This window comes from Zingiber officinale, chromosome 9B (genome assembly GCF_018446385.1).
Source record: "Zingiber officinale cultivar Zhangliang chromosome 9B, Zo_v1.1, whole genome shotgun sequence".
Lineage (NCBI taxonomy): Eukaryota > Viridiplantae > Streptophyta > Magnoliopsida > Zingiberales > Zingiberaceae > Zingiber > Zingiber officinale.
In genome coordinates, this window is record NC_056003.1 from 113,477,524 (window position 1) to 113,538,360 (window position 60,837).

Consider the following 60,837-nt stretch of genomic DNA (forward strand, 5'->3'; position numbering starts at 1 on the left):
ATCCAAATACTCGAAAATGCTTCACGTTTGGTTTAACATCATACAACAATTCATATGGTGCCTTGTTATTTGTCGAACTAAGGGGCGTCCGATTGATCACATGGGCTGCACAATTCATTCCCTCCGCCCACAGCTCCTTGGGCAATTTCTTCGTGTGCAACCAACTCTTACAAGTCTCCACAAGATGTCTGATTTTTCTCTCCGCAACTTCGTTTTGCTGTGGTGTATCCGGACATGACAACTCCCTTTTAATACCATTGTCTCGACAGAAGGAGAGAAACTCATTTGAACAAAACTCGCCTCCATTGTCTATCCGCAACGTCTTAATTTTTCTACCTAATTCTCCTTCGACGATTTTCTTGAAGTCGAGAAAAATAGAGAATGTCTCTGGCTTATGCTTCACAAAATAAACCCACGTGAACCGAGAATAATCATCTACGAACAACAACATATAATTACCTTCAGAGTAGGATGTAGTTTTTGTTGGACCCATCAAGTCACTATGGATCCGTTCTAAAGGAGTCGTGCATCGAGAGGTTGAGTTCTCAAAAGGAAGTCGATGTGACTTTCCGAATTGGCACCCTTCACAAACTCCTTCATTGTCAATCTTCATGGAATCATACAACCCTTCCACCAACTTCTTTTGGATAATGGCCCTCATTTTTGTCATATTTATATGACCAAGTCTCGCATGCCATAAGGAAGACGTATCATTGCTCCTCATCTTCTCGATATAAGAATTTGACGCCGACAAGACAAATTAATCTTTCACCCTCGTACCTGTATGAACAACATCAGCCTTGATTTCCTTGACGTTCCGAACAACTTCACATCTCGCGGCCCGAAGAGCACGAAATTTCCAGCATCCACCGCGTTTGCGACGGAGAAGAGGTTCTTTTGTATCTCTGGTACATGATACACACTATTGAGAGTGATTGATTCCCCATGGTCATTATCGACGACAACCGTGCCTTCCTTTCGAATTTTATGAACAGTTTTATCTGCGGTCAAGATCCCACTCCTGCCGTCGTGTGTCCAAGAACGCGAGAGGATGGACTCATCTCCGGTAATGTGGTGACTGCATCCGGAATCCACGATCCACTCTTTGTTGGTAGAAATTTTCTCGTTTAAATTTCCTTCAGTCATCAAGCAAGGCACCCACTGTGAGTCTTCGATGACTGAGTCTGCGAGAAAACAATGACTCCAATCTTCTTCCTTTTGTTCTTCTCGTTTCTCCGCAACATCCGCATAATTTCCTGACTTCAACTTAACTCAACAATTCCTCTTGATATGGCCGAGTTTGCCGCAACGATAACACTTGAAACTTTTCTTCGATAACTTCGAAGATTCTCTTTCCGGTTTACTTTCATCTTTCATCGAGTCACCTTTCTTTGTGAACAAGGCATTGCTTGATTCTTCCTTGATACGCGTTCCGGCCATTTGTCTAGCCAACAACTCTTGCGAGGAGAGAAGATTCTCAAACTCTTCAAGCGACGGTTGTTGAGCCCACCCTTGAATTGACGTGACAAATGGAGTGTACTCCGGCCGAAGTCCACGAATGATATACCGCTTCAACCGAGCATTTGAGATCTTTTCTTCGGGATTTAGAAGAGAGATTTCCTAATACAAGTTCTTCACTTTCAGAAAAAATTCTGAACATGACATTCCATCTTGCTTTGCAACCGCCAACTCATTCTCGAGTAATTGTAGTCGAGCTTCATTCTTCTTGTTGAACAAACGATCAAGCGTATCCCAAATCTCTCGAGCCGACGCACATCCCATTATATGCTCGAAAATCTCATGTGAAATAGACCTCTTTAAAACAAACTCTGCCTTCGCATTACGTTGCTTCCAATTCTTGAGCGCTTCCGCATTAGCGGGGGCGTCCTCCGGAGCAACAACACCATTGATGACGACGACATCCCATAGATCTTCACCAACAAGATACGATTCCATACAGGTTTTCCAAATCCGATAGTTGGACTGATTCAAGAGCATCATACCAAATCCCGCAATACGACCACCACCTTCCATATTAAAAAAAACGATACCTTCTTCACGAATGCAACTTGGCTCTGATACCATGTAACGAAAAACGAAGCCACCCAGAAGGAAGACCTCGATGATCGAACTGTGAAGAAGAATATTAGAAGAGGGGAGAGACTTGAAAATACTGTTTTATTTTTCTTGCACACTAAATACTTACACCATCGACCCTTTAAATACACTACAAGAGATAAAGATAACATTATACTAATCCCACTAACCATGTAAATAGGAATGACTCGTACCACTAACCATGTAAATAGGGATGACTCATACTACTAACTTAATCTTAAGAAATAAAGAAATCTTATCACCACGTCACTTTAATTTGTAACATTTCCTACTGTATTAAACTGCATTTGTCATGTTTTACAGCAAGCATCAACAATCTGTTTCCTGATAACCTAGTTTATTTCCTACTTCGCCATACATCTTTTCTTTTGTATAGCCAATGTTCTTTGAGCAACCATTATCAACAAGTTGTTTTTGAGCATATTATAGAAAAGATTAAAGAATCTGAAAGACTTCGTCCAGAAGAACTAAATCAACAAAATATTGAGGTTCTAGTTGCAGAGAGTAATTTGGTACATTCCTGAAACCTTCCATTCCCCGTTGGTTTTGTCCATTTATTGTTATGCTTGATGAGTGCCATGTTGTTTTATAAATGGGTACAATATCATCTATAGATGCATAAAGTACAATTCTAGTTTTTGCTTTACATTCATGAGTCTGTTCTTAGTCTATTTATTTACACTAGTAAAAGAGGAACTCACCATTGATATTCAATATAAAGCTTGTTGATGCATGTTACATACATGTGATATAAGGTCTGAAATTTCATTCCGAGTCAAGGTTTTGGTCCTTGGTCAAAATGAAATGATATCTTTGCCATGCTGTGTGCATGTTACACACATGGTGCTAATGGCACCAAAGAGGAGTAAAGAGCCAAAGGAGAGGGAGTAGCAGGAGCAACAACAATGTAAGGAAGAAGAATAAGAAGTTTATGAGATTTGGGTTTGTATTTGGTCGAAACTCATAAAGAAGCCAAAGAAGAAGAGGATTGATTGCGGACTGCAAAAGAATAAGAGAAAGGAGAGGTTGCAGCTCCAAAAGATCCAACGATGAATGAAGGAGAAGTAGGGCTTAATCAAGAGCCTTATGTCACGTGCTAAATCCTTTAGATGCTAGCACTGTGCAACACAGACGTTCTTCGTTGTAAAATGCTAAGTAAGCCTAATTCAAGCAAGCAAAGAACTCAGAAAGCTTGGGAGGGAAAGGTCTTCTACAATACTTGGATATTTGCATACCAGCTTGGATACAAAGTTGGATGCAAACTTGGATGATCTACAAATGAAGATGGCTAGCCTATTTATAGTACTTAACCTAGGAAAGAATGACAAAGATCTAAAGAATCTTATGGTGGAGATTAAGTCTCCAGAACATTCTTGAAGGTGGAGAATTCTCGTAAATCTCTTACTACACTTCTCTAGGGTATTTTACAAGATTTGGAAGGAATCTTGGGGTATTCTAGAACATCCTAGAATCATGGAGATGCACGTTGTAATACTCTGGAACCTCTTGTAGGTCATGGAGGGTGACATCCTCCCCTACCTATGCTGGCAACATCCTTGTTGCCCTTGTGGAATAGAGCAATTTGGTCCTTGAATTGCCAAAGTCCCTCTGTTGGTTCCCAACTTACTTCGCTATGTGACAATCCCTTCCACTTTACAAGATATTGTTGGCTCGACGCGTGATATTTCCTTTGGATAACTTGATTGGCTAGGATGGTTTCCATCTCTCAGTCATATGACATCTTCACCCCTATGGGTGCTCTTTGAACAAGGATGATTATGATGAGGATGATGTAGCTATCCCGAGGTAGTTTTGATGTGGTCAACCGAGTTAAGTTGAGTTTTGTGTGTATTTGATGTCTTGTGTCTAAGTGTGCAGGAATTTAGGAGCACAGGAAGTCGAGCGAAAGACGCAGCTAGTGAGAAGGACGACATGAGAGAGAGTTGACGAGCTCGGTGCGTCTGAGAGATGAGGTGCTGCGGAAGAATACATTGGCGAACGAAAAAAAAGCGCGCGGCGTTTTCGAGGGACGAGAAGCCGAAGCAGAAGGTTGCTCGAGAAGAAGGCCAGAAAATGGATTTGGATGAGCCTTATTCCAGATGACCAAAATCATCCAAGTGAACAGGAGCTGGATTGGAGGAGAACCAGATAGTCAACAAGATGTTGACTGTTCGGGAGCTTGAACCAAGTTCAGGCGCTCGGACGGTCCGAACGTCAGGACCCCCGGGGGTAACCCAGGGCGTCTCCTCGACGCGCCCTGTTTGAAGGCTGGTCAACACGGTCCGGGCACCCGGAGCTGTTCCATGCGTCCGGACCATATAAGTTTTATCTAGAGTAGCCGTTGCGAGTCTTTACGACGTGGATAAAATTTTATCCACACCAAGGTGTCGGAGCTGCCATGTGAACAAATGGTCAGATTCGACTAGCAGGTTATAAATAGAGCCTTGATTTTAGTAGTTCATACAATCACTTGTACAGGAGTTCATTTTCTGTTCTACTACTTTAATTGTGCGTTTCCAATGTTTGTAAAATGCTTCTTCACCTAAGACGAAAGGAAATTTTGATTAGTGTTTTCAACATTTTGGATTAACAACTTCTCAGTTATAAACAGGTAAAAATCGATAATATCTTTTAATTTATGCATTTTAATTTATTTTAATAAAATGATTGTCTTAATCAAACTATAAGATTGAGAAAAGTTTAAATTTTTTTTTTTTTTCTAGAGCAATTCATCTTTTCTTGTCGGTCTCACGGTCCTAACAGATGACATCTCGACCAGACTTAAGAGGATTACATCGCGGGTACATTTTCCACTCGCATTCTTGAAAAAACAAAAAAATTGTCTTGCTTTTACACTTTTAACTAACACCTGCGAACCCATATCCTGTTTGCGGAACAACCTCTTGGTTAGTCAAACAACCTCTTTTTAGCTTTGACAGTTATTGAAGCTGCACTTGTCAGTTGTCTGATTATCTTATCACCTGTCTATACCACGAGTGTGTAACAGCAACCAATCTGATTTCTCAGATTCCCAGACTAGTAGTGAACCTAATGGCTCACCAACATAAGTTGGTAGACTCATATTCTCTCCTATACTTGCAAAATCACATTTACGAGTTTAATGTTTACTGGTCATGTAACAGGTAATCAGGAACTCCGGCGTTGTTAGAGCATCTATAATACATCATAATTATAACATTTATCATCTCATCAAAAATCATAATGTCCACTGTCACATATTTATTATAATAAACTTCACTCATATTTCTTTTAACATTAACACTCATTATATATGGGGCGCACAGTCCACTTAATCATTTTAAAATTATATCATATTAAATAAATATTTTTTAAAATATTTAAATTATTATTATTAAAAAAATATACTCGTGTTTTATTATTTATCTATTTTATTTAATTTTTTATTTCAAAATATATAATTTATTTTAATAAATAAAATTTTTTAAAAAATATGTTCATGGGATGGACCAGGACGGTCCATCCTATGCCATATTGAACACGTTCAAGATAATGTTGTTCATGGGAAGAGGTGTTATAATATCTTCTTACATTAGTTTTAACATCAATAGAGATGTTATAACACTCTATTAATAGAGCAATGTGGATGCTCTTAGGGAAAGACTTTGAAATGATTGTGTTATTTGTAGTTGTGAAGATGCGTACGGGAGATTGTTCCATGCCACCCTGTTAACAATCTATCAGGAAATTCCTTGTGTGCTATATTTCTTCGACGAATTTGTATAAATTTTTTCTCTAAATAGGGTACGTAACTAAAGGATATTGGGCTCCTGGGTTGCTCGCTGCGAGCGCTTCCTGATTTATTCTGATGGTCAGTGGAAAACTTCCGTGAGACTGAGTTGGTCACTCAAGGTCGATGTTACCCAACTTGATTAATTATTATTTCTTTACCGGCTTAGTTTTGCTTATCAGAGGAAATTGTGTTTTATGCTCCAATATCATTGTCTGATACCTCAGTTGGCGTGGTTTGCCATAGTTTTTGGCCTATAAATTAATAGGTTTGATGCGAAACTTTAAAGTTTTAAAAGTCCTTGGAAAGGAGAGGTAACAAAGAACTTTGCATGAAATGAAAAGGAAATAAAAACGTTATAACTCTTTTCATGCTGCATTAATTTGGCTTCAGTCGATTTAGGTAGGTAATCGACTCCATTAATTTTGGCCTGGGTTGAAAGGATATGGCGGAATAAGAAAGTATTTTCTACCTACAAATAGGGTTGTAAATGAACCAAGTGTCCATTAACAAGCTTGGTGTTCGGCTTGATAAGAGTTTATTTATGTTCGTTCAATATACATAAGATTAATTAATAAACAAGTTTGAACAGCTCGTTAAGCTAAACAAACAAGTTTGAATACATGTGTTCAGCTCGTTAACGTTCATGAACAATGTTTACGAATTATATTTATTAATAAACCTCTTTTTAATATGATAAATAAATAATAAAATAAAATAAAATAAATAAATTTAAATTATCAATCATAATAACCAATCAAACAATTAAAATTTTCAAATAATCAAATAAGCTTGAATTGAGAGTTTGATAACATCTAAACAAACCAAGCTCAAAACAAGCTCAAGCCAAGCTCGAACCAAGCTCAAGCCAAGCCTGAATTGAGAGCTTGACTTCGATCCTCGGGGTGTAGCACAACTGGGGGCGCATGGTTTCGTGGCCGAAAGGTCCAGGGTTCGTTCCTCGGGGTGTCATTGCCTGGGGTTAACGTCCCGGCTATGCGCTTTCAGCTGTGTACCTATATTTACTTCCCTCCATATCTGTGGGACCGGCTCTAGGGAGGCCGCTGATATGGCGGTTCCACTTTTTTTTTTTTTTGAATTGAGAGCTTGATAACATCTAAACGAACCAAGTTCAAGCAAGCTTCAAACAAGCTCAAGCTCATAAAAAATAAACTAAGTCAAGCTTGAACACTCATTTCAAAAGCTTAGTTCATTTTAAGTTCGACTTAGCTCGGCTCGGATATTTTATCAAACAAGCTTGAACGTCCTAAAACTTGACTCGACTCGACTTATTTACATCCCTACTTGCAAAGTAGGGCATCTAAAATTGAAGTGCATCACATATCATATTTCTACGGTAATTTACTGAACTATGGGAATAAGTTTCACTATTATCCATTTCATTTCAACTACTCTAGTTTTAAATTATCTAAATTGCCTACCGTATTTTTGAAATACTTTTGTTTTTTTTTAAGTTTATCAATCAGTTTCGTCCCATTAAAAAATTTTGAATTATTTTAAATCAATATCTCCTAAAACTTTTTAATGTATTTATATCCTCAAATTTGAATTTGATAGAATAAATTAAGAGTAGTAATTTATTTTCAATTTATAAAGACTCAATAGAATTTATAATAAGCTCATTATAAGATTAAGACAATGGTATTCATTAACTAATATTTAGAATTTTTTATTGAAAAAATTTAAAATTTTTGAATTTACTAATAGTGCTGGCCCATAGTTTTGGATTTCTAGGACTATTTTGTTTTTTTTTTAAAAAAATATATTTTTGAATTTTTGAATGATATAAGTCCATTAATTAGTTGATGAACTTAGTAAATTCTAAATAATTTAAATTAAAATAAATGTACTTTGAAAATCTCTTAATGTATCTATATTTTATATAGTGTAAATTAACAAATAAATTTTTGAGTGAGTTAGTAAAAAAATTAAAGGTGTGCATCTAATTTAACGGTAAATTAGAAAAAAATCTCCAATCATAATGTTTAACTTTACATGTAATCTCCATGTCCAAAAAATTTTGTTTACACTCCCTACATTATTACTTATTTTAACTCACTCATGGAAATATTATTACCTAAATTGCCCCTCAGATTTTTTTAGATATAAAAGTCCAAAATTGAATACAAAAAGTCCAAAAACGAATATAATTCTTCTTAAAGTCAGCACTTTATATTAAAATCGAGTATATTTTCTATTAAAATTGTCCCTCTTATTTTTTAGATATAAAAAGTCTAAAAACAAGTATAATTCATGTTAAATTCAGTATTTTACACTAGAATCCAGCACTCTATATTAGGATCGAGTATATTTTCTATCGAAATTAATCCTCATATTTTTTTGTATAAATAGTCTAAAAATAAATATAATTTCTATTAAATTCAATACATTAAACTAAAATCGAATATATTTTGAGACGAAAAAAGAATCGTACTCAATTTGATAGAAAATATACTAGATTCTAAATTAATATATTAAATTTAAAAGGATTTATACTAATTTTTAGATTTGTTGTACTTAAAAATATTATGGACAATTAGATAAAAATATTTAACTGGAAAGTGAAAATAAAAATTTTTATGAATAAAGATTACATGTAAAGATTTGTTTGCGGACTGCACTCAAAATTACCCCTAATTTAATTTCTTATTCGTTATAGAATTCAGTCCAAATGGATTTCCGCAGTGGATGGCTATCACCAGCACCCCACGTGTTCGGCTCTGCTGCTCCCTCTTTGCAACCGATCCACACAACTCCTCATCCCCGGGCCCCACCATCGCTCCCCATAAACCAACAAACAAAAAGAAGCTACCCACAACCAAACCCAACTCCCTCCTTCCCCGTTCCCCCGTGGGCTCCTCATTCACACCCTCCCCTCGATCTACTCTCCACCACCCTCCAAATTATCCTCCTCCTCCTCCTCCTCCTCTTCAGATCTCCGGCCTCGTCCTCCTCTTTTCCCTACCACCACCCTCCGATTATGCGCCTCTTGTTGTTCTTGTGGCTGCTCGCTCTCGCCTGGCCGGCGGCAGCGACGGAAGTCAGCAGCGCCTACGAGGCGCTGCGCTCCCACGGGCTTCCCATCGGGATCCTGCCCAAGGGCGTGCGGGACTTCGCCATGGACGATGACGGCCGCTTCGAGGCGCGTCTGGATACTCCGTGCATCGCCAACTTCGAGAGCGAGATGCGGTACAACGCTAGCGTCGCCGGCACCATCTCCGCCGGACAGATCGCGGGCCTCACCGGCGTTGCCGCCCAGGACCTCTTCCTCTGGTTCCCTGTCCTCGCCATCCGCCTCGACAACCAGACCTCCGGCATCATCCACTTCGACGTCGGCGTCGTCGACAAGCGCTTCCCCCTCTCCCTCTTCGAGTCCCCTCCCGACTGCTCCCCCGACTCCTCGCAGGTCATCCGTCTTTCTTCCCCTCCTCCCCTCTTTAAAAATCCAATTTTGTCATTTCCTCTAACGCCTACGCTTCGTGCTTCCCCGCAGAGCCAACCGGGCGAGCTACGCTACCAACTCGAAGACCAAGACGCCTCCATCTGAAACCATCGCAGTCGTCGGCGCTCGTCAGTAATGGTCCTACGTAGCTTGGCTTTGGCTTGCTTAGATATATATGTCTGCTTCGTTTGTAGCAAACCCACCCACCCCCCTCTGCTCCAGTGAATTCTCTTTTCTCCATAGAAGAATGATGGCGATGAGGGACTCGCCTAATGTGCAAACACAATTCGTCCAAGAACGGATTGGAGAGCATCCGTTCTTGGATTATAAGAGATTCCCTAGTGTTCCTTTTTCCAACCAATGGATTATACTACAGATGTTTATACCAGTTGCTACTCCCTAATCGCGATCGCAACTATCGAATTAGTTGGTAGAAGGCGACATGTATGCAGTGGATAGCCTGGGGGTTGATCCACACCAAATATCTTTCCTATAGTTTCTTATTTTTGTGAGTGGTAAATGAATTGAATCTTTCTGTATATGCTGGAACCATCTGTCTGTATGTAGTCAAAACCTAGGAAACTGTTGGATCTGGGAAAATATATATTCTATTGATTGCAAGAATGACACTCTTCTCTTTCATTTTCTCTTCTATACAATCTGTTCTATACTACTTGTTCTAGTTCAATAATGACAGAATATAGTATGTGTGCTTGTTCTACTCTGATTGTGTCTTGCAAGTAGAGATATGAAGATAACAAGATTCATGCAGTATGGAAGCAGGTTTCAGCTCATCAAAAATCTTACACAATGCTCTGGAGATTGAAGTTCATTTAGTTTCCTCCCCGGGCTTGAGTTAATATAAATTGATTTTTTCCTGTGCAGATAGAAAACTAAGATGCACTACTTCAGAGGGAATGATGAGTGAAGAAGTTATTGATGTTGCTGGAAAGCAGAAATTGACATTGTTCATGGAGAATGCTCCTGTGAATTTGTCTAACAGTAGGCACGCGAATCTCGTTGTCTTCAGTGCTTGTGGTATGTAGTCTTTTGTGATGGTAAATTTTACAGGACGGAAATCTGAAGGCAATTCTTTAGTCTTTTGTGATGTCTATCATCTTACAATCCATTCCAGTGCACAGGCAATTCAGTCTAGTAATCTGTAGCATCCTAGAAGTGAAGTACATTTTGTTTTTCTGATTTGGATAAATCCTGAACACTGTTTGTCAATGCTGCACTAAATTTCAGCTTCTTTCAAATATTAGTGGATTTCAGTTATCAGAGGTCAGCATCTAGCCTTCCAAATTACTGCAAGACCCAAACAATGTGTAGCTTTCAGATGTGGACTCCAATTCCAATTATTTTTGAACTCTCATGAAACACAGGAAAGAGAGTTCCTACCAAACTTCTTCAGCAACAACTTGGGCAAGCAATTAGTGATGGAAGTTTTTTAGCTGTTTTATTTGAGATTAGTAAGTTGGGACAAAGCTAATGAATGCCATGTCACATCTACATGTGATATCATGCTTTTAGTGCCTCTCAACTTTAGAATCAGGATTCCTTCTGTGCTTCATGTTGTGTCTCATCAGTGAGTTGCATCTTAAAGCTTGAAGTTGAACGCACCAAACAGTGAAATGGTTCGGCAACAATTGTGAAAAACTTGAAGCACGACTGTCATCTTAACTTGAAGAACAAAAGGAGTGGTGCAATGTGGTTCTAGTTTCTGGTATTTGACAATTTCTTTCTTTCTTTCTTTGGATGGTGCTTGTCCACACCTAATGTTTGCTTGTGTCCACGAAGTGCATTCGTCTGAATACTTACTTATCTTGGACTGACATGGTGCTCTGACGTCTGTGGAGAACATGATGCTGCCATTAAAAGACAGCTGAACCATGTGGAATGATAGAGCCAGGAAAGTGGAATCTCTGGAATATGCACTCAATTCCAGACTATAAATCCAAAAAGCAACTTGTTGCCAGTCAATTCATGTTCTAGTAGAGGGGGGACCTACTACTGATCGTTTGAAACAGGTCAGTCGAAAGGAAATTGGTTCAAAAAGCATGAACAATCATGATGCTTTAGGATGAATGTTGAGAAACTTAAAGGTATAGTACTGTTTTTTTGTTTTTTTATAATTCAAGTATCTATCTTTTTCAAATCGATTAATTCTAAAAGGGATGGTTCCAGTCCCATAGAAATTTTCCACCGGTTATCAGAATAAATCGAAAAGCTCCAACGGTGGTGCATCTAGACGATCAACCTTCTTAGATTTGTCATCCCCTTGGAAAAAAATTCTTACAATGTATCCTAATTTAGAATTGAACTTTAAATACTTAATTAACCATTGAAAGACCTTAATCGCTGCACCGTAGCTTTGGGATAAAGGAATGGTTTGTTGTTTAGAAAGCAAGTGTTATATATACGAAATGGTTGTGTATTATTTTTTAGCGAGTGGAACTGTTATCTCATTAGTTGACTTTTCTAAGTAGCTGATTTGACTTGGGTCTAATGTTGAATTGTAATCTGACTTGGAATCAGAGCTTGACGCTTCTTTGATTGCCATCAATGCAAATATGTTGACTTGGTATGAGTCTGATTCGGATTCTAATGATGATTCATCCGAAAGTTGTCTTTAAGATTTTTTTTTTTTTTCTTCTTCTTTCTCTTTTCAGGTCCTTTCTCCTTTTCTTCAAGTAAAGGATTTTTTTTTTCTTCTTCCTCTTTTTAGGTTCTTTCTCCTTTTCTTCTAGTAGAGGACAATTGATTTTGAAATGATCTTTCTTCTTACATTCGAAGCATTGAATATTTTCTAGATCTTTCTTAGAGATTTTTTTTTTCATGAATTTTTGAGTGAACTTCTTTCGTCGAATCGGTCGTTCGATAAGTGCGCGACTTTCAAAGATAGGTCATCTTCGTTAGATGTTGCTTCAGATTCAGACTTGGAATTCTTTAGGCTTGATTTTTGGCTTGGATTTTCCTGCAATTAAAGCTATACCATCTTCTTTCTCGGAATTCTTTAGGCTTGATTTTTGGCTTGGATTTTCCTGCAATTAAAGCTATACCATCTTCTTTCTGATCAATGTTACTTTGTTCATGAAGTTCAAAATCACAAAAAAAAACTCATCTAATTTTATAATTGACAGATCCTTAGATACTTTATGAGTATTAACCATTGATACATACAAAGTAATCTTTGGAAATGCTTTAAGTATATACCTGGTCAAGTCGCGGCTGACTTAGTAGCAGATCTTTCTTTATAGTTTGTGAGTGAGCTGAACCTTCGTGCAACTCAATTAGTTTATCCTAGAGTTGCTTAGCACTATTGAACAATCAAACTTTACTCAATTATTCTTGAGTTAGTCCACATTGCAGTGTAGTGTGGCTCTAGCATTGGCTTGAGCCTTTCTTTTATTATCACTTGTTCAGTTATCTAAGTCAATGCTATATTTGAGAGATGTCATAAGACAATTGCCTTAGATATTGTATTATTTATTGGATAAAAAAAATCTTACTTGAGTGTGCATTGAATATATATATGATATTGATCTTAAACTTAATTAATGAAATCCACAATACAATGCATAGCATGAGAGAATTGTGATTGGATCACAATTAGTAGACATCTCTCCAAGTGTAATTATGTACGTATTGAAATATTCTTTAGTTGATGAATTGATGGGATTGGACATCATCAACTATGTAAGAATAACATATGTTATGCTCCTTGGTTTATTCAAGCAGTCGTTCCTCATTGACTAAAAATATTGGGATATTAAGAATTAACATATGGATGTTGGTTAAGGGTAACTAATTCATTGGATGTGACCTGCTATAAGACTTCATGTGGTTCTCTACATGTCAATGAATATCTCATTGCAGTTTGAATATAAGTTTCCTTAGACTTAGGTATTCAAGTCATTTGGGTTATGGAGGCTTATACTCTGACATCTTGGCAATCATCTCTTAAGATGTGCAAGTTTGGGATGATCGGGTATAAGTCAATATACTCGAAAGTGTTTGAATAACTCACAGAGGATTAACCACTTCTTTTATTAGGAGATGTATATCCTATGATCTCGTCAGGATTATTACTCGTAAGTCTTTGGCTAAAACATTACATGTTAAGAGAATAGTCTTCTTAGACATGTGTTTAAGTAATTTGAATCTGCGAGACAAGGAACTACTACTTGAGCTAGGACTGACACATAAATCATATCCTAAACCAAGTAGTTATAAGATGAGTAAAAGAAATAGACGCACTGATAATTGTAGCTTCTTAAGGGTTCAGATTTAGTTCTGGGATCAATTGTAATTTTTTGGTTAATTTAAGATCATAATGTACTACTAGGTGACATTCATAACCGATCCATAATTAATGATTAATTATGGATGACTAACATAAACAATTTCCTATTAGATCACATGTACTATGAGTTTATTCAAAAAATTTAAAATAAGTTTAAAAATTGAATTCTCAAATTGAGAGAGACTAAGCTTGGTAAGACCAGACGAGGCGCAAATATGGAAGATATTTGTTGGAACGGAATCGATAATGGGTCATGCCTATTGTAAGCAAAGTTAGATTCATTATGGTTTAGCAATGAACGAAATTGGTTTGGTTTAGTTATGAACTAAAATTAGTTTGGTTTGAACCAAGTTTAATGCTAATGGATTGGGTTTCTATTAGATTTTGGGTTTGGGAGATGACTTGTTTCCCAAGTTATTGTGAAGATGTATATATATAGTCTATGAGGAGAAGAGATAATTAATTATTTATTGGAAGAGAATCTAATTGTGAATTAGGTTTTTGCTTCCTCTTCCTCTCCCTCTCTTTGTCGCTGCCGCCTCAGGGAGGACCCCTCTTTATGCTGCCACCTCTAATCGGTGTCATCTGCAGCCATCGGAGTCTGGCCATCTACTGTTGGCCTTCCTACCGGTCGTCGGCCATCCAGCAACCACAAAGGGTGCTTGACAGCAAGGAGGAAATTCCTCCTTGCTTGCTACCGTGAGCCACTGCTACCTCTTCTAACCCACCATTGGCCACCTACTGGCTGCTGGCAAGCTTCTAGCCGCTTGCCCTTGTTGCTAACCCTCAAGGCTTGGCTTTTTGCTGCCTCTCGTTGGTTATCAAGCTGCCGAACAGCGACTAAAAGCTGTGGCTAGCAGCTTCTCCTGACAATAGCCCCGTTGCTTGCTCCCTCTCTCGCTTTGTGCCGCTGGGTTGCCCTTGTCGTCGGGTACAAAGATGAGCTAAGTATCCTCTCTCAGATCGCTTCATCTCTTCCTTTGGCAAGTACCAAATCATAGACGAAACTTATGGCTTAATAAAGTCTTCTCGAATATATCTTTGCGTGGATATTGATATTGGCAAATTTGATTAAGTTTGCTAATTGATGTCGTTTTCTCTACACGTCATTAGGTATGTATAATTTCTTTATGAAATTTTGTTCTACGACCATGTTTGTGTTGGTATTTAACTGTTCGATGCGCAACGGAAGGTGTGAAAAATAGATTAAACGCCTTTTAAAATTTTTCACAACAAAACAATTTTGTTTAGATCGAACAAAAGATCTTGTTTAATTATAAAATATCTTATAATTCAACATGCAAACATTATAATATTTTCTTTATAATTCTACAAAATAGAATCTTTACCTTGAGTTCGCGCCTAAGATTTGCAGGTCGCCGGAGTTCTTCACAGGTTGCCGGAGTTCTTCCAATGCCACGATCTTCCTCTCCAATTCTTCGAATCAACGGATGGACAAAAGTGTGGGCTAACTCTTTTAACTTTTCTCACAAAATGAACTGTAGAATTTTTCACCAAAAATTCTCTTTTTCATTCTTTCTTTCTTTTTTTCCGAGAGAGAAAGAGAGATGTATATTATAGTAAGGAGAGAGGGGAACGTGTATTATGAACATGGGAGAAAAAGAGGAAACGTGTATTATCGAGTGGGAGAGAAAAGAGGGGAACATGTATACAAAAGTGGAAGAGAAAAAATGGGAACGTGTATTATAAAGTGAGAGAGAAAATTTATAATATTCACAAATATTGATTTCTCTCTTTTATATTTTATTCGTAATTAAATTACAAATAGAATATCTAAATACTTGATTTTTCTCTTATATATATTTTATTTGTAATCAAATTACAAATAGAATATCCAAATATTTGATTTCACTCTTTTATATTTTATTCGTAATCAAATTACAAATAGAATATTTGTATATTTGATTTCTCTCTCTTTTATATTTTATTTGTAATCAAATTACAAATAGAATATCTGAATATTTGATTTCTCTCTCTTTTATATTTTATTCGTAATCAAATTACAAATAGAATATCTGAATATTTGATTTCTCTCTCTTTTATATTTTATTCGTAATCAAATTACAAATAGAATATCTGAATATTTGATTTCTCTCTCTTTTATATTTTATTCGTAATCAAATTACAAATAGAATATCTGAATATTTGATTTCTCTCTCTTTTATATTTTATTCGTAATCAAATTACAAATAGAATATCTTCTTTTAGTAAAAATAATAAACAATTTATTAGTTAATAAATTTTGTGAGAATAAATAATTAATCAAATTAATTATTTAAGAGTATCCATCATGATTATACGAAGATGGTTTGGGGACCATGGACCCATAATTTTAGCTCCAATAAATTTAGATACAATTAATTAAAGCTCTTTAACTAATTATCTAATTTATTAATTCCGAGATTATTCCACTAAAATCCGGAATTGAACTCTTGAGAATTATGGAACATATTTACTCAAAAGATTTGAACAGTCCATTGATATAATCATTACATGTCGATCAACCCTCCGTTCATGGTTCACAAATAGAGCTAGGCGAAATTACCGTTTTACCTCTCTATTTGTATCTAAAACCTTAAGTACCATTGATTCACTAGTGAATAGTTAATTCATAATCTAATTATGAATTAGAGCGCTCAAACTATTCAGTGCTAGAATCAACACTCAAGAGAACCATTTTAGCATCCTTTCGGAAGTTACGGATTCCGTATCTATAAATCATATTCCCAGCTGAATGTATAACTGAGTCTCCAAAATGTAAGTGTTACACCTATTATTTAAAATAGGTTTTAACAAACAAATCAAGAGACTTGTTAATACAAACAAGGAGTCTATGACAACTCAGGATTTAGATTGATCTACATATGATCATCTTAGCGATGTTGATTCGAGTCTTTGTAACGGTACTTAAACATAGACACTTAAATCACATCTGGTCCTTGTCCTATATAATCATATTATATAAAATGCCTCTACTTAGTGTCATTACACTGATTGTCCGGATAAGACTATCATATTCATAATGTCAGCAAACTGCATTCATGATTTCCAATTAAAGATCCATACTTTAATCAATCATGGACATTTTAAATATATTATCTATGATTTTAATCCTCTTGTATATAACAATCTTATATACTAAAATCATAGTTACATCAATATATTATGGATTTTATACAGATATTCATTTTTATACAAATAAGCATAAAACAATCAAACAATAAAATAAATACTTCTTTTATTTAATTCAGCAATTAATAATAAATATCTGTTTTACGGGCATATTCCCAACAGTTTGTGCATGTGTATATGCTATATGTATGTGATGCACATGTTTTAATAATTTAGAAAATTATTATACTTGTAGTTTGTTTTTGAAATAAATTTTTAAAAATACGTATAGAGACATCCAATGGTGGTAGTCTGTTTTGACATAGATCATAGATCTATGTTTAACATGTCATAGGTTGTCTAAAGTAATTTTTGAAAATTTTAGATAAGGAAATTGTTTCCTATTTTGATATAAGAGATTTTCAATTTTGAATATATTTCCTAATTTGTTAGGAAATTTAATTTCAAAAATATTTCCTAATTTGTTAGGAAACTCAATTTTAGAAATTATTTTTTAATATGAGTAGGAAAAACTAATTTAGAAAATTATTCCTTAATTTAATTAGGAATTTTCTGATTTGAAAATTATTTTCTAATTGGTTAGGAAAATCCAAAGTTAGAAAATTATTTTTTAATTTAATTGGAAATTTCTTGATTTGAAATTATTTTCTAATAGGATATGGAATTAGATTTGAAAATTGTTTACTAATCTAATTAAGAAATTATGATTTATAAAATCAAATTTTTTAACATATTTATTTCCTAATTTAATTTATGATAACAATTACATGACTTATATCATAATCTATGTCACATTAGATATCATGATTTATGTCAAGTTAGATGTCATGATTTTTGCTATTAGATATATCATGATTCATATCATGTTATACCATGTAAATAGTTTACAGATTTTTATATACCTTTTTAAATGATTAATGAGACCAGGATTACACCTTTCATTATTATGGTAAGAACTAAAATTTAATTTCATATTTGGATTGCTCGATTCACTCCATGCCTAATTTGAAATTAGACATGTTTGAATTGAGATATGATCTTATGATTAATGGGTTGGCTTTAATTTTAAGCATTAATTTGTTGAACTGACTCAAAAGTTAATGTGGAAAGAGGTGAAGTTGAGTGATATGAATTTGATACATATATATTAATGAGTTAACAACCCAACACTTCTGCAAATATCAAAAGTTGATAGTTATATATATGTGATATATAATTGGTATATTTGATACCTACCACTAGAGCTAAGAATAACTTATTGGACTTATTCCAAGGTTGTTCTTATCTATAGTTGAGATCAACCTACATAGAAAAAGCCTATCATCTTTCGAATTCAAAGTAAGGACTCTTGAATTTGCTTAAGTAAGGACTCTTGAATTTGATAAGCAAGAGACCCCTTTTATGTATGTGTATATAAGAAAGTTGAGATATCAAATCATACATAACTTATAGTCTCAAAATTCTTTTTACATAATTACTCGACATGTGTAATCATATAAGTTTTCTCAATTAAAGTTATCATACATGTCAAGAATATTCATAATTATATGTTCATATTTGTACATGTAAATCATAGTGAAAGAAAACATAAAATATTTTTCACACAAAATCAATCAAGAGAGAAAAATAATCTTTAATGGAAAATCACAAGTTCTTAACTTGTGCTCCGATACCACATGTAAGTTTAACATATATCTCCATGAATTTAGTATATGCATATGTAAATTAAGTTATTGCATATTCCTTAATGTCCAAGATTTTGAACTACATGATTTTCACAATACTTAAAAGCATACCTCGGCTCATGATTGTTGGTACCCCAAGGTAGTTTTGATGTGATCAAACAAGTTAAGTTAGGTTATGTTGTGTTTAACCTTGTCTCTAAGTGTGCAAAAGCTTAGGAGCATAGGAAGTCTAACAAAAGATTCAGATAGTGAAAAGAACGGCACGTGAGAGAGTCGACGGGCTCGGTGCGTTCGAGGGACGAGGTGCTGTGGAAGAGTACGCGGGCAGACGAGAAGGAGGCGAGAGGCGTTTCCGAGGGACGAGAAGCCGGAGCGGAAGGTTACTCGAGAAGGCCTGAAGTTGAGTTCGGATGAGCCCTATTCCGGATGACCGAAATCACCTAAACGAGCGGAGCCGGAGCGGAAGACCCAGATAGAGGCGAGCAGCATTGGAGCAGAGGACCCTGACCGGAAAAAGTCAACCTTGTTGCCTTTTAGGGTCCAGGCACCCGGAACATCTTTCTATCCACATCCAACATGGATGTTGATCGTTGCATCGGGGATAGAATTCTATCCCACTCTAGGGGCCTAAAAGGATTCCAGGCGCCCCAGCCAAGGCTATAAATATAACCTTGATCCAGATGCTAAACAACAACAAGCATACTTGCATCAGCACTTGTACACATCTTAGTTTTCATTTAGCTTCTCATTTTCTGTGCTTACACTGCTGTAAAGAGGCTTCTCCGCTTGAAGGAGAAATTAGTGCTACTTCATTCCTTGGATTAACAACCTCTCTGGTTGTAACCAAATAAATCCTTTGAGCTTCTATCTTTTTCAGTTTATCTTTTATTTATGCAAGTGTTCTTTTAAAGTCTGAGAAGGGTTAGTCTTGTTTTATTTGTGCAGGGCTATTCAACCCCCCTTCTAGCCGACCAACGGTCCTAACAAGTGGTATTAGAGCTAGGACACTTCCCTAAACCGCCGATCGGAGCAAAAACAATGGCCGAAGCTAGCATCTATCCACCAGTATTCGAGGGGGAGTTCGCTTTTTGGAAACGTCGAATGGAGGTTTATTTTAAAACCGATTTTAATATTCTATTAATAATTAAATATGGTTTTAATATGCCCAAAAGCATAGAGGGAAAATAACTTGAGAAACATCAATGGACTGAAAAACAACGCAACAACTTCATGGCTAATGGTAAGACTAAATTTCATCTTTTAAGCGTACTACCGGTTGAAGATCTCGATAAAATTGGCGACTATCAAAGTGCAAAAAAACTTTGGGAAAAGTTCTTAAAGCTTCATGAAGAACCAAAAGAAGCCGAATCTAACTCCTCGATGGACACCAAGTCATCAGAAGAATCTGAAACCGAGGAAATCGCCGGAACAACTCTAATAGTTGAGTACCTACCAGAAGACGAAGACGAAGAAAGCTCGTCCGAAATGAGCATCGAGAGCATCGATGAAGGGGGAGCTACATCGGAAGAAAACAACAGTTCAGGGAGAGCTACGGACAACGATCTCTCCCACCTAACAAGTTATTTAAATTTGTTAAATTAGTAACTAAAGAATGTTACAAATTAGAAAAAGAAATTAAAAAGCTAAAATTAATTTTAGCAAAATCTTGTGCATTAGAAGATTTTGATAAATTAAAGCTAAAAATGATCAATTGAAAATAGAAATAGAAAATTTGAAAAATCATACATGTTCAAAATTCTCTGCTTTAAATTTTAGAAATTATAAAGAACTACATTGGAAATTTAAATATCACAAAGGGAAAATTAAAAAATTGTCAAGAAAAAATTTACCTAACAAATTTCTTATTAACTGAGTTGGAAGGAACTTTTATTGGGTTCCAAAGACATATCTTAATTAAAGATTAATTGGACTTAGGGCTTTCAGAGAGTACATTAAACGTTTAATTTCCTTATGAGGCTTTGTGTAGAAAGTGATTGTTGCTCCAATAACCAAGAAGGCCTAGTGCAAAGTCTGGAAACCAAGTATTGAAATAAAATATTTAATTGACTAACTGATAAAATATTTAATTGCAAAATAATACTTTAATAGTTACTTAAATATTTTACGGTATCCTTAGTTTAGAAAATTTTCACTTAGAAATTTTTGTTAAGTATCAATTTTAGTTTAAAAATTTTCTATAAAATTAGTTTTTGAAAATTTATTTATCTGAGAAAATTATTGATTATTTTTCAAATTTTTTACTTAGAAAACTTTTATAAAATTATTGCATTGTTAGTGCTATCAAAATTATTTTTAATATTTTCAAAATCTTGATAAATTTTTCAAAATTATTTGAAAATCAGGGTTTTATAAAAGTTATCCTTAGATTTTTTTTGGCATCCCATTTTTTATGTGATCAAAGGGGGGAAAAGGGAAGATTAAGTCTAGGGGGAGGTAGATTAAATTTTTTTAATTTTTTCACTTGAATTACAAACTTATGCAAATTTATTTCTTTTATTTTATATTTGTTTACCCTAACTTAACTTTGGTTGCTCACATAAAAAAGGGGGAGATTGTTGTTACCCCAAGGTAGTTTTGATGCGATCAAACAAATTAAGTTATGTCCTGTTGTGTTTAACCTCGTGTCTAAGTGTGCAGGAGCTTAGAAGCACAGGAAGTCGAGCAAAAGACGCAGCTAGCGAGAAGGATGACACGGGAGAGAATCGACGGGTTCGGTGCGTCCAAGGGACGAGCTGCTGCAGTAGAGTACGCGAGCAGACAAGAAGGAGGCGCGAGGCGTTTCTGAGGGACGAGAAGCCGGAGCGGAAGGTTGCTCGAGAAGGCCGAAAGTTGGGTTTGGGTGAGCCCTATTCAGGATGGTCGAAATCACCCAAGCGAGCAGAGACGGAGTGGAAGACTCGGATCGAGGCGAGCAGCACCAGAGCAGAGGGCCCAGACCGAAAAAGTCAACCTTGTTGACTTTTGGGGTCCAGGTGCCTGAAACATCTTTTTATCCACATCCGACGTGGATGTTGACCGTTGCGTCGGGGATAGAATTTTATCCCACTACAGACGCCTAGAACCCTTCCAGGCGCCCCGACCAAGGTTATAAATATAGCCTTGGTCCAGAAGCTAAATAAGAACAAGCATACTTGCATCAACACTTGTACACATCTTAGTTTTTATTTAACTTCTCATTTTAGGTGCTTACACTGTTGTAAAGAGACTTCTCCGTCTGAGGGAGAAATTAGTGCTACTCCATTCCTTGGATTAACAACCTCCCCAGTTGTAACCAAGTAAATCCTTTGAGCCTCTGTCTTTTTCAGTTTATCTTTTATTTATACAAGTGTTCTTTTAAAGTTCGAGAAGGGTTCGTTTTGTTTTATTTGTGCAGGGCTATTCAACCCCCCTTCTAGCAGGCCAACGGTCATAACAATGATGACCTTCAAGTATGAAGAAACTAGAATCCCTTAGACAATTGTGTTTCTCCCTATTGACCTCTCTACTTTCATTGGTCTCTTTGATGGAGCAAAGGCCTATATATAAGGTAGAAGGAGGACCATTGTGTGACCTTTCATCTACATATTCCATCAATATGTACATTCAATTGACTCTTAATTCTATCCATTCATTCTCATAATGTATGAATATGAGAATGATCTATCTTCCTTTACATTCATTTGCATGAATATAAAGAGAATTGTTTCTTTATTGACCAATCTGAATGGGTAGCCACTAATTATAATTGTAACTATTTAATCATACTATTTAATTATAATTAAATCAAAGAACATGAATCACCATGCATGTGTGTTCATTAATAAGAAATAAAATATTATTTTTAACAATAAGGACACAATTAACTTTGCTTAAATTTTTCCTTAATTTAATTATTTGCTTCTTAGATGAGAAAATTCTATTCTGACTTATAAACATCGTTGAAAAGGAAAATTTTGGGTACTTGAAATTTTTAAAAAATTAACTAGTCTTAAAAATATTTTGACATTTTGAAAAAAAATTTCAAAAATTCCTATTTTTCACTTGGAGGTTTTCAAATACTTATTTTTTTTTAGAAAATTTGTCCAAAGTTTGCATTTATTAAAGTATTTTGAAAAGGAACTTTTTTCAAAAATTATCTTTAATGGGAGGTTTTCAAAAATGTCTTGCAAAAATTTTTCATGCCTAATGTTTTTTTTTTAATTTGCCTATGTTAAAACGTTTTGAAAAAGAAAAATATCTATGTTTTTATATTATTCCTATGTTAATGTTTTGAAAACTACCTATCTTGTTTTTTTATGTAGGTTAAAGAGGGAGAGTATATGTTAAAAGTTTTCAAAAAAATTCTAAATATTTACAAAATCTCAAGGACATTAACTATTTACAAAATCTCAAGGACATTAACTTTAAGAGAGAGGTTAAGTTAAGGGAGAGTTTTTGTAAAAGATTTTGCTTTGAAAATTATTTATTTATGTTTTATAATTTTTTTTTTAACTTTGAATCAGGTTACCATAAATAAAAAAAAAAGAGATTGTTGATGTTAAGAACACTAGATAATCGAAATTGATTTTGATATTGGCAGAGATTTAAAGTTAAGACTTACTTGTAGTCTAACGAGGTTGACTAAGTATGTGGAAAAGTCTTAGTTGTGGCTAGACAAAAAAATCATGGTCGAGTGGACCGGGTAAGAAAGGATTCTAATTAATTGACACAATCAATTTGATTAAATATGATTTTCTGAATATATTTTATGTAATTAGTTGATATCATATTAGGTTTTAGTTTTCTTATTTTATGTAAGCAATTGTAAAGATTAGGAGGTGATTTCACCGTTGAGAAGATTATATATATTATTATAATTGACTACTGAAGAAGACACAAACAATAAACAAAGCTTTCTCCTATATAGTTTCATATTTTTCATGATATCAGATCAAGGAAGGTTCTGAAAACAATAAACTTCCATTGCAATAATGGGAGATGAAAGCTCGAAAAAAGAGATGGGAGTCCACCAATCAGATCCTCTTGCTTTCCATCATTTTGATCATCCCAGTATGGTTCTCGTCTCTAAACTACTTGAAGGAAATAATTATACTGGGATGATCATGAGGTATTGTCACCAATGAAGTTTAGTGACTAGTACATGAAATATTGCCACCAATAAGGTATGGGGTTCGAATCTCGGCAAAGTCGAGATAAATGCCTCCCTTATTCCAAAGGCTAGTAGCCGCCTGTGATTTATCTCCTCCATGTTAACCCTAGGACGGGTTGACAGAGACGCTGGGGCGAGCGTATTCGCCTTTTGCCACCATTGAAGGAAATAATTATAGGCATGGAAGCCACACGATGCACATAACTCTAAGCACGAAGAACAAAATTGATTTCATCAACGGAACAATCAAGAGGCGGAAGGAAAACCATAACACATTTCATACATGGGAGTGCTGTAATCACATGGTGCTTTCATGGATTTTTAATTTTGTTGATTCCAACATTGCAAGTAGTATTATCTACACAGAATTTACAATCGATGTATGGAATGGCTTACAAGATAGATTCCACATGGGAATGTCACTCGAATTTTTGAAATTTGTCAAAAAATTGTAGAACTTTGACAAGGACATCAATCTGCGTCAATCTACTATACCAAGATGAAAGCTCTTTGGGATGAGCTATCTCCATACCGCGATCCAATCACTTGCATTTGTAGAGGCGGTTGGTTAATTCGGCTCAGGCTACAAACCTCCAAGTCAATATCTCTTAAGAGAATCACTTTTGAAATAAGAAGTTAGGAGGACTAAATTATCTCTAAAAAAGTATGAAGCAAAGTGGATGAAAAATATATATTCAATTATGATCGATGCATGGATGGATCGCAAGAGGAGAAACATTATGAGTTTGTGTTAATTGAAAACTAGACACTTCATTCCTTGGTTCTATTGAAGAATCTATGGAGGTACACATCAGGGCTTACATATTCAAGTTTGTGAAAAAATACATCAATGAAATTAGCTCTCGATATGTTGTTCAAGTAGTGACATACAATGTGACAAATAATATGGCGACAGTGGAATAGTTAAAGGTTACAAAGCCTCAAATTTTTTGGACCTCTTGTGTGACTGATATAATAAACCTCATGCTTGAAGCAATTGAAAGCTACCTAAGTTTAATGGAATACTTGAGCAAACAAAGGCCCTAATAGTATTCATCTGTGCACATCATAGAACTTGGCGATTATGAGGAAATATATCGAGAAAAGGAATATTATGAGGCCTGGGGTAACTAGATTTGCTACTTCATTTTTGACCTTGAAAAGTCTCAGAGGCAAGAAAAATCAATTGAGACTTATGTTTATATTTGAGAAATGGAGCAAAACAAAATTAAGGAGCAGTGTGAAGGGGAAAGTGACGGAGGCGACAATAACAAGTATCTCTTTTTAGAATGGTGTTTCTTTAACTTTGAATGTTTTCATCCCTTTAGTGAAAGTTTTATGCCTTGTTGATTTTCCCAAAGCATAGCACAGACGGTGAACGCATGACATCTCTGGCGTAATGGCCAGGGGGCGATTCTTAGGAACTGACGACCTGAGATTTACCCCACCATGTGTCTAACACTTGTGTACCTTCATGTACCTCCCTCCATATCCGTGGGACCGATACTAGAGGGACCGTTAATGTAACGGATCTACATTTTTTTATGCCTTGTTGACGGTGACAAATAGCCCTCAATGGAATTTTTATTGGGTACACTTAAACAAGCCAAGGAAGAGATTACAAAGGCTTTCAAAAAAGAAGAAAATGTCACCCCTATTTTAAAGATTATTGATAAGAAGTCAAAAGATAGACTTGATAGTCCTTGGCGTTATGTCGCTTACTTATTGAATCAAGTGTTTTACTTCAAAAATCTATGCATATAAAATGATACCAATGTTATAAATGAGCTCTTGAATTATGTTGAGAAAAAATTTCCCATCAACGAGGACGTGCAATCCACCATTTATAATGATGAATTGTTGAAATATAATTGTGACTCCATAAACTTTGGAAAAAAAATGATGGTCACGACATATGAGAAGGTGGATGTGTACCATAACTTTGATTCGGGTATATCTCTTTTCTTTATTTCTTTTCACTAACATACATGTCTCTGTTACCTATTTTTTGGTTTATTAATTTTGTGTTGCTTTAATTTTTTTAAATTGGATGGTGGTCCAATTATGGTGGTGACACTCCAAACTTATAAAAAAATGACAATGAGATTTCTCTCTTTGACAAGTAGTTCATTGAGATGTGAAAAAAATTAGAGCAAATTTGAAGGAATAAATAATAATTCAAAATTTTTTTTAATAGTTTTAATAATTTTCTAATTATTTAGAAACATACTAAGAAAAGGAATAGCAAGAAAAAGAGTAAAAAAAAGAAATTGACAGAGATTTGCTTCTTTTCACTCGAGCTAGTAAAGCTCAACCGTTGATTTGTTGATGGTGCTGATGAAAATGAGGTCGACCCAAGTTCAGGTGTTGCTTGGAGAATGTGGAGGAGGCCTCCAGAGCGAATGAAGTGCTACAATCAAGGAGCACAAGGAACCTCTCCGTTAGATAATTTGATGAGGATTTAGATACATCAGAGGAGGAGAATGAAGAAGATGTTAATTTTGATTCCGATGATGAGAGGATTATGGATATAATTGATGGTACATATGTAAATGATTTAGAAGATTAGTTATGTTTAGTCTAGTCTTGTTGGCATGTTACTATATTAGATTGGAACTTTGAATTTTAAACTTAGATTGCTGGTAGAAGTAATGATATCACTTTTTTAGTATTAATATGGTGATAAATTTTTATTAATTATTTTGTTAGCTATATTTATATTTGTACTTTATATAAATTATATTATATTATATAAAATTTATTTATGCATCAAGATGGTAAAAAATAATGATTATTTATAATATTATATAAAAAAATATAACCGTCTAAGCAATAGTGGTGGTCGACGGTCACTGACCGTCGCGTCACCCTCTACCATTTTTTACAATATTGACATGTGTCCTTTCCAGTTAAAAAGTTTTAAAATTTTCTAGTGCATAACATTAGTCAGAATTTCATATTGCCATCCCAGTTCATGATATTCACACCCTGCATGAATTGGTGCAAATCTTACAAGATTTTACAAGTTCATTGTTTCATTTTTATCATATTTTGCTTATGTAGTTGTTGCTCTAAATATATGTTTTATACTCATCATATTTTTTTGATAGGTAAAAGTAAATATGCATTTAAAAAAAGTGTACAAAAGGATTACCATGGAGCTCTATTCATGTCTGATACAATATTAAATTATTGTAGATATATAAAATACGGTATACATGTATCTATCCTTCTACAAATCTTGTCCCCATCAATACAATATTAAATCAGAGTAGATATACAAAGTACGGTACACATGTATATGTATCCTCCTAAAAATCTTCTCCACATCAATATGCTCCTCCTCATAGATCCTGAACATCCGTCGATAGGTGGTCACCTCTTGCTAAATGTAAAGTCATGTCCTAACTTGCCATAGCATAGCTATAGCTATAGCGGGCACTGGAAGAAGAGATGCTCTTGCATTTCCATCTGCGCGCCACAGAAAGTACAACCCTCTTTAATGCATACACTAGACGATCCCGCATAGGAAGCCTCTTGTGTGCTAGTAACCAAACAATGAACACATAGCATAGCTGGAGGTATGACTTCTATACTGTGCAGACCCATGGCTTCTTGGGAGCTAGTTGTCGAAAATAATCATAGGCTCTAGCAACTCCCTTACCCTCCCGGCCGAACCAACAATTCAATATCTGTGCAGCAACTTCCAAGGAACCGGTTGAAGAAGCTAATTCATCCCGTATCTATAGTAGTTTCTTAGTATGTGTTCGATCTGCCAAGCTCAGATGTCCATAGTCTTTGAGTATGTATGAAGTATCTACTAAATCCAGTGTCCTCACTGTTTAATTATACTGATACTCAAGTGTGGAATGCTGATGTATATATGCAATTTAAACTTTTACTGGATTTTTTTTTCCAGTGGTGCAATTTAGTATGTGATTATGGATGTTAAAACATTGCCCTTAGGACTATGATGCAACGAAGGACATCAAGTTATCACCTAAGCACACACAATATCCATATTGTTTATGTAAACAGTATGTATGATGTATCTACTAAATCCAGTGTCCTCCCTGTTGATACTCATCGTTTTACTGATATTTATATATGCAATTTAAACTTTTACAGGATATTTTTTTTTTCCAGTAGTGCAGCAGAAACGCGTTAAATTGTCATCTAAAAAAAAATGATTAATCAAACTAGATAGCATCGAATCTGGGATAATCGACCCAGCCCCACAAAAATTTCCCACTGACCACCAAGCTAAATCGGAAAGCGCTCGCGTGCCTGGGTGACAACCTGGATACCTTGCCGCTGCACCATAACCCCCGGGACAACTATGATTCGATGTCTAACTATGACATATTTATAGAAATTTTTCCTCTAAATAGAACGTGCAAGATGTTAGAATTTTAGACTGTTCGCTATGAGCACTTTTCGATTTACCTTAATAGCCGATGAAAAACTTTCATAAGACCAGATCGATTGTTCCAGATTCGATGTTATCTAATGTATCATATGTTAAAACATTTCTTATGCTTTAAATTCCTAGAAAAATATTGATTTGTATTAAAGAAGTTAGTCTTGGTGTCAATTAGAGAAGCATAAACGTTGTTCTAGTACTGAGAAAATTGTTGAGCAACGAACACCCAAACATTTTTGTTCGGCATAGCCACACCATGAGACGGAAAAAAATGCAAATAAAATGAGACCATCATGTTCGTCCGGCACAGTACATCGGCACAAGCCACAAGCACACTGTTTTAATAATCCAACCAGACTGGCTGATTCAACCGATTAACATGGAACTAAGTCAGGTTAAGAAAATGGAGGAGAAATCTAGTTGAACTAGATATAAAGAGGTCTGAACATCATCGTTCAGTTCAAAATCAAGATATATACAGCAACAAAGAACTAAACAGATTTCTTGGAGAATCATAACAAACATTCTAGTAAAAGAAGATTATAGTTATCCTAGATATCCTTTACAAATTGACTAGAAGGTGAGAAATTTTTTTTTTGCCAAGAGTATACGTCTATCGAGAATTAATCCCTTACTCCAATGTAACAAATATGTCACTCTCTAAACAAGAATCACAACATAAACGCTGGCATGAGTGCGTAGATATCCGATGGCATTCTTTCTCCAAATTCTTTGTATTCAAGGAAATTATTATCAAAGTAGGATTAATTTTGATCAAAACACTAAAATTAATAATATCAAATAATGGAAAAAAGGTAAAATTGTTACTTTGTGATCAAAAGATCACGGGTTCGAATCCTGAAAACAGCCTCTTATAAAAAGTAGGATAAGACCGTGTACAATGGATCCTTCCCCGGGACCCCGCATGACAAGAACTTCGTACACCGGGCTGCCCTTTTAATGGAAAAAAAATCACACTTCTAATTGAGAAATTAAATCACAGTTATGTTACTCAGATTCAGGTCATTTCTCCAACCTGTACTCATAGCATGCAACCAGTGAGAAATATTAGTCTGACAAGCCAAACTCACCAATCTCTCCGAAAGGAAATCACATAGAAAGCCATGAGGAATAAGAAACGTAGGAAGAACCAGGAAGTGGAGGAGACCAGGGAGATTTATTAGCCTTAATCTCTCATTTAGCACATTGCGAGCTGAGCCCTAACCGCCAACACTTTAGCCCACCCAAAGTGGGCAAAAGTGGGATCCCTGTACTCATGATATAACAACTTGGTAACTATCTTAATTATAACCCTAGGTTGCTCCTTTGTGGACTGTTTGCTGCAATTAATAGACTTTTTTTCCTAAATACTTTGGTTTATGAGCACATCCTGATTATTCTCAAACATGTACTGCTTTTGCTGGATAACATCTACACAAAGAGGATGCCTGCCCAGTTAAACAAAGAAAAATATTTTTTTTAAAAAAAGCAATCAACTTCAAAGAATCTCAAGCAATTAAACTCAGATTAACATTCAAATGATTAATACAGAATATTTAAGAGAGAGAGAGAGAGAGAGAAAGAAAGAGGGGGGAGAGATTTAAAGAGGAGGAAAAAAGACTCAATTTCAGTGTCCTAAAATGTTAATGAGATGTGAGCTTGATACTAGGATAATACGAATTATTCATTGCGCACTTTGAAGGAGAAAAAACAATTTTGTGACTAAAAGTAGTCAGATCAAGCTATCACCGTCTATGTAACCAGAACCAGCCCAGGAAGAAACTAAAAGAAAGAGTATCTGATTTGAACTACCATAGCTAGGTAGATAGCTTTAAGGCACAATCATAAAAATTGACTGCATAAAAATACCCAAGTAAAAAAAAACAGTGAGCATATGTATGGATTTAATTAAAATAAAGAATAAAAAAGTAGAAATAACCTGTCCTACGCCCACAGGTTTGCCATCTTCAATCAATAATATCTCAACGACTGTTCCAGCCTGATCAGCCTGCAACAGTACGGGCTCAGATACATATTGTAATTGCATTGGTAATAAGGAGGAATGCAACATGATTATGACACATGAAACACAGCTCCAACAAGCAATTAAAAAAAATCATCTCTGGTAAGTCATTAATATTAATCAGCCTGCAACAGAACGAGTTCAGATTCAATATTGTGATTGCATTGGTAATGAAGAGAATTGCAACATGATTATAACACATGAAACATGGCTCTAACAAGCAATTAAAAAAATTGACTCTGGTAAGTCATAAATATTAATTACACAGTGAAGCCTCTAAATATTTCAAGTAGGAAACGGCATCCATACATGTTAGACAAAAGGACCACTTAGATACAATAATACAGAAATAAAAAAATTAACATGCTTGTTACGGAGCTTGTGGCACAAGACAACTACCATTCTAAGTGTTTCTCATAGGCAAGTGTTTATCAAACACCACAAATAAGTGATAAATGTTGTAAGAAAGCCACCAAATAAGTGATAAATGTTGTAAGAAAGCCAATATATAGCGAGGAAAAAAAGATTGTCAATGAGTAGAAAGGTGAAAGTTTAAGACTCATCATAGACGAAAGTACGTACATTATTGTAAAGGAGGTCCAACATAATGTACAGTCAATATATTTTATCTATTACCAGCAGTAATGTATGTTTATCATTATAAAATCACCCCTGGATACATCTCCACAATCAAACAATATCTGCGCAAGCAAACACACACGCCTACAACAATGATAGAGTTGAACATCATAAAAGCAGTACACTTGCTGATAAACAATGATGCTTCTCAAAGGTCACTTATGATTATGCTTGAGCAAACAAGAATGCCATATATCACCAATATTATCACTTCAAGAGAAATCAAATAGCAAAATTCAATCAATTGTTGCCTCTATCAAGCTTATTCATTCTTGTTAGAATAAGTATAGGGGTAGTTTGGTCTTTTGGTTCATTTCTTCTTTTCTATATAAAGGCCTAACTCGTGGTTCCTAAATACACGAGATTTTAGGTTTTACTTTGTACACGAGATTTTAGGTTTTACTTTGTACATGGTATCAGAGCAAGGTTAAAACCCTAAACCTAATTCTCTTATCTCAGCGCCGCTTCTCTCTCTCACCGCGTCTCTCTCTCTCGCCGCCGCGAGCATCTTCTTCCTCGACAAGGGCAACGCGGCGCGGTCGGTGACTCCTTCCGCGGCTTCCGCCTCTCCTGGACGGTCGACGACGCGCCGCCGCCTACGTCGCCTCGCTGCCCTCCTTCGAACGCACACCCGCTGCCGCTGTCTTCTCGCGCCGCCTCCTTCCGCGCCGCCTCCTTCCTCGCGCGGCCTCTTTCCGCGTCGCCTCCTTCCTCGCTGCCGCGCGCCTTCTCTTTTTCTGCCGCGCGAGTTCTCCAGCAGCGAGCGCCTTCTCCTTCTCTGCTGCAAACTCTCCAGCAGTGAGCCCGTCTCCTTCTGCCGCGCGAGTTCTCCAGTGGCGCTGTCTTCGTCTGCCGTGGCCTCTCCAGCAGACGTCTCTTGCAAGCATCTCTCCATCGAGGCCATCTGCAAGTCCATCATAGGGCCTCGAGTTGGTCGCGTCCTCCTCCCTCACCCTCCGCCACGTCTATGAGATCGCCAAGATCAAGCAAACAGCCTTTATCCAGCAGCATCTCTGTCATCAGCAGCCAAGAACCTCCACCAGCAGCATCTCTGTCATAAGCAGCCCTTGCCCTTTCTGATTGAGGTGGAGCTCCTTCCGGTTGTTGTTTCCGATTTGAGAGTTCAAGCAAGCGCAGTCTGGTTCATAGCTCTATTCATGACTACATCTGGCGCTCCAAAGCCAGATACCTCAATCTTTACCAACCATATTACTGCACCCCTCTCTTCCGAGCAGTTGGATGGTAAAAATTATATCTCCTGGGCATCTCACATTGAACTTTGGCTTGTTGGACAGGGGTATGAGACACATCTCACTCAAACTGAAGAAGATGTTCAAGACGCCGATCGTCCTCTGTGGAAGAAGGTTGACGCTCAGTTGTGTTGTATTATCCGAGCCACCATCCATTCATCTCTTAGGAATGTCTTCCGTACTCACAAAACCTGTAAAGCTGTTTGGACACAAGCTCAACAACTCTTTACAAACACTTCTCGGCGACTCTATCAAGTTTGTGAAGATCTCATGACTATCCTCAACGCCAATGTCAACTTATCTGGGTTCAGTGTCTAGCTTTCTTTGTGACTTCAATGAACTGCTTCCACCTGCAGCTGATCCTGTTGAAGAGCTTGAAAATCGAAAGAAATTTTTTATGTCTTTGGCTTTATATGGTCTGCCCACAGATTATTCTCATGTCCGTGACCAGATCCTGGGCAGTCCTACAGAAGCTACCATGGAAAATACCTGGGCGACTCTTCTCCGTGTCCCGGCCAAAGTCTTGACGATGCCTTCTTCTGTTCCTGTCGACTCGTCAGCTTTGGTCTCTCGACACAAAGGGCCTCCACCTCGCAAGGGTGGCAAAGGACGCCCTTGGTGTGATCATTGCCACCGACCGGGACACACGATTGATAAATGCTGGAGTTTACATGGTCGTCCTCCTCGTGCTGCTCAGATTGTTCAGAGTTCTGTTGCTCCTTCAGCTTCCACTTCACAGTTAACACCTTCTTATACTGACTTTCTGAAATGGTTTGAAGATCGTCAGCCTTCTGGTTCCACTGCTACCATTGCAGACGCTGGTACTTCCTTTGCTGGCATATCTCATTCTTCGGGTCCTTGGGTTCTTGATTCTGGGGCCACCGATCATATCACTGGTAATAAATCCCTTTTTTCCTCTCTCACTACTTCTGGTAATTTACCAATGGTCACCATGGCCAATGGTTCCCAAACTCAATCCCAGGGTATTGGTATTGTTCATCCTTCTTCATCTCTTTCAATTCATAATGTTCTTTATGTTCCCGGCGCTCCTTTTAATCTATTGTCGATAAGTCAACTTACTCGATCTCTTGATTGTGTCATTTCTTTTACTAACACGTCTGTTTCCTTACAGGACCGGAGTACGGGGAGGATGATTGGCTTCGGATGTGAATCTCATGGCCTATATCGGCTTCAACAACCCTCTTTTGTTGGTTCGGCGGCGGCATCTCCACTACTTATTCATGCTCAATTGGGACATTCAGGTCTTAATAAGTTAAAACAGTTACATCCTAGTCTTTCTCACTTAGAGTCTTTATCTTGTGAGTCGTGTCAATTAGGTAAGCATGTTCGTAGTTCTTTTTCTTCTCGTATTGAGAGTCGGGTTATGTCTCCTTTTGCTTTGGTTCATTCTGATGTTTGGGGTCCGAGTCGTGTTTCTTCTACAATGGGGTCAAGGTATTTTGTTACTTTTATAGACGATTTTTCCCGTTGTACATGGTTATATCTAATGAAGGATCGTCCAGAATTGTATTTTATTTTTGAATCCTTTTTTCTTGAAATAAAAACTCAATTTGGTACTTCCCTTCGTACTTTGCAAAGTGATAATGCACGCGAATATTTATCTACTCAATTTCGTACCTTCTTGACATCTCATGGTGTGTTGTATCGCACGTCTTGCCCTCATACCCCCCAACAGAATGGGGTTGCAGAAGCAAGAATCGTCATCTCCTTGAAACCACTCGGACTCTTCTTCTCCATTCTAATGTCCCTCATCAGTTTTGGGGTGATGTCGTACTTACTGCATGTTATCTCATCAATCGCATGCCTTCATCCACTCTCTAGGGTAAAATACCTCATCAGGTACTTTATCCACATCAACCTCTTCATCCTCTACCACCTCGGGTCTTTGGTTCTATATGTTTTGCTCATGCTCTTGATCCCGGCATTGACAAACTTTCTCCCCGGTCTCATAAGTGTGTCTTCCTTGGGTACTCACGGTCTCAGAAAGGGTACAAGTGTTATTCCCCTACTCTTCGTCGGTACTTCATCTCTGCTGATGTCACATTCTTTGAGTCGGTTTCTTTTTTTGGTCCTTCCGCTTCAGGTTTCTCCCTCCACCTGCACCGTGACTATCTTTTACCTCCGGAGGCGCCTATCAGCCTCGTCCTCCTCCTACTTTCCCGCCGACCAACACCGACACTGCCGTGGCACATCTTTGGAGCCAAGTCCTTCGTCGTTTCCTCCGGTCCCATCTCCTGACTCTGATGTTCCTATTGCACTTCGAAAGGGTATGCGTTCCACTCGTAATCCTTCTCCTCACTATGTTTCTTTAAGCTATCATCGTCTTTCCCCATCCTATTATTATTGTCTGTCTTCCCTGTCGTCTGTTTCTCTTCCAAAGACTGCAGGTGATGCCTTTGCTCATCCAGGATGGAAACAGGCTATGCTTGATGAAATGAGTGCCTTACAGAGCAGTGGGACTTGGGATCTCGTTCCTCTACCTCCTGGGAAGTCAGTGGTTGGTTGTCGATGGGTGTTTACGGTAAAAATTGGTGTAGACGGCACGGTTGATCGGCTTAAGGCTCGTCTTGTCGCTAAAGGCTATACTCAGGTATTTGGATTGGATTATGGAGACACATTTTCTCCTGTTGCCAAGATGTCTTCTATGCGTCTTTTTCTGTCTATTGCTGCAATTCGCCATTGGCCTCTTCATCAATTGGACATCAAGAATGCATTCTTACATGGTGACCTGCTCGAGGAAGTCTACATGGAGCAACCTCCGTGTTTTGTTGCTCAGGGGGAGTCTTCTGGTCTTGTATGTCGCTTGCGGAAATCTTTATATGGTCTCAAGCAGTCACCCAGAGCATGGTTCAGTAGATTTAGTACCGTAATTCAGCAGTTTGGCATGACTCGAAGCGAGGCTGATCATTCTGTTTTTTATCGCCACTCGTCTACTGGTTGCATCTATGTAGTGGTTTATGTTGATGATATTGTCATCACAGGTAATGATCATCTTGGGATTTCACAAGTAAAACAACATCTTTTCAAACATTTCCAGACAAAGGATCTTGGCAAACTCAAATATTTTCTAGGGATAGAAGTGGCACAGTCTAAAGATGGGATCATTATATCTCAAAGGAAGTATGCAATGGATATTTTGGAAGAAACAGGAATGTTAAACTCAAAGATAGTCGGCAATCCCATGGATCCTAATGTCAAGCTCCTACCAAATCAGGGGGAGCCTTTTTCAGATCCTGAACGGTATAGGCGATTGGTAGGGAAACTAAGCTACCTTACTGTCACTCGTCCGGATATCTCATTTGCAGTGAGTGTAGTAAGTCAGTTTCTTAGCTCTCCATGCAAAGAACATTGGGATGCAGTGACTCGCATTGTTCGATATATCAGGGGAGCACCAGGAAAGGGTCTTCTATATGAAGACAAAGGATATACTCAAGTCGTGGGATATTCTGATGCAGATTGGGTAGGATCTCCCTCTGATAGAAGATCCACTTCTGGATTTTGTATATTTGTCGGAGGTAACCTTGTTTCTTGGAAAAGCAAAAAACAGAATGTTGTGGCAAGATCCAGTGCAGAGGCAGAATATCGAGCTATGGCTATTGCTAGTCAAGAACTTATATGGTTAAAACAGTTGCTTCAGGAACTAAGGTTTGGAGAGGTTACACAAATGTCACTCATATGTGACAACCAGGCCGCTATGCATATTGCCTCAAATCCAGTCTTCCATGAGAGAACAAAGCATATTGAAGTTGACTGTCACTTTGTCAGAGAGAAAGTCATATCTGGAGAAATATCTACTAGTTTTGTCAACTCAAATGATCAGCTAGCAGATATATTCACTAAATCACTTGGAGGTCCTCGGATTGACTACATATGTAACAAGCTTGGCGTATATGATCTATATTCTCAAGCTTGAGGGGGAGTGTTAGAATAAGTATAGGGGTAGTTTGGTCTTTTGGTTCATTTCTTCTTTTCTATATAAAGGCCTAACTCGTGGTTCCTAAATACACGAGATTTTAGGTTTTACTTTGTACAATTCTATTGCTCACAACCTTGCAAAAACCTTTTTTGAAAAAAATGAAAAATGCAGTATGCAAAGAGAACAAAGATAGGTTTAAAGGAAATGCATCATTATTTTTTGTTCCAAAGCTAGATTTGTGAAGTCTAAAGTGATTTTAAAAAAATATTATGTAACTAATCAGTTGTATAAATGAACCCCCAAATTATCGCCCCGATTCCAAAGAGGTCCAAATCCTTTTTCCAAATTTTCCTATTAAACTACCAAAATTATTCACATTCATTATAATTACTTAACAGCAAATGACAGACTATTGACATGGAAATCAACTATCTATAAAGTCTACATCTACATTATCATTCTTGTAAATACCTCTTCATAATGCATAATGCCTATTGATATATATTTTCTGTTTCTGCCAAAGTAGAAGAACCCACTACTTGTTTAAATCTAACAGAACAGATGTATGAAGGTTCAATAACCTTAGAGGAACAAAAAATATGGGCTTATTTAAGATATGGTTTATTGTTCATGAACCATTTGTGTAAATAACCCCTTCAAAACTTTCGGAATGTTAAACATGCAGAAAACTCATTGCTTATTCAGGGCAATTGCATCAGTGATGGATGTAGAAATCAAATCTTTTTTCAAGTTAACTGGGAATTCAATAAGATCAGATCTGAGAGAAAAGTCCAAAAATGTAAAGCATTACAATTACAGTAGGACAATAGGGAGACATTAGGGATCAAATTATGGACATATTCCTACAAAAATGGAATCAAGATATAGACAAGTAAAAAAAGTTACACAGAATATAATGAACAGTATGTTAGTTTGGAATCAGGTGTTGCAGAATTGGAGCTAAGATGATTACCACATTAGACAGAAAATCCTATTATGTTTGGGAAAGAATACCGCATTTTCATTCTAACGTTGAAGATTAGAGAGAACTATCCTCACTTAAGATGGACAATTAGAATCTTTGATAATTATAGTTATGCAAGGAATATTCAGAGGGGATGCTCTGATTAATCATGACATGGTGGGACTAGGTTCCTGATAACTATGAAATTTGAATTAGCAAGATATCAAGAAAAGTATAACAATGTCTCAAGTGTGGGGGGAAAGTTAATTCTCAGTGAACTTCAAACATTAAAGCAGAAAACCTTAATCATGAATTCTTCCCTTGGATGTACTTATTAGTTTATATTCTGTACAAACCCTATATCTGTTGAATCCACCAGGTTCTGGATCAATCAATCACAAAACATCAAGTGATCCCCTTTCTTAATTTGCTTATGAACAAAGAGCTATGTCCAAAAAGTACAATGGAAGGGTGCAGTCTTCTACAGCAAGAAAAGCATGATACTGGTGGTATTGCTTGTTCTACCCTCAAGCTTTTTCATGAATCAGCTAGCTTTTGTGAATTTTGTACCTTTCTTTGAAATGTTACCAGTACATATTTTTCTCATGAACCATATGAGAAAATGTAGAGACCTAAACAGTCTAGCTTAACTTGATGTTAAGCTTCACAGGTGTCTTTTTTGCTTTTATTCATTCCTATTCATCTTTGTTCTTAAAAAAAAAGCAGAATTGCTTCAATTATCATGTTAAATAACAGTAAGAAAACTCAAGATTAAGCTGGAGGCTGCACCGTCCTCTGACCAAGCCAACAATCACCAGAACCAAAATGGGAGTAACTAAACATGTACCATAGAGGATATACATAACCAAACAGCCACTAATAACAATTTCAAATTTTGGTGTGATAGAATAAGTTGTTATATAACCAATGCTGAATTCAGAATCATTAATTGAATGAAGTTAGTATTAATGATTTTTGATATCAACTCGTACCAAGAAGTTGGATCAGGTACCAACTATTAATTTAGACCGAATTAATCCTCCCAAATCTTAATGATTTGGAATGAATGATCCAACATTTATAATTCTTTAATTTTATATTTCATTAAATTTAACTGAACTGGTTTCGACCAGTTCAACTCATAGAAACTAGGCCTAGGCTAATTCTTAGATCAATCCCAATTTACTGACATTCAATAAGCGGTATTGTAAAAGTAAAAGAAGGTAAATAACAATACAAGTGATTGCATTAACCAACTACAGTTTATAATCTGAAAATGTAATCCAAAACTTATGAATACCACTATACAATTTGGGAGAAAACAGTCTTAGAAAAATAAGTGCAACAAATAAGTAATCCATTGTACTAGAGGAAATGTCTTCAAGCATGGCCAACTGATTAAACTGAGCCCAGGAATGATAATATATTTGAGATGTAGAAGACAGTTGGATAACAAAGTGTGCTAGAGATAGTGCAAATTGTGTTTTAGCTCTTCTGGCAAAAGGCATATTGCCTTGAGTATTAATAAGATTCAGAAATTTTATTACAAGAACCAGAACCGAAAAATAAGTTCAAGGTGCATCCCCAAACTTAGCAATTAGCATACTAGGGTAGCATGTACTTTTCCAGAAAATGGAGTATTTGGAGGTACATGTCTGAATGAATATGATTACAATTTCACGCACAAGTCATAGGCATTGATTCCTTTTAAGCTGAGAAATTGCAATTTGAATTTAGTATATGAAATTTAACAGCATTCTTTTGAGCTTAAAGTTAAATAACTGGACACTGAACAAAAGATCAAAATGTGATTTCATACTTCCAATTTAAGCACAAAACAGACTAGTTGAATATGCACGGAACCAAAGAACAGGATAAACTCCACTTATGCAAAGTTACCAAGATCTTATGATCAAAATAATCAAACAAAATGTTAAAATCACATCATCCAAAGAAGAGAAGCTTACTTCAATTTCATTCATCAGTTTCATAGCTTCAATAATGCAGAGGACTTGTCCCTTGTTGACTTTATCACCAGGCTACCAAGGAAGTGGAAAATATAAGTAACATGCAACATATCAACCACTTAAATTCCATCTACAGAGAAGGAAACATGTAGTCACCTTAACAAAAGGAGGCAATCCTGGACCAGGGTTTCTGTAAAATGTTCCTGTCATAGGACTTAAGAGGAGAATGTGACGTCTTTAAATCCTTAGGGGTAGCAGGAGGTCCAGATGATGCTGGAGAAGGTGAAGGTAGGGCAGTGACAGGAGGTGCTTGTGGAACTGCTGATGAAACAGGCGCAGGGTTTGCATCATAACAACTTGAGCAGTTTGAGACTGAGGCAAAGCCTCCTTTTTGCGAATGATAAGTTCACAACTATTTTGCTTTAGCTGCAGTTCAGCAATATCTCTTGAATCTACAAGCCTGCATCATAAAGATTTGAAGAGAAATAAGTATTTACATTACAAGATGAATAAACAACTAGAGAGCAAGAACTAGGTTACTGACTTGAGACATAAATTCAGCTATGGCTTTGTCTGACGACGACGGAGCTGAAGGTGGTGAAAGCTTTTCGTCTTTCTCATTCTTCCCTTTGGACGCTGACATTTCTGTCTTGGTCTCAGAAGATGTGGCATCGTAGGCGGATCCACCAACAACCTAAGCCGTGAGGTAAAGGGGTACTCCAGGATTAGAAACGAATAAGACAAAAAAACAAAAAACAAAGAAATACCCACCTGAACAATGCAAGATCCATCTTACCTCATTCAATTTAGCGTTCGCAATGATAGGAAGGTGTCGGTGGAACCTCAATCCCTAAAATATGGAACCATAGTAACATCATGTGTGTGGTACCCAAAAAGAAAACAAGAAAGGAAAACACAAAGTTCCAGTTTGGTTCCAATGGCAGACGAAATCCAATTAAATCTAACGTCGTTCAGATCCATGAGTCAAAACAAAGAAAACAACCACCAGGCATTAACAAACGAGAGATAGAGTTCGAAACACCCATTGAAAAACGAAAATAATGACAAAACTTCCCGACTCCTGATCAAAATGTTAGCACTTATGTCCCACGGTCACAGAAATTGATAGGAACACATGGGTCTATCACGTGAAAAAATCGAAAAAGAAAGAAAAAAAGGGATAAGATGATCGCTTCGAGGGAATCGACCTCCAATAATCAAACGAAATTGATTAATTAAAAAGGAAATTATTTATCTTCCAAGTTACATAACATCTCTTTAAATAGAGACCTAAACTACCTTTTCAAAAAGAAAAGATCTAAAAGAAAAATAAAATAAAACTACCTTTTCAAAAGAAAATGTGTAAAAGAAAAATAAATAAAAATATATTTTCATGAGAAAATGTCAGATTAAAACTTATCTAGAATAAAAAAGAAAAAGTCTAAAATTTATTTTAAAAAGGAAATAAAGTTAATGGATTTATTTGAATAGATCCATTACAGGATCTTATCATTCCACCGCCCTTCAAAACAACCTTGTCCTCAAGGTTGTTTATCAATAAACTCTGAAAATTTTTCTTGAATGGTATCATATAATTCCCATGTTGTATCATCGATAGATAAATTGTCCCATTGAATTAATAGCCCAACCGTTGCTTGATTGTTCTTCTTCACAAGTCTCCTTTCTAAAATAGCATAAGATTGAAATTTAACTTCACCATCTGAATTCACTTCAGGAATATGTTGTTGAGGAGTAAATTTATCGCCTAGTTTCTTCTTTAAATAAGACACGTGAAATACAGAGTGTATTTTAGAATCTTGTGGAAGCTCCAAGCGATAAGCAACAGGTCCAATACGTTCTATCACTTTATAAGGGCCATAAAATTTCGGTGACAACTTCATAGAGTTTGAACGACGAATTGAAACTTGTTTGTATGGTTGTAGTTTTAGAAAAACTCAATCTCCTATTGCAAATTCTCTTTCCGAACGATGCATGTCGGCCAATTGCTTCATTCTTGCTTGTGCATCGCATAAGTTGTTTTTCAAAAGTTGCAATATTTGGTCCCTTGTGCGTAGATTTTGGTCGACTTGATGCACATTTGTTGATCCACGTGTGTATGAGCTAACTGAGGGTGGTATACATCCATAAACGACCTCAAATGGGGTAATCTTAGTAGCTGAGTGGTAGGTCATATTGTACCATCATTCTGCCCATGGAAGCCAACAAACTCACTCCTTGGGTCTATCACCAGTTAAGCAACGTAAATAATTCTCTAAACATCGATTAACAACCTCTGTTTGTCCATCAGACTGTGGGTGGTAGGATGTGCTAAAATTAAGTTTAGTACCTTGCAATTGGAATAATTCTCTCCAAAATTTACTTGTGAAAATCGGATCTCTATCAGTGACAATAGATCTTGGTAGACCATGTAGTTTGATTATATGGTCAACAAATGCTTGAGCAACACGGGCAGCAGTATAAGGATGCGATAATGTACAAAAATGGGCATACTTTGTCAGACGATCAACGACCACCATGATAGTACTTTGTCCTTGTGAAGTGGGTAACCCATCTATGAAATCCATGGAAATGTCTGTCCAAATTTGTTCAGGTATAGGAAGGGGTTGAAGAAGACCTGGTCTTGCTACATTTTCTCCTTTGTTTCTTTGACATATATCACATTCAACAACAAAGTTTTTGGTATCCTTCTTCATTCCCTTCCAATAGAAAGCTCTTGAAATCCGTTTATACGTGCGTAGGAAGCCAGAATGCCCTGCAATTGGTGAACAATGAAATTCCTCCAGTATTACTTCCTTTTCAGCTGAGTTTGCTGGAAGGAAGATTCTATTTTTATATCGTAAAATTTCTCCATCCCAAGAATAGTGGGGTTCTGGCGATGAATTTTGTAATATGTTTTGGATGAGAGCCCGTGCCGCTGAATTTTCCTTTTGCTCTTTTTTTATGTTCTCCAAGTTTTTGAAAATTACTAAGGATATAACAGTTAACTCTATTTGGTTAGGAAGGCGAGATAAAACATCAGCTACTGTATTTCTAGTGTGATCAAGACAATGAATGACTTAAGAGTCTCCCCTTTTGATTGAATTGTGCAATTGATTGAATAAGTTGAACATTTAAAGATGCAAATTGAATGATTTCAATGTGTGCCATGATAGAGCAAGCTAAGAGAAGCAAAACCACTTTAGAATATCAACTTGGAGTACCAAATGTAGTAAAATATTATCTCATTGAAGTGGAGATCATTTGGTTTGTCCTAGTGTTAGGTTAACAATTCAATAGTAGGCTCAATTTGCCTAACAATCCTAAACAAAAAAAATTATCCTTTAGAGTTTTAAGATTATTTTTTCATAATTTTGACATCTATGTCAACTAAAAGTTTAGAATATATTTCTCACTGATGGAGAATTTTAGAGACATTATATGTGTGATTGTGTTTAGAAGCTGCACTAGAAAAGAAGATAATATTTATCAATGGTGCACTAAATGTGAGAGTTTAGATTTTTCTCCATTAAGAGAAAAGTCTGAAGAATTAAGGAATCTTTTGTATTAGGTGTAGACAATGAATTTGTCTAAATTTTATGGGTGAAAATCAAAAGGACGCCTCTAATTATCAAATTATCAAAGGATGTCTTTTTTTTTATATAAAAAAACAGTGAAAATGATGCCCTAATATATTTCTCCTATAGAAATACTTCTATTCGAATACTATTGTAATAATTATGAGTAATTGTTATAACGGTAAATTAGAGAAAAATTCTGAATCATAATTTTAACTTTGTATGCAGTCCCCAATCATAAAGAACTTTATTTCCACTCTCCACATGTAAAGTTTTATTTATTTCAACTCTCATATGCAAATATTGTTACTTAATTTTCCCTCATATTTTTTAGGTACAAAAGATCTAAAAATGAGTATAATTCCTCTTAAGTCAGCACTTTACACTAGAATTGAGTATATTTTCTATTAAATTGAGTACGACTTTTTTCCTACTTTAATATAATTCTTCCTAAATTTAGCACCATTTAAAGAAAATCTAGTATATTTTCCATCTAATTGAGTACCATTTAAAGAAATCTAGTATACTTTCCATCCAATTGAGGTGGAAAAAGAATCGTGCTCAATTTGATAGAAAATATACTAAAATGAGTATAATTCTTCTTAAAGTCAGCATTTTATATTAGAATCGAGTATATTTTCTATCAAAATTGCCCCTCATATTTTTTAGGTAGAAATAATTTTAAAAAATGAGTATAATTCCTATTAAATTCAATACTTTAAACTAGAATCGAGTATATTTTCTATTAGATTGAGCATACCTTTTTTTCTGCTTAATATAATTCCTCCTAAATTCAACATCATTTAAAGAAAATATAATATATTTTCTATCTAATTGATTACCATTTAAAGAAAATTTAGTATATTTTTCATCTAATTGAGGTGGAAAAATAATTGTGCTCAATTTAATAGAAAATATACTGTTGGGACCGTTGGTGGCTGGCTAGAAGGGGGGTTAAATAGCCTTGCACAATAAAAACAAAACCCTTCTCAGACTTTAAAAGAACACTTGCCTAAATTAATTAAAGAAAGAAACTAAAAATACGAGGCTCATGGTTTTGACTTGGTTACAACCGAGGAGGTTGTTAATCCAAAGAATGGATCGCACTAAGTATCTCCTTCAGGCGGAGAAACCCCTTATAGCTGTGAAAGTACATAAATGAGATGCTTGAACTAAAAGAAGAGCGCACAAGTGTTGTAATGCTAATTGCTTGTTGATTAAAAAGCTTCTAGACCAAAGCTGTATTTATAGCCTTGGTCGGGGCGCCTGAAAGCGTTCCAGGCGCCTAGAAGGGGATAAAATTTTATCCCTTTTGCATAGGACGCATTTGACCACGTTCTTGATAAAATCCAGGTCCGGGCGCCCTGACTGGGTCTGGGCGCCTGGACCAAGAAAGTCAACAATGTTGACTTTTTCGATTTGGACCCTCTACTCCGGTTCAGCTCGCCTCGGTCCGGGTCTTCCGCTCAATCTCCGCTCACTTGGATGATTTCGGCCAACCGAAATAAGGCTCACCCGAACCCAATATCGACCTTCTTGAGCAACCTTCCGCTTCGGCTTCTCATCCCTCGAAAACGTCACGTGCTTCCTTCTCGTCCATCCGCATACTCTTTCGCAGCACCTCATCTCTCGGATGCACCGAGCCCGTCGACTCTCTCCTATGCCGTCCTTCTCGCTAGCTGCGTCTTTTGCTCGACTTCCTGTGCTCCTAAGCTCCTGCACACTTAGACACAAGATTAAAACACCACAGGACCTAACCTAACTTGGTTGATCACATCAAAATAACCTTTGGGGTTCCAACAATCTCCCCCTTTTTGATGTGAGCAACCCAAGTTAAGCTAGGATAAAGAGACATAAAGTTAACATAATAAATTCTACAATAAAGTGTACAAAATAAAAATTGAATATACCTCCCCTAGACTTAATCTTTTCCTTCTCCCCCTTTGATCACATAAAAATGGGGTACCAAGAAAAATCTAAGGGTAGAAAATTTTAAAAATAACTCTATCAAATTTTGGAAATTTTGATAATACTGAAAATTTTGTAAAAATTTCTAAGTAAAAGATTTCAAGCAGAAATATATTTTTGACTAACTATTTAAATAAAAAAAATTTTGAGAAAATTTTGCTAAGTTTTTGCAAGCAAAAAAAATATTTCTAAGAATTTTAAAAAAATTCAAGCCGAATTTTTTTCTTAAAAAAATCTAAGTTAGACATTTTTGCAAAATCTTTTTGAGACATTTCCATGTAAGAAAAGTATTTGAATTTTTTTTGAAGCATTACCTAATCCCGATCTAATGTTTTATCAGTTAGTCAATTAAACATTTTATTTCAATATTTTGGCTTCCAGGTTGTGGCGAGACACTAAACTTCTTGGTTATTGGATCATCAACCACTTCTAAACAAAACCTCATACAGAAATTAAACGTTTAATTTTCTTGCTGAAAGCGCTAAATCTAAATTAAGGTTCAAGTTAAACACGACTTCGGAACCCAATATAGGTTCCAACCAACTGGATTAATTAGGTATTTCTTAGGGACATATTTCTAATTTGTCCCTTGTGATATCTAAAATATCAATTTAGATTATTGAATTTTCTAAAGCTTGTATTAGATGAGCATGCAAGATGTTTTAAGTTATTTATTTCTTTTTGTAAATTATCATTTTCTAATTTTACTTTATCAAACTCTTCTAACGGGCAAGATTTAACTAGAATTAATTTTAAATTTTTAATCTCTCTTTCTAATTTGCAGCAATCTTTAGTTAATATTTTAACAAACTTAAATAATTTATCAGGAGGAGAGATCGTACCTGACTTACCTTGTCGATCTCGTTATCCGTGGCTCCCCCTGAACTGTTGCTTTCTTCCAACGTAGCTCCCCTTTCATCGATACTCATTGCGGACGAGCTTGAATCGCAATCCTCGTCTTGATGACTTGCCATTAATGCAAGTCCGGAGAAGACCTCGACTTCCGATTCGGACGACGTATCGTCCCACGTCGCTTTTAGTGTCTTGAACCTGTTTGTTTAGACAGACTTCTTTCCTTTGTCCTTGTCCTTGTTCCTTAGCTTGGGGTAGTTATCTTTGACGTGCTCTTCTTCGTTGCAGTGGTAACATCTGATCATCCTTTTCTTTCTACCCTACGGATGGTTAGTTTTCTTTGAATTAAATAACTTTTTAAAGCGTCATACCATCATTACCATTTCCTCATTGTCGAGAGAAGATTCTAACTCATGTTCGTCTCTCGCTGCCTTGAGGGTGATGTTGTGCTTCAGCTCCTTTGTACTTGCACATCTCGATTCATGCACTTCAAACATAGAAAATAATTCTTCTAAGGTAATATTTTCTATGTCCTTAGAGATATAAAAAACATCTACTAGTGAAGTCTATTTTATATTCCTAGGGAATGCATTTAACGCGTACCTTAGCGAATCTCGGTTATTTACCTTTTCTCCGAGATTCGATAGTCCGGTGATGAGCTCCTTAATTCTCGAGTGAAGATGCGCAATTATTTTGTCTTTTTCAAGCCATAGGTTGGTCAGCTGGTTGCGAAATAAGTCCCGTCTCGCGAGTTTGGTTTCGGACGTCCCTTCGTGTAGCTCAAGGAACTTCTCCCAAAGCTCCTTTGCTGAATCGTAGTTGCCGATCCGGTTGACTTCTTATGGCGGAAGGACGCTTAGCAGATGGAACTCCGTTTCCATGTTTACAACGTAGTCGACCTGCTCCTTTTTCGTCCAATAGTATTTTTCCAGCATTATTAACAATGTTGAGTTTTTCGGTCTGGACCCTCTACTCCGGTTCAGCTCACCTCGATTCGGGTCTTCCGCTCCATCTCCGCTCGCTTGGGTGATTTCGGCTAACGAAATAAGGCTCACCCGAACCCAATATCGGTCTTCTTGAGCAACCTTCCGCTCTGGCTTCTCGTTCCTTGGAAACGCCGCACACTTTCTTCTCGTCTGCCCGCGTACTCTTCCGCAGCACATTGTCCCTCGTGTGCACCGAGCCCGTCGACTCTCTCCCATGTCGTCCTTCTCACTAGCTGCGTCTTTTGCTTAACTTCCTGTGCTCCTAAGCTCCTGCACACTTAGACACAAGGTTAAAACACCACAGGACCTAACTTAACTTGGTTGATCACATCAAAACAACTTTTGGAGTTCCAACATATACTAGATTCTAGTTTAATGTACTAAATTTAAGAGGAATTATACTCATTTTTAGATTTTTTATACTCAAAAATATCAGAATCAATTAGGTAAATATTTTTGACTAGACAGTGAAAACAAAGATTTTTACCACTGAGAACTACATGCAAAATTTTATTTGCCAATGAAGATTGCAAGTAAATTTTTCCTTGTAACCACCATTTAATAACTGTAATATTATTGTAGAAAATACTAAATGATTGTCACGATAATTTTATAGTAATTTTAATATTTTTAAAGTGATTTTAATCAAGTAAATTTAATTAAGTTGATAATTTTTTTATATATAAGACCAAATTAAAATAATTTATTTTACTAACTGCTAAAATACTGGAATAAAGATATTTTAGTATGAGAAATATGGGTATCCTTTTAATTAATTTTTTTTTTGAAAAAGGATGTCCTCTTAATTTAAGGCACCATCTTAATTTTTTGCCCAAATTTTATTAAAATTTTGCACTAATATTTTATACACTTAAATTATTTCGTAGATATAAATACCTATTTTTATCTTTTTTTACTAGTCCAATTCCAAACATTATTCTTCATTTTCATCAATATTTACGCTAACGTATATGCAAAATTTCAAATCAATACATAATGTTTTAATTATTGAATATTAAAGGGCAATTTGTGAAAAAGATAAAATTAGGGATCAAAGTGAAATTTACTCGAAGCTTAGTTCTGTTTGACAAAAAGTGAATAAATCCCAGTACTCGAAGGACGGCGCCCTTAGGGTTGGTCCTGCTACTCTCCCTGCAAACAGGACCGATAATGGTGACGAGGTGGAGCGAGAAGAGCCCAGGCCTCAAAATCCTTTGGATTTGGACTATAGGAACTGCGGCAGGTACCTCTCTCTTCTCAGTCCCTGCAGAAACTGCTGTTTGTTACATCGATGTAGAGGAATTCAATTCCTTCTAAGCCCTAAGAAGATGATCGTGCTCCTTGAAATCAGTCCTCGTTACGAACGTCTTCACGGCGAGGATAAGGGAGATGGACAAGATTCTAAATGAAGAGGATGCCCTCCGATCCAAAACTGATCCTGCCGCCGCATCTTCCCAGGAGCACATCATCGCAGATGAATAGTCACTTTCTGGTATCACATCCCTCCGTAATGTATCTGGATTTTTGCTATCGTTGTGAATAAAGTGAAAACTATATACTCTATGAAAAGCCAATGCTATCTTTTGGCCAATAATAATACGAGAACTTGCAAAACTGTGTCTGAAACCCTTGTTAGATCACGTTTTAAAACTATTGTAAACTCCATGTTATACTTGAGATCAACAGAGATAATTATAGTGTCTGATGCTGGAGTAGTTGTTTCTGGCATATGGCTAACTTGACCTTTGGAATTTTCTAACCAGTTTTTTATTCACAGTTATGCAGTCATGATTGTTCAAATTTACTTGCACTGTCAACCAACATTCAACATTTTGACCAATATTTGCAACTCCTCTTTTTCTTTTCAAACTAGTATATTTTTCAGTCTTGATAAGTTGATATAGCACTCCAAAGTCCAAACACACATCTTTGACTTTGTTGTTGTTTAGACTGTTTATGCCAAACATTATGATAGTAATATACTCTTCACATTCATTTTTCTCCACTTTTGCATGCATGCAATATTTAAAGAGGGCATTTCTTCTACCATTGAAAATTATGGTGCATTGTACTGTATAAGATAGATATAAGGATCTACAAATTCTCTAAATGACAATGATCTGGAAGTTGCAAAGTAAACTTATATGTGGCATGAAAATGATAATATGGACATTTGAATAAGCTTCCTAAGAGAGATGCGTTTAAGGGCGGGCAAATAATCTTATCCAATGGGTATCAGAGCCAACCAAAAAATTATAGTATTTGATTTTTGTCACTTCACAGTATATTTGAATCATCATTGGTTTCTTTTGCGTATCTAATCTAGAGTACCAATTAACTCGACCCAACCCAAGTTTAATTATGTGAACACATTAGTTAATCAAAATTAGTTATATACATATTAAAAAATCCACTAGTCATCCCTATCACTAATTAACAATTTACACCTACCATTAAATTCAAACAAAATTGATAGTAGTATAAGTGGCTTTAAAAAGGAATCATATGGTCTTTCTTTGATCATTTCAGTTTTGGTAATTGAACTAACATGCTTCATTTCTTCACATTAACAGACCAGATTTCTAACTTATGCAATCTCAACCATAGTGATTTCTCTAAATAACAAAAGAGACCAAACGAGTGTATGCTCAATACTATTTTATTGAATTTCTTGATCTCTAACGTGCATTGAAATATAGTTTATACACCTATAATAGATAGATTGGACTGTCCTAGTCAAGTCAGTCATTAAGAGAAAGTTAGGCAGAAAGAACTTGATGAATAATTGAAAGATTTTCTTTTTGGTATATTAGATTTAGTTATAGATCACCTTTTTTAAAATTTAATGTTTGCGGAGCTTATTATTTTTTCTTTATTTTCACTTGATTTTGATTAAAATTATGATGATTCTAGCCAAGGTTTCAACTAGCTTAGCGTTGGTTAACATGTGTGTCAATATCGGATGGTGTGTCGAACTCCAAAAGAGAAGAAAGGGGAAGCTTGAAAGGATAGGAGGAAAAATACCTTTTCGTTTTTGGATGTTGTGGCGAGCTGAGAGAAGTGTCGTCACAGAAATCTCATAGATGAGGAGGAGAAAGTTGAAGGTGTGAAGTCCTCGCCGCCATGTGAGGAAGCTCTCACTATATCCAGGAAACTTTAAATCTTTCCCAGATGCAATGTCTTGTTGAATCTCACTCAGTTTTAGGATGTTGTTACTGGAAGCTTCCAAATATTAAAATGCGCTCACAGGAGACTTGCGCCACTGCCACATAGCATCACCGAAATGCTTTTGGTGCATTGACCGAAGATTTGTGGAGCAACTGTGTGCCTTAGATATTACACAGGAGCCCTTTTGATGCTTCGTGGAAGACTTGTGGAACCACAGAAAACCTACTTAGGTGGTTTGTGTGCCCTAATAGCCCACCTTGAACACGTGGAAGATTTATGCCCGAGGATTGAGGAGTTTGGTCAGTCTTGGAGTCTGGAGATCTTGATGTGTCGATCGATAGGCAGAATGAATATTTTGCTTGTGTTAACCAACACAATTAATCCATGATTCTAGCAACCTTTGGCTCACATATGTCATTGTCCAAGTATAGCTTAATATTTTTTAATTCTCATAATTCTATACATATACTTTCTAATTAGTAACAATCAAAGGTAGCATTTAATCCAAGGCTAAATGCACTGTCATCCTATTATTTTGAATTGCTTACCTGACGTATTTCTATGTCAGCAATAGTCTTAACTCATTTAGTACAAAATATGCATTTCATTCTGAATCCAGAGTAATGGGCTCCTATTCTGAGAAATGGTCTTGTCCATCTGCAGTGATTTTTCCTGAGCGATCCTGAATACTTAATCTGTAAACATAATCTAAATCCATTAGTGAGTCACCTAAAAGGCCTAAATTTTGGTAATGGCATGATTATTGTTGATGTGGCTTTATGAGTTGGCTGTCTGGTTATTAGCATATTGAAGAATTTAGTAAGCTGACTACAATTGCTTTGATTGTTACAAATAGTTCATGATAAAGTTAGCAATTTCCCCTTCCTTGTCTTTTCAATTATTTTAACAGAGATGGAATTTGGTACCTAGAATCACTTTGTCAACTAAATGAAGGCTTCTCACTTAGGTTCTGAAATATGAAAGTTACTCAAGAAAGAAAGGTGTAGTTCTACAGTATCAATCATGAAGACTAATTATGTAAGAACTAGTGTATAACTGTATATGTTAGACCAAGTTACACAGCAGTATCAGCCGGAAAGTTGAGTGGTGGTATAAACTCACATTTTTTCTGCATGATCAAGAACATTTTCATCTGAAGTAATCATTGTTGCTGCCAGTTTATCTATCTATCCATCCTAACTTTCTTTAGGAATGGTTGATTATTTTTTATACAATTTCCAATATAGCATCAATCCTCTTTGTTAACTTAGGAAGTTGAAGTTTCTATGACATTGTTTGTTCCTTTGTGTCATGATTTGAACACAAGCTTTGTCTGCTTGCAGCAGGTCTTTGAAGGAGGCAACAGAACACCTACTGCTAATCCTGATTTTGAAATGCCACTTCATCTTTCCTGTGTCAAACAAGACCTGAATAAGAGAGATATCAGTCAAACTCTTCCTTTTGTTGTAGTTGTAAAATAGAATCACACTTGCAAATACTCTGGCAATTGTTAGTCTCAGATCTTCACTGCCCTTCAACTTGAGAAATACTTGCGCTTGTCTGTCGGCTAGTATTTAATTTTTTAACACTTGTTTTGTTGGCATCTTTGGTTTAGTCCGAGCCATTCGTTATTTGGTGCATTAAACATTAACTGTCTGAGATGCTGACCAATCAATCCCTGTTAGCCTCGAAGCCGATTGACTAGTTCTGATAATCTTATTAAATTGGATTCTATATTTCAGACAAAATGAAAATAAATCTTAAACATGTAGACGCTTGGAAAATTGCAAAATGTTCTTTTGAGTTTATCATCTTTCGTGAAGCAGCGTTTTTTACGTATGGTTTATTGAAATCTTTTTATTTGCTCTTTTTATCATGTTTTATTTGTAATTTTAAAAAAAACGCTGCCTAATATTCTCAGCTTAAGCACAAGCGTTCTTAAATTGAAGGCAAGTGATCTGTTAGGATGAATCTGAAACTATCAAAGAGATTCTGATTTGGATTTTCTAGCTGGTAAAATTCATTTGAATTTCAAAGAGCATCAAATTAAAAATAAATAAATAAATAAAAGTACATCAAATCAAATACTATAATAATTAAGTCTTATTCCACTCAATATGAACAGTTATATAAGATTGTTTTATATTATTGGACTCTATTACTTATTATATCATTATCAATATTTAAAAATAAATTTTATTTTATTTTATTATTATTAATTAAGTCTTTTTTTATCTTCCTCATTTGATGAGTATATTTGTCATAATTTTACATCGTCTAATTGGAGTATTTATTGATTGTCTAAGTATATATTAGTACTATATTAAACGTGTTATAGCTAACATTTTATTAGTATAGGGAGCACTAGAATCAAACTTATATTTTGATATTATCAAATATTCAAATTTAAGTTTTGTTATGATTTAATGGATTGATTAAGTGTGTAGGTTGCTCAACTTGGAAAATTCTAGTAGATCAACTGAACCAAATACTAAGCAATGTAAGTTTCGATAGATCGTGGATACCAATCAGGAAGTCCAAATGGTTCAGTGGACCAAACATCTAGTAAGATGGATTCAATAGGCTAGAGAGGACCAGATATTGAATCAAGAGAAAGCCTTGGCACGACGATTAGATGCTAAGCAGATAAAGTCTAAACAGGTCTAGAAAATCATATGTTAGATGGATAAATTGAGGTAAGCTCCTGCAGTAGAGTGGTTCTTTTGAGAAGAAGAATAGTGAGGTTGTGTCCTATTCGAGACAAACCTTAGACGTTGATTGACTAAAGAAACCAATGAAAGTTTCTAAGTCAAGATCAAGACAGTTCTATTTATTTATCTTATTCATGCTATTGATTTTACCCACGTGGGACATATCAACATGATTGAGGTGGATCATGGGATTATGACCCATGATCTATTACCTCTGTTGGCGTGTATACTAAAAGCCTAGCTTTTGTAAACATTTATTTTTGAAATAAAAGAATCACATTGATCAATATCTACATTTATTTGTTAAATGTAATTGTTCAATTAATTTATATAGTAGACAACATGGTGTGTGGTGTCACACACAGAAGATCATGTTGACGGTTCTTTATAAATTATAAACAGTTGCTCACGACTAAGATGAAAAGGAACAAACCATCGGAATAGTCGTAGTGTAATTAAGTATTAGTTTATCTTGATTAATAAATTACACTGGTATACTCTAAGTGTATTGAGTAGGACCATTTTAGATAAGTTCTTTTTGTACTGACTTAATAAAAGAACTAGACCTTAGTTATTATGGAAGTGTGTGCTCTTAATCCTAATATAATAACAAACACATATATTTAATACTTATTTCTTTGACTTATCAAAGGGTGAGGTTTAGTTCGATAAATCAATATGCCCGATAAGTTGGGAAATGATATTACTTATAGTGTGTGTTGTTGATCATAGAAGGAATTTGTGTCCTAGTTATCTAGGTTGAGAATGCCCCTAAGAGAATCTCATAAGGATTACCATGTTAAACCCTGCAGGTGGACTTAGTCCGACATGACAATAAAGTTGAGTGGTACTACTCTTGGAGCTAGATATTAATTAAGTGAGTTGTCAGTAACTTACTTAATTAGTGGACATTCAATTCATTATCTTAAACACAGGGAGACTAACACACTCATGATAAGAAGGAGCCCATAATGTAATTTGAGATTGATGCGGTAGTGCGATAATAACTCTCTAGTGGAATGAGTTATTATCGATGAACTTGAGTTGTGTGTTCGGGGCGAACACGGGATACTCAAGCTCATCGGAAGGCCAAAACCAATTTCTCCTCTAGGTCCCTGACGTAGCCTCATTATAGCCTAAGTTCATCCAAATATAAGCTCATCTTGGTGTCCAAGAAGGGGGTCGGTCCAATGTTTGGTGACCAAGTAAGGGCCGGCTACATCCTCTTCTATAGGGGCCGACCCTATTGCTTGGTGACCAAGCTAGTAGGGGCCGACCACAATAATTCAAACAAGGAGGGTTGTTTTGAATTTTTAAAATCTTCTCTTTGTAGAAAACTATAAGTTTTAAAAGAGAGATTTTATTATTTTTTTTTTAAAAAAAACTTTCCATATTTGAATTAGGCCACATGTTTTAATAGAGAGTTTTAAAAGTTTTAAAACTTTTCTTTTTTAACCATCCTCATGGTTTAAGAAAAAAAAGGAAGATAAGTTTTAAAATTTAAAATTTCTATCACCATGTTAAAAAAGAAAATTTTATAAGAGAAGTTTTAAATTTTAAAACATGGTTTTAATTTTTAAAACTTTCCTTTTTTAACTCCTACTTTAGAAAAAGAGCTTGTAAAATTTTATAAGAGTTTTTCTTCTTGTAAAATTTTATAAAAAATAATATTCCTTTCCTCTTATGAGGGTCGACCACCCTTGCTTGGTGCCCAAGCAAGGTGGCCGGCCATATTAAAAAAAATAAAATCATCAATTAATTTTTTGTGATTGATTCAATCGAGAGGAAAGAAAAGGAAACATTAAAAGGGAAAATGGAAAATTAGAGGAAGATTTTAATTTTTGTAAAAATTCTTCCCTTATTTGCCTTGGGCAACTAATATAAAAGAAGGGGTGAGGAGGCCTCATGAGACACAACTCTTATTCTCTTGCTTGGAGGATCTCTTGGTGGTCGGCCCTCTCTCTTCTCTCTTTCCCTTTGCTCTCTTCTCCTTGGTGGTGGTGGTGGCCGGATTTTAGAGGAAGAGGAAGAAAGCTTTTGGGTGGTGTTCATCTTGGAGGATCGTCGCCCACACAACGTCCAAGGCGAGGCAAGGAATACGGCAGAAGATCTCGAGGTCATTAACATATAAAGAGAAAGTATAATTAGCAATTGTTTTCCGTATCATGCTAGTTATTTTTCTTTGTATGAATTCCAAACACAAGAGGCATTAGATCTAGTATTTCGAATTAGTTTTTCGAGTTTGTGTTTTCTTTGTTTTCGAATTTGTGATTCGATTGTTGTTTTTGGTTAATCTAGAGTTATTTAAGGAAATTAAATATTAGCTTTCCTTAAAAGGCTTTGTCTAGGCGATGGTGGTTGCTCCCATATCCAAGAAGGTCATGTGCCTCGCCATGCAGTCCTGGAAGCCAATCTTGAAAATTAATATTTAATGGAGTTAATAACATAGGTGGATTTGAATCAATAATGTTAAGTTCCGCTTGTGATTCAAATCTAAACCATTAAGAACAGATAAGTTAAATTTGGAATCAATGATGTTAAGTTCCGTCTGCGATTCTTAATTTAACTTCTAAAGAACACAATAGGTTATTTAAGGAAAGGTTTGACACTTGTACAAAATTTTTGTACAGTGGAACCGATACGTTTTCCTAGGACTAACCAACAATTGGTATCAGAGCTAGGGTTTGCCTCTGTGTGTTTTGGTTTTCAAATTAATTATGCACATGTCATACATAATTTAGGCAGGATAATAGTAGGATGTGCTAACTTTGTAGTGTAGGCTCCAACTATTATGACATTTAAATATTGTATGTGATTGGACCCTTGGACATGTCAAGGGCATTATTTTGTGTGCATGATTGTATATATCAAATACAGCAGGAGCTGTATTATTTTTGGAATTTTATTTTTTCAATCTAGAATACATGTACATTCCTTTATGGAATATAGGATCAATATATGTAAAATTCTATATTTGTCACCGATCGTATATTTGCGAGGCGTGGTGCTATTGGAGGACCAGAGGCGCAGCGGAATAAGAGGCAAGATAGATGCGACAACTCGACCTGATGACGGTGGTTAAAGATGGCAGCAGCTAGGGTTGGAGCATACTGAAGACAGTGATGAAAAATGCCACAATAGTTGAAAAATTAATTTCCAAATTTATTGCTTTTATTTACTGTGATGTTTATGTGCATATAATGTATGCTAGCATAGGTTAAAATCCTCATTTTTAAATAAGTGGGAGAGGAATTTTAATAAATTACACGGTCTCCATTACTGGTTTGTAAGTGATGAAAACAAACTTGTGCGTTGGCTCTGAGTGTCTTCCTCCATATCGGATGAGTTTGTTTGTTGATCACTAGATCAAACTTCCATTTTGGATAACTATAGGAAATTAATTAAGAGCGTGTGATCTTCTCCATCGGAAGGGGCACACTCTTATTAATAGACTAAGTGTTAAGTAATGGTATACACTTAGGCACGTCTAATAGTATCCTCCCCATCGGAGTCGCTGCTATTATTTGTGTGACCGAAGGAAAACCAAGTATTAATTTTATTTGTCATAAAGTTAGGTTGACAAGAATAAAATTAATGGGTAAAACCTCCTCTTACAAATGTTTGATTTTGTATACGTCCACACTATTGTGGCATGCAAAATTCACGGTGATTTGAGGTGTTGGTTAATTTAAAATAGTATTGTTTGAGGAATCAATATTATTCTAAATATAGAGTCTTGACCAAAGTTTATTTTTGTGATTCTTAGGATGACTTTCAACCCACTGGCCATTATACTGAAAGAAAACAAACTTACTGGTCCCAATTATATGGATTGGAAAAGGAACCTGGACATTGTTCTTACTGCTGAGAGCTATAAGTTTTACTAACTGAGGCTTGCCCTGATGCACCTGACGGTGACTCTACCCCAGAGGAGATTGAGTATCATAAGAAATGAGTAAAAGCTGATGAGATGGCGCTGTGTTACATTTTGACATCAATGTCAAATGTATTACAACATCAGCATCAAGATTTACCAACAGCTTATGATATAATGAACCATCTCAAAGACCTCTTTGGGCACTAGAGTCGAACTGCTAGGCAAGAGGTAATGAGAAAATTAATGACAGTCACCATGTCTGAGAGAACACCCGTAAGAGATCATATCCTCAAAATGATGGTCTATCTGAACGAAATATAATTTCTTGGAGGAGAAATCGATGGGGAAACCTAGGTCGATATAATTCTCCAAACGCTACCCAGAAGTTTTGAGCAGTTCTGCCTGAACTATATCATGAACAAAAGAGAGTATACGTTGGCGGAACTTATAACAGAACTACAGGTAGCAGAAGGTATATTTCGTCAAAGTTCTCAGATTCACTATGCTGAAAATGGTTCTACTTCTAAGCCGAAAAGCAAGAAGAAGAAGAAACAGGTCTTTTCAGCAAAGAGAGTGAATAAACCTTAGGGACAAAAAGCTGGAATGAAGAAGCCGAAGGGCAAGTGCTTCATCTGCAAGCAGTCAGGACATTGGAAGACGGACTGTTATCGTAGGAATCAGAACAATAAAGGTATATCTCATGCTCTAGTAGTTGAAACATGTTTAGCGGTGTTATCTACCAGCACCTGGTGTGTAGATACGGGAGCCACTGATCATGTCTGCAATTCTTTGTAGGGGTTCCAGGAAACCCGACGACTATTTGATGGAGAGATAACTGTCTATATGGGCAATGCTACTAAGGTGGCGGCTGTTGCAGTGGGAGACATCTACTTATCTTTTGATAGGAATAGAAGTTTGATTTTAAGAAATTGTCTTTATGTATCCAGTTTTAGAAAGAATTTAATTTCAGTTTGTAAATTGTATTTGGATGAATATTCTGTTTCCTTTAGTAATAATGTCGTTATAAAGAGAAATAAGGTGATTATCTATTCTGGTGCATTGGTTGACAATTTATATACTTTAAATCCAATTTCTCCCACAAAGCAAAATATGGAAATTAATAACACATCTTCTAACTCTAATAAGATAAAAGAACCTTCGGAGATGAACCAAACGTATCTTTGGCATCTAAGGTTTGGTAATATTAACTTAAGTAGGATTCAAAGACTCATAGCTGATGGACTCTTGGGTCCATTGGAGTTGGAAAATTTTCCAACCTGTGAATCTTGCTTGGAAGGTAAGATGGCCAAGAGACCTTTTAAGGCCAAGGAGTATAGAGCCAAAGAAGCGTTAGTACTGGTTCATTCTGATCTATGTGGTCCTATATCTATCCAAGCAAGAGGTGGTTTTGAATATTTTATCTCTTTTATAGACGATTATTCAAGATACGGATACATTTACCTGATGCGCCGCAAGTCTGAGTGCTTTGATAAATTCAAAGAGTACAAGGCTGATGTGGAGAAACGTCTTGGTAAAAATATCAAGACACTACGATCTAATCGTGGTGGCGAATACCTCTTGGGAGAGTTTAGGAATTACTTATCAAAGGCTGAGATTCAATCTCAGTTATCCGCACCTGGTACAACCCAATAGAATGGTGTGGCTGAACGAAGGAATAAGACTCTTATAGAAATGGTTAGATCAATGATGAGTTATTCAGAATTATCAAATTCGTTTTGGGGGATATGCTCTGAAAATGGTAGCGCACATTATGAACTTAGTACCTTCTAAATCAGTATCCTCTACTCCCACAAAATTGTGGAATGAGTGAAAGCCCAGTCTAAGACATATTCAGATTTGGGGTAGTCCAACACATGTGCTAAATTCGGGTGTTGATAAGTTAGAATCTCGTACAAAAGTGCGCATGTTTGTGGGTTATCCCAGAGGAACGAAAGGTGGTTTATTTTATAGTCCTAAAGACCAGAAGGTCATTGTTAGCACCAATGCCCAGTTTTTAGAAGAAGATTATATAATGGACCATAAGCCCAGTAGCAAAATTGTTCTAGAAGAACTTAGAGAGGACACGTCTACTTTAGTACCAACAGTACAAGATGAAGTACCACAAGAGACTGTAACACGTGTCACACATGATACACAACCAGAGACAGTGCCTCGTCGTAGTGGGAGGGTTGTAAGGCAACCTGAGAGATTCATGTTTTTGGGAGAGTGTTCGGACTTGATCCCAGGTAAACATAAACCTGATCCCCAAACATATGATGAAACTCCAAGATATAGATGCAGTATCTTGGCAAAAGGCAATGAATTCAGAAATAGAATCTATGTATTCTAATAAGGTCTGGGAGCTTGTAGAACCACCTGATGGTATAAAAGTCGTTGGATGCAAATGGATCTACAAAAGGAAAAGATGGACAAACGGGAAGGTAGAAACCTTTAAAGCAAGGCTTGTTGTGAAAGGGTACACTCAGAAAGAGGGAATCGATTATGAGGAGACTTTTTCGCCGGTAGCCATGCTTAAGTCTATCCGGATACTCTTATCCATTGCTGCACATATGGATTATGAGATTTGGCAAATGAATGTCAAGACAGCTTTCCTTAATGGAAATCTTGAAGAAAACATCCATATGAAGCAACCAGAAGGTTTCATTGAAAAAGGCAAAGAACATCTAGTGTGCAGGCTCAATCGGTCCATTTATGGACTGAAGCAAGCTTCAAGATCTTGGAACATCCAGTTTAACGAAGTAATCCAATCATATGGATTTATTCAGTGTCCGGATGAGTCTTGTGTATACAAGAAGTGTAACGGAAATGTGGTGGTATTTCTTGTACTATACGTAGATGATATTTTGTTAATTGGCAACAATGTCAAGGTATTATCGGGCGTAAGGGTATGATTGTCCAAACAGTTTGATATGAAGGACTTAGGAGAATGTGCACACATTCTTGGGATCAAAGTCATAAGGGATCGAAAGAAAAGAATGTTGTGCCTATCTCAAACTTCATATATAGATACGATCCTTGCTCGTTTTAGCATGCAGAACTCCAAGAAAGGTTTCTTACCTTTTAGGCATGGAGTAGCTTTATCTAAAGAGATGTCTCTGAAAACATCAAAGGAGATGGAAGATATGAAGACATTCCCTTATGCTTCGGCTGTAGGAAATCTTATGTATGCAATGCTGTGTACGAGACCTGATATCTATTTTACCGTGGGCATGGTTAGCATATATCAGAGTAACCCTGGACAAAGACATTGGATTGCTGTAAAGTATATATTAAAGTACTTGAGAAGGACTAGAGATTATATGTTAGTTTACCAAACAGACGATTTGCTCCCTATGGGTTACACAGATTCAGACTTCCAATCAAATAGGGACAACAATAAGTCTACGTCAGGCTATGTGTTTACTCTAGGAGGTGGAGTCATTGCATGGAGGAGTGTTAAGAAGAAATGCGTCTCGGACTCAACCATGGAAGTTGAGTATGTGGCAACCTCTGAGGCAGCCAAAGAAGCTGTATGACTTAAGAACTTTCTAATGGACTTAGATGTGATTCCTGGTTTGCCTAAAATCATCACAATTTATTGTGATAATAGCGGTGCAGTTGCAAACTCGAAGGAACCACGAGCTTATAAGGCAAGTAAACATATAGAGCGCAAGTACCACCTGATACAAGACATCGTCAAGCGAGAAGAAGTTGTCGTCGCCAAGATTGCATCAGCAGATAACCTGGCAGATCCATTCACTAAGGCTCTTCCGGTGAAAGCTTTTGATCGACATGTGGAGGGGATGTGAATCAGATGTATGGTTGTTGGTGCAATATCCCTTAGGTTAAGGTTGACCTGGTTGACCAAGCTTGAGTCTTGGTTTGGATTTCGATGTTTGACAATGAAAGGTTGATTGCAGAAGAGTCAAGTAGGTCAAGGTTGACCAGATACTTGATTGTGAAAGTCCTAGTGAGTGAAGCTAGGCAGTATGAAAATCCTGGTGAGTGAAGCCAGGTGAAAGTCCTAGTGAGTGAAGCTAGGCAGATGAAAATCCTGGTGAGTGAAGCCAGGTGAAAGTCCTAGTGAGTGAAGCTAGCCAGATGGAAATCCTGGTGAGTGAAGCCAGGTGAAAGACCTAGTGAGTGAAGCTAGGCAGATCGAAAACCCTAGTGAGTGAAGCTAGGTGAAAGTTCAAGTAGGTCAAGAGAGTGACCGGATACTTGGCATGAAAGAAAAGTCCAAGTGGGTCAAAGGGATTGACCGGACACTTGGTGAGGGAGTCCTAGCAGGTCAAGGGAGTGACTAGATGCTAGGCATGACGTACCAACAGGTTAAGGTTGACCGGATGTTGGTTTGGGAGTTTTGGGACTTGGTTTTGGGCAAAAACTAAGTGCTTGATCGATCAGTGGATCGATCCAGACCTTTCCTAGCGAACAGAAAGCCTCTGGATCGATCAGTTGATCGATCCAGAGGTCTCAATCGATCAATGGATCGATTGGGACGCTGCTGCTTCGCGCGATAAGCGCTGGATCGATCCGTGGATCGATCCAGGCATTTTTCCAGAGCACAGAGGTGCTCTGGATCGATCCGTGGATCGATCCAAAGCCTTCCCGGTCGATTGGGAAAAATCGAATCGATCGGGATTCGACCGTTGAGTCGTATTTGAGCCGCAGGCGAGCGTTGTCTTCGGCACTTCTTCACCAATTCATTTCAGATCTTCACCAGCTCCTCCACAGCCCTTCTCAAGCTCGAGATCGCCAGTTCTTGAAGGTTCTTGGAGGCTCTTCCAAGTCAAGAGGCGGATCAAAGCAAGAAGAAGAAACTAGGGTTAGAGTTTGTGCACTCATTGTAAG

At 36.4% G+C, this 60,837-nt stretch overlaps 2 protein-coding genes and 1 long non-coding RNA gene across 5 annotated transcripts; 2 read left to right on the top strand and 1 right to left on the bottom strand.

Moving 5' to 3' along the window:
- Window positions 1–8,579: 8,579 nt before the first annotated feature.
- LOC122023299 lies at window positions 8,580–9,992 on the top strand. The gene is made up of 2 exons (XM_042581357.1): window positions 8,580–9,314; window positions 9,402–9,992. The coding sequence occupies exons 1-2, from the start codon at window positions 8,580–8,582 to the stop codon at window positions 9,453–9,455; spliced, it is 789 nt and encodes a 262-aa protein (XP_042437291.1). The 3' UTR covers window positions 9,456–9,992.
- An 18,566-nt stretch (window positions 9,993–28,558) lies between these two features.
- LOC122025247 (biotin carboxyl carrier protein of acetyl-CoA carboxylase 2, chloroplastic-like) lies at window positions 28,559–40,010 on the bottom strand. Of its 3 annotated transcripts, none has more exons than XR_006123636.1 (6): window positions 39,618–39,994; window positions 39,391–39,540; window positions 39,003–39,306; window positions 38,847–38,918; window positions 30,006–30,074; window positions 28,559–29,921 (listed from the first exon to the last, which is right to left on the bottom strand). XR_006123636.1 is itself a non-coding variant. In XM_042584019.1 (6 exons), exons 3-6 carry the CDS (start codon window positions 39,054–39,056, stop codon window positions 29,467–29,469), a joined length of 243 nt encoding a protein of 80 aa, XP_042439953.1. In that variant the 5' UTR covers window positions 39,057–39,306; window positions 39,391–39,540; window positions 39,643–40,010; the 3' UTR covers window positions 28,559–29,466. The 3 variants fall into 3 exon arrangements, 1 of the variants encoding a protein (XP_042439953.1); XR_006123635.1 differs by having other exon boundaries at window positions 39,643–39,991; XM_042584019.1 differs by having other exon boundaries at window positions 28,559–29,514; window positions 39,643–40,010.
- LOC122025248 lies at window positions 32,778–33,170 on the top strand. Its single transcript, XR_006123637.1, has 2 exons — window positions 32,778–32,874; window positions 33,111–33,170. It is a non-coding gene; the product is annotated as an uncharacterized LOC122025248 (long non-coding RNA).
- Window positions 40,011–60,837: the final 20,827 nt, after the last annotated feature.

Coding starts and splice junctions, on each gene's coding strand:
- LOC122023299 (XM_042581357.1), top strand. CDS start 8,580: ATGGATTTCCGCAGTGGATGGCTATCACCAGCACCCCACGTGTTCGGC. Junction 9,315..9,401: donor GCTCCCCCGACTCCTCGCAG/GTCATCCGTCTT, acceptor GCTTCCCCGCAG/AGCCAACCGGGCGAGCTACG.
- LOC122025247 (XM_042584019.1), bottom strand. CDS start 39,056: ATGACAGGAACATTTTACAGAAACCCTGGTCCAGGATTGCCTCCTTTT. Junction 30,075..38,846: donor AACTGATGAATGAAATTGAA/GTAAGCTTCTCT, acceptor GTACTGTTGCAG/GCTGATCAGGCTGGAACAGT. Junction 29,515..30,005: donor AACCTGTGGGCGTAGGACAG/GTTATTTCTACT, acceptor TTAACTGGGCAG/GCATCCTCTTTGTGTAGATG.